The 54,767-nt window shown below is 43.5% G+C and overlaps 1 protein-coding gene across 3 annotated transcripts; it reads left to right on the plus strand.

The window, feature by feature from the left end:
• The first annotated feature begins 3,951 nt into the window (after nt 1-3,951).
• Nucleotides 3,952-34,528, plus strand: CHST10 (carbohydrate sulfotransferase 10). Of its 3 annotated transcripts, XM_043603150.1 has the most exons (8): nt 3,952-4,066; nt 6,024-6,087; nt 14,933-15,042; nt 15,596-15,727; nt 22,952-23,043; nt 28,492-28,726; nt 30,880-30,985; nt 32,668-34,528. In XM_043603150.1, exons 3-8 carry the CDS (start codon nt 15,000-15,002, stop codon nt 33,203-33,205), a joined length of 1,146 nt encoding a protein of 381 aa, XP_043459085.1. In that variant the 5' UTR covers nt 3,952-4,066; nt 6,024-6,087; nt 14,933-14,999; the 3' UTR covers nt 33,206-34,528. The 3 variants fall into 3 exon arrangements, with proteins under 3 accessions (XP_043459085.1, XP_043459086.1, XP_043459087.1); XM_043603151.1 differs by lacking the exons at nt 3,952-4,066; nt 6,024-6,087 and adding an exon at nt 12,423-12,480; XM_043603152.1 differs by lacking the exons at nt 3,952-4,066; nt 6,024-6,087; nt 14,933-15,042; nt 15,596-15,727 and adding an exon at nt 23,314-23,442.
• The last annotated feature ends 20,239 nt before the right edge of the window (nt 34,529-54,767 follow it).

The following is a 54,767-nucleotide window of genomic DNA, read 5'->3' on the forward strand; positions in this document are numbered from 1 at the left end:
AATAACAACCTTAAAGAAAAACAGCTATATTTTCCAAAACAAAAATTTAGCTTTTTTTTTTGCAAATCTCTTTAATGTCTCAGTTAGAAGATAGTTGGATTCATATACACTGTCCTTTCTACATTCAATCTGCTGCAATGTTATTTTGGTGAAAGAATATAAAGAAAATCCTTCCTCATGCAGAAAAGTAGACAAGGAAGAAGTATTTTCATAATCTTTTCAGATTATTTTGCGTGTTTTTCTTTAACACTAAACCCAAACTCAGCTAGTGGTAGTTTCTTAAAGTTTAATGCAGTGTGGAATCTAAGACCCTATCAATGAACTTCTCATACTCTGTGACATTAAAATTCATCAGCCTGGATGTTCTCCAACATCAAAAATCAATTCTCTGATTCTCCAGACACTAACTGAATATCTTACAATTTAACTTTATTTTGACACTCCCTGGAGTTAGTGGCAAACTCCACAGGATTAAGGGCTCAGTCCTACAAGGACATTCCCACTTTATTTATTTTTAAATGTTTATTTATTTTTGAATGAGAGCGAGAGAGACCAAGTGCGAGTTGGGGAGGGGCAGACAGAGGGAGACAGAATCTGAAGCAGGCTCCATGCTCTGAGCTGTCAGCCCACAGCCTGATGCGGGGCTCAATCCTATGAACTGTGAGATCATGACCTGAGCCGGTCAGACCCTTAACCAACTGACTGAGTCACCCAGGCGCCCCAGGACATTCCCACTTTAGATGCCAGTCACAAATATTGGGTCTCCAAGTTACCTGTATCTCTTTCTGACTTGGCTACAAATCAGAGGTTTCCATGACCCCCACTCCCACCCTCAGTTTTGATTATACTATGATGGCTCACAAAACTCAGGGCAACAGTTTACTTATTAGTGATTTATTATAAAGGATACAACTCAGGAACAGCCAAATGGAAGAGATTCCTAGGTCAAGGCTGTCTGTGTGCACAGAGCTTCCATGCCATCTCCACATGGCCACCCTTCCAGCACCTCGATAGCTTACCCACATGGAAGCTCTCCAAACCCTATGATTTAAGTGTTTTTATGGAGGCTTCATCACATAGGCAGGATGATTAAGTCATTCTCCAGCCCCACACCTCCCCCCAAAGGTTGGGGGAGGTGGGGCTGAAAGTCCCAGGTTTCTAATCAAGGTTTGGTCTTTGTGGTGACCAATCCCCATCTGAAGCTAGCTAGAGTTGACTGATTAGAACAAAAAATACTATCACCCAGGAAATTCCAAAAGATTTAGGAGCTTTGTGTCAGGAGCCAGGAACAAAGGCTAAATATTAGAACAAAAGATGTTCCTGTCACCCCTATCTTTGTGGAAATTACAAAGTTTTAGGAGCTCTGTGTCAAGAAATCAGGGAAAAGGCCAAATATATAATATACAGATATTTCTTATTCAGCCACAATCTATCAATATTCAATATACCAAGAAAGAAAAAAAAGAGAGTAAGAAAGAAAGAAAGAAAAGGTTTTAGCATTACCACTGATTTCATCAGAAAAAAATCTTTAAATATTGGGATACTGTCAAACTCCTAGTGGCAGATACAGGTTTTCCAAAAGCTTGAATTTTCACTTGAAAGCCTGAATTTTATCACTGGCAATAGATAGCATCAGTTGTTTTCCTGAAGTGACAGGCTCATTTCATTCATTTTGGAGAAAATGTCTGCCAAATACCCAAGTCTGTGTAACCACAGTTTGTCTGTCAGTTCTTCTTTCAAGTAAAAATGGTGTTCCATGAAAAAAAAAAGTATCACAAACCATCATGAAGAGCTTCGCCTGCAGACAAGCACCAATCTCATTTTATTCCACTGCCAAGGTTCATGCTAAGTGGCATCAATTTTACCCACCATTACTTTTGTGTCATCAGAAAAAAATGTCTAAATAGTGAAGACAACTAATGTCTTAGCATTAATGGGAAAACAGTCTTAGGCATTACAGACCCAGGGGTCCAAGAATCACACTTTGAGAACCACTGCATTAGAAACTATCCTTCTGTTATAGAGACTAAATAATGCTTTCCTGAAGTTCATTTATAGAAACAAAAAGAACTAGAACTACTTGCAAATACCCTAAGAAAAATACTCAGTCATTTTTGTCACCAATGTGTAAATCCCTAGAAAGAACTATATCTTTTAATATTTGAACAGCACACTGGGAATGCAATAAATAATAACAATGAAAGTAGTTTATGTTTATTGTAATATTTACCACGGGGAGAGAATTGTGCTATGTACTTTAAATGCATTATCTCCAATATTGTATAGTACCATATCCTCACTTTATAGATGAGGAACATGGGACACATATGGGAAAAGAACTTGACAGGGTCACAAGCTGTATGTGGTACAGTAAAGATCTGAACACACAAGGCCTAATTCCTAGAGCTTGGTTGGACCCATAAACCCTGGATTATGTTCTATGTCTCATCTAAACTCCAAATTTCTTATTGTGTATCTCCCACGTATGTATGTCCATTTAAATCTTCAAGGAGGAAGCACATGTCTCATGTCAACCACAGTGCCTAAAGTAAGGGCTTAATAAATACTGGGATGAGTGACCAAAGGACCAAGTAAACCACCTTGCTATCTTTAAGCCACGATGGTTGGTAATCATGTAAAAAGTGAAATTCTGATGTGGTAGGGTCCCCTTCCTAAGGAGAGACAAAAAGAGAGAAAAGGGAAAAAAAAACCCAAAAAACTTCAAGGTAAGCTGGCTATGCACCTAAGTGACAACATCCCTCATGACCTTGTAAACTGAGATTACTTAATCAGACTGTTACCAAAGAAATACAAAGTGTATTTAAAAACTATGCCACTGGACGTTGGGGGGGCTCAGTTCTTTGGGTACACACCCAACTGAGCGGTGCCAGCAGGAATAAAGTTGCTTCCTGGAAAGAAATGCCTCGTTGTCACCGCTCTGTGTGAGAATCCTGCTACACTGAAATGGTGAGCTCCATCCATATTCTATTTAACTTATTAGGAAGGGCACCCACCGGGTAGGGCAAAAGAAGCTGGCTCCTTAAAAGCTTGATAAATTTTATGTGTTTATGTGTGTGCGGGTGTGTGCACACATATCTCTATTACCCCATTTGCTAAAAAGATACACATATAGTTAAGACAGTTAACAAACAGGTAAGTTAGACCAAAACAAAACTAGTTTATCTTTTCCAGGGCAATAAAACCCCCAACAGCTTTGGGGTTGACTTCTAGACCAGGCTCTAAACCCTAAAGTCCTATCCATTTCTGCATATTAAGAAGTCACAGTGCTCTAGGGCTGTACACTGTTCTGGCCTTTATCAGTTGCGTATTAATCAACTACACCTAGACAACAAAATTACATCCCCCAGACTATCAGCAGAGTGAGGTCCGCGAAGAACTAAAGGTCAAGCTTTTACAAAGTAGACTGATCAGAAAATGCTGGGAAGTACCCCAAACTCAAGCAGTTTTGCCTTTTTCCAAGTTTGGCCTTTCTTCGTTTTCCCAGGTTTGGGATTTTTTTCGTTCTCAAACATTATACCTGTTTTCTGGAGGTCGGCCGCACGTTTCTCTGTAATTTCCTGGGATGGAATTTCTTTCCGGGGGAGGACGGGAGGCGCAAGAGCTGGGCGCAGGATCCGGCGGCGGAGATGCGCAGGGGCTGACGGGGTCCCGGGGCCCCTCCGCCGCCCCGCGCCGTCCCGCGCCTCCCCGCGCGGCCCCAGGCGGCGCGCGCGGCCGGGGACGGAGGCGGGGGCGCGCACAGCGGGCTAGGCGGCGCGCGCGGGCGGGCGCCGCGTGGGGCGGCGGCGAACTCGCCCCCAGGAGAGGGCCTCGGGCTCCCGGCTTCCTCCTTCCGGCGCGCCGCCTCATCCCGGGCCGGGCGGGCCGCGGCACGGAGGCCGCCGGTGGCGGCGCCGAGGCCTCCGGGCGGGGTGGGCCTCCCGCGCTCCCGGGACGCTGGGACCCCCGCGCGCTTCGCCCCCAGGCCCGCGAGGCCCGGGCAGAGCTTCGCCGCCAGCGCCGCGGAAGGGCCCGAGGACCCCGGCGAGCTGCGGCTCCGCGGAGGGTGAGCTCGGGGACCGGCGGGGTGTGGGTGTCGTAGACCCCGGGGCCCCGACCCCCACACCGTCCCGGGTGGACAGGAAAACGGGGTGAACCGGTCTTTCTTTGTGAGCACCATCCCAGTGTGTTTTGGTGACTTGAAGACCTCTCTAGTTGGTGGGATTAATGAGAGGAACCTTCATCACGGTAATTATGCAATAAGGCGGCGTCCTTGTTGCGGGATGGTGTGACCGGTGGAATGATTGATATTTGGTGATCTATAATTTACTTCTTTCATCTTTGGCTGAGAATTTGCATTTGTGATTGGGTGGAAAGAGAAAGAAAATGTTTCACTTGAGTGCAAGGAGCATGCAAAGAGAGTGAGAGAGAGCAGGGAAGAAGGAACATGTGCACCCTTTCCTAAGTGCTCGATTAAGCACGGTTTTGGTGGGTGAGAGGGGGAAAGGATGGTTGGAAACGCATCTTTCCTGCCAAATAGGCTCCAGAATGCTCTCAGCCCTGATTTTGACAATGAAGGACTGGTCAGAAGTTGGAGGTTGAAGTATAAATTTCTGCACTTCTGGCTAGGGAGATGAACCAGGTTTTCCAAAAGCTGTCGTTTTTGTTTTCCAAGTCTCTAAAGGCAGGAAAGGGCCGGTCAGTGAATGAATAGAAGGCAGTGCAGCCAGGTTCTGTCTGGTTAGCTAAGCGGGAGGACTGTCATAAAGAGTTTTTTTGTCTGAAGCACCCAGAGGCTGGGGCTTTGGGCCATAAAGAGTTGGGTATTGGTCAGTTTTAACCGCCAGAGTGAGAAATGTCTCAGACATTCTTAAAATTAGACAGCTCAATTTAGCTCGGGCTTGCTGATCTCCAGTACCTACTTATTCACTTTGAAATTTTCAGTGACTGGGTTAAAAAGAAAAGACACAAAGAGAAACTAACCTCCCCCCCCCTCCCATTTTGAGCCCATCTTGGCTCAAAATTGGAATTTCCATCTTTGCTCTTCTTGACCCTGAAAGAATAGAATCTCAAAGAAATACCTGAGAGGAAAATTCTTTCCTTACCCAAAGTGAAAACCAGAGTGCTTGCAAAACTGAACAAAGAAAGAAAAGAATCAGGAAATATCCCAGGCAATTTGCAGTTATATTCAGATCATTTTTCAAATGCTTGAGGTTGTACAATAAAAGGGTGGGAGAAAGCTAGAAATAGAAATGGGGGAGAGGTGAATTCAGGACCTTTGAGATTGCAGGAATGAAGAGTCTTTTTTCTTCTGATATAGGTCTGGAAGAATCTGGATGTGAGTACGTAAAGCTTCATCTTTCCATCTGCATAACGTGAAATTGCTTTTAATTTTAACATGGAACTCTTAAGAGTAAAAGGAAACACAGCTAGACTGTGCTACATGCATCCCAGGCAGTTGGGGCTGTATTATATGTTAAATGAGTTGTATGTTTATTTTGTCAGCCAACTCTATTAAATCTGTAATCTCTAATTCCACGCGTTTGGCTTGTTTCCAGTTACTCATTCATGATGTGTCATTTGGCTAGAAATTGCCAGGATGTTAAAGCCTAAAGAAATACAAAACCCAGAGAACATCTTGCATTGGAAGATTTCATCATCCCATCATCGTCTACAGGAATTCTTTACCCAAAGAATTCTTTATGACATTCTTTATGTCAAACATAAAATAGATATAACAGGATTTAATTATTTTTTGCAACAGAACTTATTTCATTTTTTGTATGAATTTACATGAGTTTTTTAAACAGGTACTTCTTTTGGTACATTTAGAATATTTATTCATTTGTCAAAAATTCCATATACAACCCACCTCTGTAAGAAACCTGTTGTGCAAACTGTACTTGAATAAAAGTGGTTGACTGTTTCCAAAATATAAACCAAGTTGTGTTACATAAGATCTTATCATTTTTAATGGTGCTTATTGTTTGTTTGTTTTTTTTAATTATCCTATACGGTGACAGGAGGAACCAAGAACCTCAGGCAGAGCAAATACTTCAAGGAAATGTGGACCCCAGGCTTCAGAAGGTGCGTGAAGGAGAATGTGATCTCACTAGTTATTTGAGATTCCTGTCATTTAGTATTCTTACTTCCTCTTTACTTGCTTGTATGGAAATTTTGGGAAATTTAAAAGCCTTAAGTAGGAGTATGTACACTTCTACTTAGAAATGTTTCCTGAAATATATTAATAGAAGCAACCTCTTCAGCCTGGGATTAAGTGAGTTTGGTACTGGCTGAGAGCAGTGCCTGAAGTGTAGATAGCCCCAGGCAGGCGTTTGCTGTTTGTTATTGTTATTCATGAGAATCTGTCTTAATCTCAGACACATTCTTCAGCTGGACAGAGTAAAGGGTATGTTTTCATCCTGGTAATTAAGGCTGATCAGTCGTTCTGAGACTGTAAATTTTAGTAATGATTAATGGCCCAGTAGACAAAGGAAATTTCTGAACTTAGATTGAGAGAAGCCCTATGAATTTAGAAGTCACAGCGACTGTCATGGCACTTTATATATATTATAAATTCATACACAATATTTTATCTTACTACCTTGTCATTTTTAGTGATTTTATTGATTAGGTAATGACATTTTAGGTCCAAATACAAAGATATGGAATAGTTGATTGTTGAATGTCCCCAGTTGCTCCAGCCCTCAGCTACCTAATCTCCCTTCTTCCTATCAATCCCCCAAAGGCTACCAGTTCCTTGTGCATTACCAGGCTTTTTTGTTGAAGTTTCCCTTAGTGCCTGGTTATGTTTTGAATTACTGTTTTAAAAACTGAACACCGGACTCGTGATCCTTTCCCTGGGGTATGTATGTGGTGGGAGTGGGGACTCAGGAGTTGCCAGCTCAGTAAAGGACCCTTGACAGGATGCTTTATCTGGGCCACTTCCTAGCCCTTTAGCTCACTCAGCATGAGGGACACTGTCTCCTTGCTGCTTTGGGGACACTGGGACACCGACCAAGCTGTTGGCTCAGGTGCTACATGATTTCCCTCACTCTATTCCATCTCTTCTCAACATTCCCCTTACCCTTCTCTCAATCATGGCACTTAGCACTTGATGTGATTATATATATTAATAGCTCTATTTGTTTATGGCCTATCTGCCTCTGTAGAAGCACCATGAGAGCAGGGAGTATATGTTGTCATATTCCCGAGGCCTAGAACAGCTCCTGGCTCAAAGTGGGCACTTTGTCAATATTGCTGAATGAATAAATGAGATTTGGGAAAAAAAAGCTATTGTAAACAGAGTTAAATGGGCTTATTTACCACAGGACTTTTTCAGAACCTTCAATAAGCAAGCATGCATAGAAAAAGTAGAACAAGGCAGGTGGGAGTCAAGCTCTTCAGCACAAACCCAGAAAGGTTTTGTGTTTTTGGATGGCAGCTCAAACACAGGGAAAAGCCACTGGCAGAAATATTATTGGCAGCTGACCAAATGGATTTACAAGCATCTTTGCAAATGCAGGGGAGAGAGAATCTGCACCAGAAGATGGCAATAGAACCAAACCCATTGTTAGTCATTACAAACATGTACAATGTGCGCTTTTAGTTTAGAGAGGGGGGGGGGGGAAAAGACTGGGATTTCTGGTAGGTTCAGCTGTGTTCTTGCTTAGCTCACCCTGCTTTCCACATAAGAGGAGAAACCACCTTATCCACTAGTTCTGACTTGTGGGTTTTCCGAGTCCAGCCCCTCTGGCTAGGTTTCAGAACCTGATATCTTGAAGTGAAACTCTCATTTAATGACTGGAAATCAGAAAGCTCTGAAGATGGGTATGCTGACTCCTGGGGGCCCAGGGGCCCGTTCGGGGCAGCACACCATGACCACAGGGGGCCTGGGGCATGCTCAGGTTTGCCACCATTAGCTGCAAGAGGCAACTTGGGAGTTGTCTTGGCTCCTTGAACAAAGGAGAGTTAATTACAGAAAATGTCAGGCTTCTTAAAGGCCATTTGTCACCGGGCTGCAGGGAGAGCTGTGGCCCTTGGCAGAGCCATGGAGGAAAGACTGTTCATTTTAAGCCCCAGTCTCTGCACACAGAAATAGTGAGTCTTGAGGGTGTCATCGTTGGACAGGAGGTAAACCCCATGGAGAATTTGTATATTCAGGGGAAGCAGTGCAGGTAGTGGCGTGGGCTTGGAGGAGTTGGGCCTAAGGGAATTTGGAATCCCTTTCTTTTTTGTTTAAACAAATGGGGTGAATTACTGTAATTTTTCCAAGGTCAGACCAAATCCAAATTCTACAGAGGCTAGTTACCTCTAGGCAGGAGGGCTGGAAAAGAAGAACAAATGGGAACAGTGATAGAGGTCTATGATTCTAATTAAACCTTGTTAAGCTGTTTTTTCAGGGTACATGTAATTCAGAGCATCAATAGATGCTAGTTGACAGATAATCTTTTGCTACTAGTTTTCATTCTTACAATGGAAAGAAGTGGTGGGAGAATGGCTATTATGTCAGAATGCCTAGAATCTGCATTTTAAAAAGATCCCCAGGGATTCATGTGGGCATTAGAAGTTGAGGAGGGCTGGGGGCTTGGACCAGCAGTTCTCAGCCCTGGCTGCTCATTAGAATCCTGTGTGGAGCTTACAAAACAACCCCTGGATCCATCTCCAGAGATTTGTGTTGTTTGGGCTCCAGTGTTCGTGGGGCCCAAGACATTGCTATATTATTTAAAAGCTCCCCAGGTGATACTAAAGTACAGCCAGGGCTGGAACACTGCCCTAAACCTAAAGCCAAACACCATTAGGTAGATACCTAGATTGAGAATGCATGTAGTCTCAAAGCAGAAGCATGCTATGGCTAACTGGAACCCCTAGTCTGTAGGATTTCTAAAAATCCAACCCGTCAGATACTGTGGATCTTACTAGTTGTGTGCTAGTTTTTAGAGACCTCAACTATGATGATGGTAAGCTAGTTTTTAGAGACCTTGACAACGATGACGATGATGGTGGTGGTGGTGATGGTGGTGGTGGTGGTCTAGGACGGTAGGTCTAGGTGGTGATGTGAACCGCTTAGCTGGGTTAGAACACTCCTGCTCCACTTACGGAAATGATGTTGAGCCTGCGGAATGGCCAGGTAGATGGTGCTTTACAGTTTTGACTCTGTGCCTGAGAAACAGCTTCAAAATTTAAATCAGATCATGACACTACTACCTTTCTTCTCATGGAGAGCTCTCTTCAGTGGCTTTGCATTGCTCGCAAGGTGAAACTAAATTCCATAACTGCTGTTTTAAGATACAGTGTTGTGTGACCATATCTGCTTTTGCTCGTCTCTAACCGTACTCTGGAAACTCCAGCCACAGGGGCTTCCTTTGGTTACTCAGGGGCCCCTGGCTTACTCCTGTTTACCCCCGGGCCGCTATTCCTTGCTGGCCACCTGGTCTGGAACCTGTGCCTTTACCGCCTTACGAAACTGCTATCTCTCATCTCTGCCTAGGTTCTGTCCCGTTGTATTTTCCTCTCACAGCATCATGTCTTTCTATCTCATACCACTTAGGAGATAGACTCTTTGATGCATATGGGTGTCTCCGTTAGACTATAGGCTCCATAAGGACATAAACTGTGTATATGTGTTTGGTTTGGGACTCGTTGTATCCTTGGCATTTATTTTTTTGGATGGATGAATATACGTTTTCATGATGAATTTGGCAAATAAGTATTTTTTAGGTTATTGTGTCCTTAAAACTATATGCAGATATATCCTTGGCATTTATTTTTTTGGATGGATGAATATACGTTTTCATGATGAATTTGGCAAATAAGTATTTTTTAGGTTATTGTGTCCTTAAAACTATATGCAGATATACATCTACTCCTGTTTGTGTGTTATATGTTGTAAACTGTAGAGATACCAGCCCTGAGGGGAAGGGTATTTTGAGAGGGACCAGGCTTTAGTCTTACTGGTTCTGGTTGGTGCACATAGCACATGACTTGGAGAACAAGTCCTGGTTTATCTAAATTTTTGCCATGACAGCTTTTTCTCTTAAGTCTATGTGTGATTTGTGAACTGCCTCACTGTAGATGATGAAAAAGGTAAGTGCTTAAAAATAGTGCATCTCTCCACCTCAGGCTTTCTCCCCACAGCAGGAGCCTCCTTAGAAAGCATTTGCATATAATGTAGTGTTTCCTTGCAGGCCCTGGGTGAACAAGCCTTCCCATCTTCTGCAGGAGGCCCTGCCTTTCTCTGTGCAGGGAAGACCACCCTCCCTAACCCCTGCTGCTGCTTCTGTCAGAGGAGTTGAGTCTTACAAAGTGTAACACCCTGATGGAGGAGTAGGTCTGGAGGAGTAGGTCTGGGGTACAGCGTGATTAGAGCCAGGCAGGGGCATAGGGGGCCTCCAGCCTTATTTGTAACACTTTCTTTCCTTTACAAACACTCAAGTAAGTACAGCAAAACTATTAGAGCCCAGAATCTTTTTTTGTTATTTTATTCTTTGTACTTTATGTTTTAAATATTAAATTATTTTTAAAAGCTAAACGAAAACTAGTGAAGACAGATATATTTACTAAATATTCAGACACATGTTGAATTTGTCACTTAACCACATTTTCTCCTGGCTGGAAAAGTGTTTACCATCCATTGCCAAGTGGTAAGGAAACTGCAGTTAGTAGAAGTCAGGTAGAAAAAATAAATAAAAACACCAGGGTGCATGTATGTGAGTGGCATTATTTGTATTTTGTCAGCTTTTATTATAAAATGGATACATGCTTGCTGCAAAAGTTTTTCTTTAATGTATAGATGTACAAAGCAAAAAATAACTGCTCTCATCCTCTCAAGATTGTATTGTATACATTACATGTATATATGTGTTTATATGTGTATATAATCACATACCTTCATATATGTAATTTTTTTACAGATAGGGTCACACATTCAGCTTTGCAACTTGCCCTTTCTGTTTACATATAAATTGACATTTTGAATCTATGTTATTGGCTAGCCCTTCAGCACAGAGTTTTATTTAAAAATAAAAAAAATTTTTGGACTTCAGGGACATTTATTAATCCCCCCTGGTCAGTATGTTTAAGTTGTATGTCTGTTCAAATGCATGTAATGCTGTGATTTATAAAATGTGATTTTATTTGCAAGTAATACTGAAGTCCTAGTAGCTTTTAATTGTTGTCTAGACTCAGGTAATAGATATTAAATATATAACTACTCTCACGTGGATATTGGAGAAATATTTTGAGGTTGAAATTGGGGGCCTCAATCCTTTAAAGAGTTTGGAAACTCTCAGATAAAGGGTTGGGCAAGGTGCCTTCAAAAGTACCTTTCAGCTCTCCAGAGTTTTCCTGGTAAGTTTCTAGGTGGATGTAGTCATTCAGCAAATAATGGTGGTTGACTTCCTGAGCGCCCGGCACTATTCTAGTCTTTGGTGTACTTAGGGGCACTTACATTCCACTATGGGGGCACATAGTGAATGACTGAAACGTTCAGGCCATAGTGGGTGCAATGAGGGAAATGAAACAAGGCAGGATGATGGAGAGAGGCTTTTGGGGGGTTCCAACAGGGTGGGGGGTGAGGGAGAGCTGCCTTTTCCTCTGCTGTGCACTGGGAGGGGAGCAGGCCCTGCTTATTTCACATTTATAGAATCCCAGTGGCCAGTAGAGAGCGCTCCCTTTCACAGTGACTACCCTCAGGCTCTGTGGTCTCCAGGGAGGCCTGCAGCAGGGCAGAGGGTCATTGGCAGGCTTCAGCCTGGTCTGGGCAGCTCTACTCAAGACATCGGTGAGGGCCTGTGGTTTTATACACCTCAAGAGTACATTTTTTGGTAGAGGCTATGGTTTATGCACTCTTATGCAGAGGCTATGGTTTATGCACCACTTATGCAGAGGTTATGGTTTATGGTTTAAACTCTCCATATCTGCAGTCCCCAATCAGAGTCCCCAAGTGTCTTGGGCTATCCCTGCCATTTCATCCTGACGGGGATGAGAAGGAGGTGGGGGCCTTAAAACTTCCCTTCTCCTGACCTGATGCAGCAGCCAGGCTTTGGGTAGGAGAGGGCACTCTATGTCTCATTCAGTAGGAGTCTAGTTGAAGTCACTTTTGGAGTTGAGCGGGTTTGAAGTAAAATTGCCATCTGGAAGAAGACATTGGCCGATGTAAGTTGTAGAGGAGGTCTGTTGGCACGCTCTGTCTCAGAGGGGTCTCACAACACACTGGCAGGAATACAGTGGTGGTTTTATCCTGACAGATAAGAAACTTGGGTAGACTCTGGGAGAAGAGAATAGACCTATCCCCTACCCCCACCAACCCTAGGCCTGGGTGAAAGAGTAAAGCACTCCTGGCTTGAAATTAAAATCCAGGACTTAGGAAGGCAGGCACGGCATCAGGATAATGCAGGTCTCACTATTCAGGTAGCCCAGATTAGAAATCTGAGCCACTTGGCTTCCTGGAGAGCAGGTGATATGACCCTTCATTTTCATGTAAGTCTGTTTATTCATTATCTCCCTACTTTTATATAGAGGTGAGCTCAGTGGGCCGACTCAAATTAGATCCCTTCAGAAGGTTAGTTCCCATTAGAAAGACTGAATTCTTAAGCCATAAAAACCTCCCAAGTGCTGGCTTGATGGCTGGGGAGGGTGCTCAGGGGCCAAAAGTATAGCTCTGATCAGAGTAGGACACCACGAGTGGGCAGTGCCAGGAGGTTCCCCTGCTCTGCAGAGCAAGCATGTGTATGAGGGAGGAGGCCCCAGTGGTTCCTCTCCTCTGTATTCACTTGTCCATAGCACTACTCTTAGCAAAACATGGGTTGCAAGCCCCAGGCCACTCAGCCCCGGGACCTATTCCTCAGCCTCCAAGACTTCATGAAAACTGGTGTAAGGGAGCAAATGCCTCTCTGTTCTGGTTGCTTACCTCCTCTCTGGTACTTGTCTCCTTTCTTTTTACTCCCTCCCCAGCCCACACTGGCTCCTCTGCCTCTCTGCCATTCTGGAGTGCTCCCACTGTGACCCATGGGGATGGACCCCTCCCAGCATCACTGTCTTGGAGGGACAAGATCAGTGGACTCAGGACTGCAGTGCCCTATGCTGCTGGGCACAGTCTGTGCCTCACTTGTTCCCGGAAGAGAAGGATTAGGAGCTCGAGTCCTCTGGGATGAGAGTCTCACCTTTCTTTTCCTGTCTCCTTGAGGCAGACCATGTTGTTGCTTTCATTTCTAGCCACCAAGAAGGCTGTTTGCAGATCGAATTGGAAAGTCACAGAGGGTCAATTTATGTTTATAGAGGGACTGTTATGGGTCACTTAATCCTCATGACCACTCTGGAAGGAGGAGGACCCTGTCTCAGAGGTGGGAAGTCAAGGCTCAGGGAGGTTAAGTGACTTGCTGAGTCACAGAGCTGATGAGTGGTGGAGCCACCTAGGGCTCTCTGCTTTGTACCATGCTGCCTCAGAAGAGAAGGACTAAAGGAGAAAGGAAGATTCAACCAAGGCAGGCCAGCTGGCTTTAGGTGATTAGAGAGGAGTTGGCATGCCCCATGTTGGGTAGTGTAGCCAAATAAAACACAGGACTGCCAGTGAAATTCAAAACTCAGAGAGGCAACAAATAGCTTCTCGAAGTATAAGAACATCCCATATAATATTTGGGACATATTTCTACTAAAACATTATTCACAGTAGTACCCCCTTATCTGCAATTTCACCTTCCGTGGTTTCAGCTACCCACGGTCAACTGCACTCTGAAAGCAGATGATCCTCCTTCTGACAAATGTTCAGAAGGTCAGTTAGTTGCCTACTGTTATGTCACTATGCCTACATCATTCACCTCACTTCTTCTCCTCTCCTAGGCATTTTATCATCTCACATCATCACAAGAAGGGTGAATACAGCACAGTAAGATACTTTGAGAGAGAGTCCACATTCACATACTTTTGTTCTACTGTATTGTTATAATTCTTCCACTTTATTATTAGGTATTGGTGTTAATCTCTTACTGTGCCTAATTTATAAATTAAAGCTTCCTATAGGTATATATGTGTAGGAGGAACCATAGACTATCAAGGGTTCAGTACTATCTGTGGTTTCAGGCATCCACTGGGGGGCCTTGGAAAGTATCCCCCATGGATAAGGGGAGACTGCTGTATTCCTCATCTGAAATTCAGATATAACTGTCCTCTATTTTTATTTAATCCAGCGACCCTAATTGAAGACCTCAGGAAACACACTGACTGGGTCTAATGTGTGATGAGCACCTGAGGTTGACAGAGGGTAGCTCCTGAGCCACCCTGTAAAGACATGGGCTGCATGGCAGGTGGTCAGTTCCCCATTGCAGGATATATTCAAGTATAGGCTGGATAACCACTTGGTAGAGGGAATTCAGGTTTCAGATGCCTGGTTCCAGTGAAATTCTGGGAGGTAAGTGTTGAGATAAGCAGGAGAGTTGATTACCTGGGTCCTCACTGAGCTCTGTCTCAGCTGGCATTCAGAAGCTCTCTGAAATCGTATGTCATCAGCACCTTGAGAGGACCTGTTCTCCCTGATGGCCTCAGTCACCTAGTGAAAACCAACCCAGCCCACCATGGTTTCTTTTTTTTTTTTTTTCAACGTTTTTATTTATTTTTGGGACAGAGAGAGACAGAGCATGAACGGGGGAGGGGCAGAGAGAGAGGGAGACACAGAATCGGAAACAGGCTCCAGGCTCCGAGCCATCAGCCCAGAGCCTGACGCGGGGCTCGAACTCACAGACCGTGAGATCGTGACCTGGCTGAAGTCGGACGCTTAACCGACTGTGCCACCCAGGCGCCCCGAACACCATGGTTTCTTTAAGTGGTTTGGTTTGGCCTGAAGAAGCACTGTGTTAAAGGTGAAATGAAACACCCTTTTTTTGTCTCTCTTGCTAAGAATTGACTGACTTCCCTGTTCTTTATGTGTTCCCTGCAGCAGAGTGTGACTTCTGTGACCTGCTAAGGATTGACATGCCCTGCATCACTCCTCAGGCAGTGATAGCATGAAAAACACCCACCCCCAAGGTTCTGCGCAGACTCTTGCAGGCAAGTGAATGGAGAGAGAGAGAAGCTCCAGTGTTCATTTTTACTGTTTTAGAGATTCTGTAGGTGTGGCTATGTTTATCTTGTCAGCATGTCCGGATTTTACACAAGACCTGCTTGTAAGTGCCTTACTATGGCTTCTGCCCTCTGCAGATTACCACAGCAAAGGTCTGGCCCTTGGCAGACCTCCTTCTGCCCACCTACTTCCAGGCCTTGGCTGTCACTGGGCACGAGGAACATGTTCTGATGTTAGCTTGGGCCAGAAAGGAATAAAGAGGCAAATCTGCAAAAGCTTATCATGTATTCCAAAAACAAACAGAAATGGCTCGTTTCCATTAGAGTGTTTTACATTTTTTTGAATTATCAAATCGATAAGTTCATATTATTAAGAGTAAAATTAAGTTAAATACTAAGTCAAAATACCCTTGTATCAATAGAAAAAGATTTTCAAATATTTGTATTGATGCTACTAACTAAAATCACCTGTTCTTTTTATTACCTTTTGTTTAATTGATTTATTTATAAGTGCCAGGTGCATTTCACTTTTGTTTTCCAGGAAGAATTACTGAATGGCTGACATTTGACAACATGCACCACCAGTGGCTTCTGTTGGCCGCATGCTTTTGGGTGATTTTCATGTTCATGGTTGCTAGCAAATTTATCACGTTGACCTTTAAAGACCCCGATGGTAGGTATGCTTCCTTGTGGGATAGATTTCGGCTAATCCACACAATGCTGTGGTACTGTCCCTGGGTACATGCACAGATGACCTTTGTCACAGAATCAAAAGAACTTTAATGCCAGAGGTGACTTTGGAGGTCACAGCATCCAATTCCTTCATGTTACAGAAGTGCAGGAGAGGAGGTGGAAATGGACGAAAGTCTCTTCCCGTGTATCTCCCCTGGGGCAGGTGGAGCATACTTTGTCTTTGGGCTTCCTTGGTGACCTCTTCCCAGCAATACCATTCTCCAGAGCATCTGGTAGGCTCCAGGCTTGGGACTTCCCCCTGCTTCGTGTTGTCATGAGATGCTACCATGACTGACCAGCATCTCTGTGTTCTAGTTGGTGCTGTGTGCTGGTAGCCATGTGTTTGAAAGTCACCTTCAGTGTACTAGAAGGAAGGTGATTTAAATATGTGTTGGGTAGTCTTTTTTTTTTTCTTTTAATCTTTATTTATTTTTGAGAGAGAGAGCTGGGGAGGGGAAGGGGTGGGGGGTACAGAGGATCCGAAGCAGGCTCTGTGCAGACAGCAATGAGCCCTATAAGGGGCTTAACTCATAAACTGTAGGATCATGATCTGAGTTGAAGTTGGACGCTTTAACTGACTGAGCCACCCAGGTGCCCCTGTGCTGGGTAGCCTTTGAGGACTTTTTGATTCCCCTTACTTGACGTAGGTGTTCAGATGAAGACATTAAGTGCACCAAATCCAGCCTCAGAAGAGCATATTTTAGTTTATGCCCTTGACCTTTGCTTACCTGGTCATCAGTGGTTTTTTTTCTACAAATTGGACATACTCTGACGGCTCCAAGATTGACCTGAGTACAGTGAGGCTCTCTCTGTGATCTGTGAGGTTGCTGGGTGTATGTAAGGAGGTGTACTGATGGTCATCTTGAACCCCAAGGTGACTCCTTCCATGGCAAAGTGAGGCAAGACAAACGGGAGATGTTGAAAAGACTCATGAGCAGATTCAGGGTGGCCTGACAACATCTGCCTAACGGGGAGGATGCTTGTGCACGTGGGTATATACGACATCTTCACTTTGCATAGCCCTTTACACATTATCCTGCAGACAGCAGCCCTTAGGAAAGGGAGATCAGGAAAGTATCCGTTCCAGCTGTTTTCCCCACTTACTCCTGGTGGCTGCATGAACTGTGCCATCTGTGTGGCCAGCAGCTCCAGCCCACAGAGCTCCCGGCTATGCTGAGGGGCTGCCCAGCGCCCCCTGCCCCCCCATTCTCACTCACTTGCTCTCGCTCTCTCACTTGCTCTCGCTCTCTCACTCTGTCTGTAGGGGAACAAGGCTGGAGGCAGATGTGCAGGCCTAAGAGGATGGCCCTGAAATTGACCCTAAGAGGTGGTTCTCAGCTCCAGTGTTTGCACTCAGTAACTCAGCTCCTTCATGCTCGGGCCTGACAGGCTGTCATCATTACAGGTGCCACCTGCACCTTCCAGGACCTCTCGTGAGAACCTGAGAGGTTTTCACAGCCTTGGGAAGGCTGTGTTAACTGCAGATATCTGAGGCGGCCAAGAGCATCACAGTGCATTGTGGATAATCACAGATAATCATGGTCCATACCGGGGGCCTCTGTCAGAACAGCAGGTGCTGAATCTTGGGGCGTCATTGGAATCTGAGACAATGATCTCAGCTTGACCATTTGGATGTTTCTCCAGCTGCTCTGGTATAGTTAAATGTACCTGTGATGGAGAGCCCTCCTTCAGCATCAGAGGAATGGTTCTCATCCTGTGGCACATTAGAACCATCTGTGGGACTTTATAAACCTTTCTCTGCTGGCCCAACCAGAGACCAAGTCAGTTAGAGTCTCTAGGAGTGTGACCCAGGGGAGAACTGCAAATGTAGAAAGAGAGGCAGATGCTGAGGATGTGAGATCACTGTGAAAACGGGTCCACAACTACACATTTTACTCCTGATCCCCTTAAATGTCACCTAGTAAGTTAGAAGGCACTTTCAAAGGCAAGTCAGGAGGTTGAATTGTTTATGGTTTATTTTGTTTCAAAAGTAGGAGTATAGGTAATATATTTTACGAGACACAAAAAATAAGTAAGTTGTGTGCCTCGAGTTGTAATATTCTCTGGTAGAATAGCCTCTGAAGGACATGTCATTCCTCAATGGTATCTGATAAGCGAGGTGTCATTCCACTAGGATGTGACAGGTTTCATGCTGAATGCTTTCAGAAAATTGTAGAAGCTCTAGAGGGTTTTGTGAAGTGGAGCAAATAGTCGAAGGGATAGAAGGTGAAACCTAGAGGGAAGGATGAAGGGCTTGAGGATTTTAAACCTGAAGGAAAAATCTGTTTGGTGCTGTTCACCAAGTATTTTTTGCACCCTTGGATGTTTGGTGTGGTTGCTGTGATTAGTGAATGGGGGCGCAGGGGTGCTGACCACTTCTGGTGGGGACCTTAGAGGCAGTGCACACTTGGCCCCACTGCCCCTCCCCCTCCCCCCCGGAAGCCTGGCGGACTGCCTGGGAGGACAGTGTCAGCCCCACAGTGTGCAGGGAACATAAAGTGAGAACCCTTTGTTTTCAGGCCCCAAACATAACCCAGCCTTTCTTGAGCACACAGAACCTTACCTGATTGTCCCTAAATGCCTGGGTGGGGTCATGAAGACAGATGTTCACCGGCTTTCTGAATGAAGGAAAGGAGCTCCCATGCTGGGTGTCTTCCAGTCTGGGTGATTGGGCAGGGATGGAGCACCCACGAGAAGTCGAATACACAGCCTCTTGGAGGCTGTCGGCGAGGGCATCTCCTGCCACCCTAGGGTTCCATGGGTACAGACAGAGCATTTGTCTGGGGAGGCATTTAAACCCCCTGGTGGATCTTGCGGATGTATAGGAAACTGAATGAGGTTTGTGAACGTGTGACCGAAAGGGATTTTCTCATGTGCTGGAATTTGTTTCACTCATGTTCACAGTGTTGTGGTTTTGAACCAAAAGCACAATGTGAGGTATCATCACAAAGAAATAACTGACAACACAGTGCTCTCCTATATGATGAGGTTCTATTTTCTGTAAAGCAGATGGCACATCCTTGGTGTCAGCGTTCAGGGAGCCGATTGTAACTCTGGTGTTTGTGGGGCTGCTCCTTCTGGCTCTGACCTCTGGGAAATGGGGCTCTGTTCCAGAATCTGCCAGGGGACGAGTGTGTTTTCTTTTTACTCTCCTGTTCTTAATGATTTCCCTGCCACTTAAACTGATAGGAAGGGTGGATTTGTCTTGAAACACTGTTTAAAGTCTCACTTACCTTTTCAAAAAAATAGTTTTATGGTCTTTCTTTAGCTCAGCAAGGAAGCCATGGAAATATTTGTGGAAATGACTCATCTTTGGTTAAAAAATTTCAGCATCATACTGATCTAGGTTCAGGTGTTCTAATTGGACCGTACCACAAGAAATAAATCCCATTCAGTGACGGGAATTTGATGGCATGGTACAGTGAGACTTGAAACAAAAAACGACATCTTTGTGAATCTGGTGTGTGTGTGTGTAGACACTGATTTTTCTTCTCACTTCAATTTGACTTCCTCTTCCAATCTTTTGCCTCCACTCAGCCCTTCACCTTGGCTGTTAGTTGCTTAAGGGCAGGGTCCGTGACCTGAACATCTTTGCGTGCCTTCTGCCTGCATGTGATGGACAGGTGACTGACGCTGGGTGGCTGGTGCACAGTGTGGTCAGGGAGATGAGTGGATGTGATCACTTCTAGAAGAACAACAGGGTACATCACTTGGCATGTTTAAAGACATTTTATAAAATATTGTAAATATAACGATGCCTGTAACAAAAGTGATCTGATGCTTTATGAGAGCACTTGGCCTTACCTACAGGATCAGAATCCTTGATTCTGGAGCTAGAGGCTTGTTCCTAACGGTCAGGATGGAGAAGGAGACTGTCCCTTGATCTTAGTGGGGATAATAGCATTTGTGAAAACAAATGGTTGTTGACAGAGCAGCAGAAATAAAACAAATCCAAATGTAAACTGTGCTATCAGTTTTATTTGAAGCAAATATCAAGAACTTTAAAATCATAAAAATGATAAAAATTGGTGGATGACTGACTGGTGTTTGTGGTATTGGAAGGCAAGATGTTCCGCAGTTGCCAAAGCTCATTCTGTATGCTTCCGAGTGTGTGGAACAGGTTGCTTCAGAGATTCATTGGCAAGTCAGCTGTTTAGAATTCAGGATGCATTGTCCCATCTGAAATGTTATTAAGGAAGCTTAGGATTCTGCAAAATCCATTCAACCTGTGGCAGAACTAAGCATTGCGGTGCTAGTCTTAGAAGACACTGTCAGAACACGAAGTGACCAGATAGGCATAGAATGTGAATTTTCTTGTCAGCATGTCAGTGCCCAAAGGTGACAGGTTGCAAAGGAGGAGGATGGATAGAGGCTGGTCTCTTGGAGTCCTTGGAGTGCATTCAGGAGCTTTGGGGGCTGAAGGCACATAGACAGGGCTCTTTGACCTTACTGCAGGTACAGACGAGCTCCTGTACACAGCTTTGGTTAGGATTGCGTTTTAAATCACATGTAGACAAGAAAAAAGATTTTAGTAGCGTTCCTAAAGGTATGTGGCAAAGAGGTTTTTATTGGAGTCCGATAACTCAAAGGCGTGTAACAGATGGGGAGAAGGGATTATTATTTTTGTCAGGTACTTGTAAGATGTTTTTGCCCTCCCTGGGCGAGGAGGATGTCAGCCCATGGTGCATACCAGTAGCAGTGCTTGCCAGAGGCCTGGAGGAGGTGTAACAGCCAGACCAGTGCAGGTGGGAGCTGTAGTCCAGTGTGCACATGTTGCTATTAATGACCCAAGAGGAGTAGGTTTTGATTATTTTTTTAAAGTGAAATAAATGTCCCTTTGTTGATGCTGTGTTATGCTGATTTTTGTACTTTTTTGGTATCTACTTTTTCTCTCTAATTACGTTTTTAGGCTTTGCAAAATTTTTTTTAATGTTTACTTAGAGAGAAAGAGCATGCTTGCATGAACAGGGGAGAGGCAGAGAGAGGAATAGAGAGAATCCCAAGCAGGCTCCACACTCAGTGCAGAACCTGACTTGGAGGCTTGATCTCATGACCACGAGATCACGACCTGGGCTGTTACCAAGAGTTGGACACTTAATTGACTGAGCCACCCAGTGCCCCTAGACTTTGCAAAATTTTGGAAGCAAATGTTTCTTTGATTGTAAAGATCTGAAAATTATCTTCAAATTCTACTCAAAGGTTTCCCCCAAATCAGTTTTTTTTGTAAATTATTACTCTGGACTAGCATTTTGTAAGATTCGTCTGGTCTAATCTCACTTTCCATGAATTTTTAAACTAATATGTAAATACTGACTTGACTGCTAACTTGGTTTTTTTCTAATTACCCTTTAATTTTGAGATCACTGTAGAGTCATATGCAGTTGTAAGAATGCAGAGTTCTGTGTACCCTTTACTCAGTTTACCCCAGTGGTAACATTCCAGAACCACAGTGCAGAGTTACAGTCACAATGTTGACAGTGATACAGTCAAGATGCAGAACATCGCCATCACCACAAGGATCCCTGGGTTGCCATTTTATAGCCACACCTCCCTCCCTCTCCCTGTCTCCCATCCCTGGCCCCCACCCCCCTTGAAAACCACTAATCTATTCTCCATAATTTAAGAATGTTATGTACAGTATGTGACCTTTTGGTTTTAGCTTTTTTTTGTTCTACATAATTTTCTGGAGATTCATCCAACTTTAGTTGGGTGTATCAATACTTTGTTCCTTTTTATTGATGAGTTATATTCCATGGTATGGATGCACCACTGTTTGTTATCCATATACCTGTTGAAGGACATCTGGGTTTTTTTTCCATTTTGGGGCTTTACAAATGAAGTTTCTATAAACATTTGTATATAGGTTTTTGTGTGGATATAAATCTTCATTTCTCTGGGATAAAAGTCCACGAATGCGATTGCTAGGTCACATGGTAGTTAAATGCCTAGGTTTTTTGTTTTTCTTTCTCTCTCTCTCTCTCTCTCTCTTTTTTTTTTTTCTTTTTGGTTTTAGGGGTAGGGAGGGGCAAAGGGAGAGAGAGTATTAAGCAGGCTCCATGCCCAGTGTGGAGTCTGACTTGGGGCTTGATCCCACAACCATGAAATCGTGACCTGAGCCGAAATCAAGAGTTGGATGCTCAACCAACTGAGTCACCCAAGCACCGTGCTTAGTTTCTAAAGAAACTGCCAAACTGTTTTCTAGAGTTCCTATGCCATTTTACATTCCCACCAGCCATGTAAATTAGTCAGTGTTTCTACGGCCTCATTATCATTTGGAGTTTTCACTGTTTTTTATTTTAGCCATTTTGATAGGTCTGTAGTGGTATCTCATTGTGGTTTCCATTTGTATTTGCCTGCTGGCTAATGACCTTGAGTAGCTCTTCATGTGTTTATTTGCCATTTGTAGATCCTCTTCAGTAAAATGCCAGTTCATGTCTTACCCATTTTTTAAAATTTTTTTTTTTCAACGTTTATTTATTTTTGGGACAGAGAGAGACAGAGCATGAACGGGGGAGGGGCAGAGAGAGAGGGAGACACAGAATCGGAAACAGGCTCCAGGCTCCGAGCCATCAGCCCAGAGCCTGACGCGGGGCTCGAACTCACGGACCGCGAGATCGTGACCTGGCTGAAGTCGGACGCTTAACCGACTGCGCCACCCAGGCGCCCCTTACCCATTTTTTAATTGGATTTTTTTTTTGTCTGCAGAGTTTTGAGAATTCTTTACATATTCCAGATACTAGTCCATCGTCAGATATTTGATCTGCAAATATCTGCCCCCAGTATGTAGCTTGTCTTTCCATCCCCTTCATAGGGGTTTTTGCAAAGCAAAAGTTTTTTTCGGTGAGAGTCAGTTTATCAGGTTTTCCAAAGATTTTCTCCTATGTTTTCTTCAAAGTTTTATTACATTTAATTGCTGATCCATTTTGCATTCATTCTCGAGTAAAGTGTGAGGTTCAGGGAAAGGTTCATTTTTTTGGTCTATAGATGTCCAGTTGCCGGAGCATCGTTTGTTGAAAGGCCTCTCCTCCACCGAACTGATTTTGTACCTGTGTCCAATGTCAGTTGGCATATTTGTGGGGGCCTCTTTGTGGGGCCTCTGTTCTGTCTCGCTGATGTGTGTGTCTGTTCCTCCATAAGAATATGCTTTAACCTCTCTGTCTCCTAGCATACAGTGCGAAACAGGAATTTCTGTTGCTGACAGCCGTGCCAGATGTGGGGAAGTTACCTGGAGAGAAGCACTTTCCTGAGGAACTGAAGGTGGGCACAGCAAGGCAGAGGGCAATGAGGAGCAGAGCTGCTTCTCTCCAGTTTCACTGTGGTGTCTTCTTTCCACGCGCTGTGGCCCCATTGGGTCCCCCTGTCGCATGGGAACCAGCCTCCCCTCTGTGCTCATGTCAGCTGGTTTCCTCTAACCATCACTTTCTGCTTCATAGTTGTGACTTCTGTTACTTCTGCACCTTTCTGCTCGTCTTTTTTAGCTTCTCTTTGGAGGTGGCATGGTCACATCTATTTTTATGTTCCTCACAGTGCTTTGTACATCATGGATCCTCTGTAAATGTTGATTGTGTTGAATTCCTGACCAGCTGAGAAGGAGCCTTGGCAGGGGAATGGAGGATGTTGGGCAAGATCAGGAGAAAACCAAGACAATGGGAAAAGGTCTCTGACCCAGAATCCTGGAACTTTAAAGTTAGGAGGGGGTATTGGACCAAGGAGCAGCTAATCTCCCCTCCAAGCACTATGGATAAGAGAACCGAGTTTAGGGAAAAGGCTAATCATCCCGAATCATCTGGGCATTAGTGGCAGAGCCCAAGGCTGCCGACTTCTACTCAGCACTCTTCTTGCTTGACATCCTGTCTCCCAAGTCTTTCTCCTCAAGCTCCTTTTACACAAAACTTCCTAATCGTTCCCCAGCCAAGATGAGGAGCATACTCTTGAGATCCCCTCTTACTTCCTAACACCCATTCCGTGGTTTGGTTTGCAGTTATGCCAAAAGAAAGGAAATGGGTAGACCGAGCTAGAAGACATTTATCAGCCCAGAATTTAACCATAGAGAAGGAGACAGTTCCTGTCCTTGATTTGCACAAGAAGGACAACAGATTAGAACCTGACAAAGTCTAGAAAGTGTGCACCTGGTTAGAGTGAAGTACTTTTGGAGTTTACAGGTTGTAGGACACTGATTGATTCGTCCAGTCTGCAGAACTCCCTGAAGCAGACCTGGAATGTTGCTTTTAGGTTGAGGCATTTCCAGGGCAAGGGAAGAGAGTGGATGGACCACAGAGACAGGAAACCAGAGAAACCTGAAGGAAATAGGAGAGTGGCCTTAATAGAAGGGGGTAAGGAAATAAATGTTTAGTTACTGACATCAGTAATGACACAGAGGTGGGGTAAGAGTTTCACAAGAGAAATGCAGTGCTCTGAGACCAGGGTGCTGCTAGGATGCTGTGACTTGAAAAAAAACAGAAGTGACCATCCTGGGGGGTGGCACTCTTAGGGGACAGAGGAACACACTTCCTGCAAAGGCTGTTGGCCTGCAGGACTAATTGTGGTTGGAAATACTGCACCAGAACATGCCTTGCAGTTCACAGAAGACTTTACTGAGTTTTAATCTTACCCGTCCTCAAAAACAGCCCTCTGAGCCGTAAGTATTTTTATTCTCATTTTGCATTTGGAAAGTGTGAGGCTCAAGGAACAGAGCCAGTGTATCAGGGACAGCAGGTAGTGGGCGGGGACTTTCAGCTACATGTCCCCTGTCCCCTGCACTTTTTCGCATCAAGGGGTGTGAGGGAGTGGGGAACAGTGGTCAGACTCAGTGCTCTGAGACCAAGAGTTATTATGTTAAACTCAGCAATGTCTTCCCAAAAGAAAGGTGACTTCTAAAGGTGATCAGGTTGTGTAGCTCACCTTTAAAAGTTTATTTTGCACAGTTGTTGAGTGAGTGAATATTTTGTACACCTGAAACTAATACAATGTTGTATGTTGGTTATACTTCCAATTTTTGAAAACTGCAAAAGAACGTTTATTTTGTGCTAAATATAGCTGAATATTTGAATGGAAAATAATGTCAGTCATTAAAATTGGTTTAGTATAGTTGCAAAGGAAGAAAACAGAAAACCATGCCAGTCCATAAGCACCATTGAATGAACAGTTTTCTTCCTTTATATTTAATGCTTAAGCTTGAAGAAAAGCAAATTTGAAAAGGAGGAAGATTTTCTGCAGTTTCTTGAGAACTTGTTTGGAGGTGCTGCCCTGCGATGCATTGGTATTGAGTGTCATCCGTGATCCAGGTTAGATCTGAGGTTTAAAGCCATTGGAATAGAGTGAGGAGAGGAGACAGAGACTGTGTCAATAAGTAAGCAAGAGTTGGGGTCAGGGAGGGAATGAGGTTAAATTAGACTCCATTTATGAAAGCACGAAGGCAAAGGCCAGGGTGGTGGGCTCGTGCCCGTGCTCCCTAGGGAGGAAGACAGGTCCCTGGGAAGGATCAGAGCTGGGTAAGTCTGCAGGTGCCCGCTCTCACTTCTACAATGTCTTGACCTCAAGAAGTAGCCATTAGGAATTCCCAAGACACTCTTCCCTTCACCAGGGAAACCCAGGAAATTCAATCAAACCTGTGAGAAGGGATGTCAGGGAGTTTGGTTATGGCAGATCCATGAGGGAAAGCAGAGAACTGGTGTGGTGGGGTGGAATCCTCTGTTACAGTCTTTCCAGTGTGTTCTCATGTGTTTTGGAAGGCTATATCTCTCTCCCACATTTTACACCTGACTTAGTCCCAGGGGAGGACTCGTTGTTACAGCAGCCTCATAAATGATTGCTTTGGAAACCTAGTTCATTTTAACAGATAAAAGGCCATTTTGGTCCATTCAATAAAGTTAATTTAGGGGCCCATCTGATTTGAATTCTTGGAAGAAGTTCTGTGTAACTTAAAAGGAATGAATAGACAATAAACAGCAACAGAAACATTTCAAAATGCTGAGGAAAAGAGCCACAGTGGAGGTGGCCAAAGGAGTGGGGTTGGCAGAAACAGACTCTTTATTCAGAACTGCCTTTCAGAATGCTTCTTGGGAAGTCAGGAGATCTCTGTGGGCAGACATTCTACCATGATGTGAACAGGGAGGGGGTAATAAGTCACTGAGGACAGGGTGTCACTGAACTGCTGGCATATTCCCTCTGCCTGCTCTGTCTTCCTCATCTCCTACCCCCCAACACACACTCAGGGCGTGTACACCCTCATGTACATGGACAGTGCCATATATTCTTACTCAGCTGAGGCTTTCCCCGTGTCTCCACAGAACACTGAAACCAGCCAAACACAGAGTAAAGACTTGATAAATACTCATCAAACAGTTGACTCTCCTGAGTGACGGAGCAGAATTTTGAATCGAGTGTTAACAAAAGCCATTTTCTGTTATAGATATTCTGTTAGGTTCTAAAGCGGTCCCCAAAAGTGTATGTCATAATTTGGAACTTGAGCTTTTTCATCTTTTTTGTTTTTTTAAGTCCACTTGCTCTTAAGAAGGAAAGTCAAATGAACCCATTTTGCGTCTGCTTTCCTTGCCAACCATACTGACTCATATCTGATTTATTGGGCAGTGGAAAGGCCCTGTGGCCAATTCAGGAAGTGTCTAGAAATAGTTGTTGTCATTCTGTAGAAAAGGGGAGGAAGGAAAGAAGAAAAGGGTTCATAGCTGGTAAGAAAGGGACAGGCCAGCCCTGGAAAGAAATTCAGGGGGATCTGGCAGAGTTGTGGCGTTTAGTTAGTGAAGATCATGCTGAAGAAAGACAAAAATGTGCTGTTTGCAGAGCTACCTTTGGATACATAAAGTAACCCAGATGTGGTAGAAACCCAACCACAGAGGACTTGGACCAGTTTTCTAGAACCTCTTAGAAGTCTTTATAGGTGCTTCCCCCACCAGGCAATAGTTTTAATTCATCTTTTTTATGAAGAAGTAAGTTATGTTCATTTTGTATTTTAAGGAAATAGCCAGCATTAAAAGGAAAAAGCATCAGCTACGGTCCATCACAATCCATGGCTCTCTTCAGTTACTACCAGAAGTTTTATTATATTTCCTTTTTAAAAAACATTCATTGAGGTATAACACCTGTATGGTGTAAAACTACATTTCCTGAATGACAAGCACATGGTTATGTGTCTTAACCTGCGTTGAAGGAGAGGGGGCGGGCTCTGCACCCTAGTGGTGTGAGTAGTGTGGGAAGTGTAGCCGCTGTGAGCAAATGATGGAGCACACATCAGCACTAGTTTCTGCTCGAAGGAGTCCTCCCACCTGGTGGGAAGATCCATGTGAGCTGTGGGGCGAAGTCTGATCCCAAAACCCCTGCCCACCTCCTAACCTAGGCCTCCTAACCTAAAATGACTTTCTCCCTCTGTTGCACATGGGCCTAATCCCTGCCCCCGTGTCCTGAGGAAAAAAAAGACATTTTCTGAACAGGATTACAGATGGCTCCCTTCCTTCCAGGCAAATCAGGCGCAAGACCCACGCTGACCTATCCTGGCAAAATTTGTAACGTGCTGGAACATGACAGAAAAAAAATCCTACAGGCACCCAGGTATTAAAAATGGGTTGCCTGCAAAGAGTGGCAGTCAGGTGGGCCGCACGTGCACCTCCCTGCAGCCATCAGTGCCAGCCTGAGGTGTCGTAGGGATGGTTTTCACCCTCAAGTCACACTCTGTGTGTGAAGGCTACAGAGGAACTGTCCTAGCTACACACAGACTGGGAATGATACTGTTTCTGAGAGGAGAAACTACTGAGAGACCTACTCCAGATAACTCGGAGGTGAACAAAACAAACGCTTCCGAATCCAGACGGCATACAATAAAAAAAAACAGCAGCCACAGCCACCTGGTGCAGCTTGCATCCCAACCTCAGAGGCCCAGCCAGAGGCTGTGCCCGCAGCGGTTCCCGTGGTCCTGGGCTGGTCGTGGGCTGCCAGCGCGCCCACTTCGCTTGCTCCCAGGCCCGCTTTCCCGGCAGCCGGGGGGACCTCTGGACCCATGCTCACGCGGATGCATTCACCGGGTGGGAGGACGTGCCCCGACACCTGCCCTCAGTGGCCACGCTTTGGGTACAGCTGACACCGCTACCGCGCAGAACTCATCCCCTTTGTTTAAACCACGGTACAGGGAAGCTTAACCGCGTGCTTGTCACGGAGGAGGTGGAGTAATGGCTTTTGCATTTTTAAAACACACTGAATGAGTTAATTTAGTTAATAATTTAATCATGAATTTTAATTAAACTTTTACCAGTATACCAGAGGGTCTTCAAAATAGCCAGCACGTGTGTTGATGACTGGTCCTTAGGTACAGTTCACATATGTACACTCAGAATTGAGTGGAAGGAAGTGCTAGGGAGCAGGAAGGGGGCAGAAACTGGCCTTCACTAAGATCCCTGAATGCAAAGTACCCTGCGTGTCCAAGAAGCTATGGGCCACAGTGCCTGCCATCAGCTAAGTGTCGGTGGCTCACCCACTGCTGCCTCCTAAGTCTGTCCAAGCTGAGGAGGAAGAAGCAACTTCATGTCTCTGCTGAGCTTTGGTCTGGCACATCCACGTAGCCTGAATCCCGTGAAAGTGAATGGTATCTACAGAGCTCTGCTCTTCCTATGAGGTCAGGGGGCAGGGCCTCCCCGGTGGCTTCTATTTTCTATTAACAAGGCCCTTGTGCCTCTTTTGCCTCCTTGTTACTTGCAGCCGACCGGGAAAGTGCTTTCAGATAGCCGGCTTGTTCAACCCCTGGTCTATATGGAGCGCCTGGAACTCATCAGAAATGTCTGCAGGGATGAAGCCCTGAAGAATCTCTCACACACTGCAGTATCCAAGTTTGTCCTGGACCGGATATTTGTCTGTGACAAGCACAAGATTCTTTTCTGCCAGACTCCTAAAGTGGGCAACACCCAGTGGAAGAAGGTGCTGATCGTGTTAAACGGTGCGTGCAGCGCCTGGTGGATGTGTGTGGTCAGTGGACAGCAGGGTTTGGCTGGGGAGGGGCACTGTGGCCTGGGCAGGGGAGACGGAGGAGGACTGCAGGAAGGAGCTAAGGGAAGGGACAGTTGTCCTGGAGGGGCTGGTAACCTTGTAGTCAGTTCTCTGTTGTTTTCCCTGTTGAAGTTGTACTTTAAAAGTTGGTGGTTTAAAAGTTTTAGATACTGAGGTTTTCAAAGGGCCCTGCCTACGGCCAGAATCTCCTCACTTTCCACAGCGGAATCCCTGTCTCAGGCAGCCTGCCTACCCCCAGGTTGACCCCTTTTCTTCTCTTCAGATACGTTGCCTTGCTTCTCAGCTGTTGCTAGTTCTGTCCTGGTAAGTCGAGGCTCCACACTCACTGCCCTCCCAGCTGTCCCTCTGTAGTGGGAGGGCCTGCACCCATGCCTGGGAGGGCTGCCCCCTTCACCCACAGATGAGGTGTTCTGTGCCGCTTGGGTAGAAAGAAAGCATCTCCATTTTACACTGAGCTTCCATAGTCAGAGGATTCAATTGACTTGCTTCAGGAAATCGGATCTTTATTTGGAAACAAATTAGATCATTGAAAAGTGACCTCATACATTACAGGTTTTGATTACTCACTACTCTTTTCAGCTATCATGTTTGCCTAAACTCCAATTACCTTGAGTAGGTCCAAGATAAATATGGGCTCTGTTAAATTCAGCTTCAAAAGGAAATAATTCCAGGACCAGGAATCAGCCCTCAGAGCACTGTGGGAGGTGGCCCTGGGGTCTCTGTCCTCTAGCCCACATCTCCTGCTGTCCTCAGAGTTGTTGGTCATTTGGCCTTTTCATGGTTGTTTGGGGGAGAAAAGGGAGACACTTGCTTCATTTTATAGTGTTTGATTAATGTGCTTCTTGAGTCGACAGAATGTTTGATTTTTGACATCAAAGATTGAGGTTACAAATCAAATTTAAAACAATAATTACACAAACGTCTCACAAATCTGCCAGCACAGTGCAAAGCATCAGACTCTAAAGAAGTAAACACCAATTTACAAGGGCAGGATAAAAATGGGGGCAGGTATGCCAGGCCATAAGATAGAGGATGGTTCCGGTGGCTGTCTTCAGTGGTCCCTGGAGACACCTGCCTGGGGACAAGTACTTGAGCAGGTCCCGGCACACATCCTCAGAGCTGGTTCTTTCATTGTCCCCTCAAGAGCAGACGTTCATCTTGCTCATTTTATGGTCATCCAAAGCACTTTGTGCAGAGTTCTGGACTGGCACTTACATATCTGGAGAAGGTATAAGTCAAACAGACAAGGCAGTGGCCACTGCCTAGATGGCCCGACAGATCCTTCCCTGATGGACTCCAACACAAGAGGATTAACACAAATAAGGATGGAAGGTTTGCAGAGGCCTGGCTGGAACCTTCATGGATAATGACATTTTGTTTCCATTTGGCTAAATAGAGAAAAGAATGAAAAACCTACTCAGTCCACCAGGCTGAGGACGGAGTGTACTCAAGGTTCCTGCTCTGCCTTCTTAAACCCTCCTTGTCCTCCTTGTCCCTTGCTTCAGATATATCACACTGCTCCCACAACAGTGGCCAGGTTTTCCTAGCACCAGTCAGCTTTGCCACTTGCCAGTCTGGGACATGGTGAGGTTGCCTAGGAACCACCTTAGGCCTGGGGATGTGGGACTGGGAGAGCCAAGCCCATTGGGAGTAATGGGCTCCCCCCAACCCCGGCCCCCGACAGGGCCTCAGGCACCAGTATGTTTCACAGTGCCACTCCTCTGGCTTTTCCCCCCCAGTTTCAGAGTAGAATGAGTACTGCTTGTTTTAGGAATTCTGTATGCATACAGGGATCTTTTTTAAATGTCAGATTTAACCTAATTTAGGTGTGCTGCCAGGAGTAGGTATTGGCAGTGTCCCTCCCCTTATCCCCCCCACCCCCAACTCATCTATTGGCTTATGGATTACCAGAAGCTTTTCTTCACTCTCTCCTCTTGGCACAGCAGTTGGAATTCAAAGACGTAAACTGAGATTTAGGGGATGGACTTGTGGGGAACATGGGGCCCAAGTTAAGAAACCAAGCATCCTCCTTTACAGGTAGCACTGAGGTGGCCAACCTGTACTCCCTTGTTTCCTTACCAGGGGCCTTTCCTTCCATTGAGGAGATCCCTGAAAATGTGGTTCATGACCACGAGAAGAATGGCCTCCCTCGTCTCTCTTCCTTCAGTGATGCAGAAATTCAGAAGCGGTAGGAGAGGTTCCTAAGGGGAGGGGGATTTTTGTAAAATCCAAGGCCCAGTTCCCTCCTTACCATGTGTATCAAACTGCTCTGAGGACTACTGGGGGCTTTTGGTTTACTTGGGTGAGAGGCCACTGAGCATATGCTCAGGGTTCAGTGCATTTAAAGTCACAAACCTTTATGAGAATTTCACAGTGTTTTCTCCACTCTTACCTTCCTGCGGTCCATTAAAACAAAGGTTACACAATTTTCTTAGTAGAAAGAGTAGTTGTCTGTGTTCTGCTTCAGTCCTGTTAAATTTTATGGATTCCTTACTTAATAGAACCTTTATGTCACAGGAAAGGGATTTGCATTACAGGGATTCCCACTTAGTTTTTCATTTTCTTCCAAAGGTATTACACCTGCTTCTGTCGTAGCTGCCCTAAGGAGAGGGGTGGGGGATGGACCTGACATAGGCAGAGAGAGACAGACATCACTGACCACAGCAAGGATGGACATTTTAAAAATCACTTAGCTAGTGAATTGAAAATTTCTTTTTAGGGGCACCTGGGTGGCTCCGTCAGTTAAACGTCCAACTTCAGCTCAGGTCATGATCTCATGGTTCGGGAGTTCGAGCCTGGAGCCTACTTTGGATGCTGTGTCTCCCTCTCTCTTTCTCTCTCTCTCTCCCCCACTTGTGCTTGCTCTCTCTCTCAAAAGTAAATAAACATTACAAAAAAAATTTTTTTAATTTCTTTTCATTAGCCAAGAAATGACCCCATAAAACAAAGCTTAAAAGGAATCAGAATGTGTAAGCAGCAAATAAATGTCAGGGCACCAAATGAACTCTGACCTCCCTTACTTTTCAGCCACTTGATTTTCATTGCTTCTGGCATTGTTTGGTCTTCCCAGTTTGTACAAAACCTGTAGAATGCAGGTGTTAAATGCCAGATCAGAGAGCCTCCTGGGTAAGGGTGTCTTGCTATCCACCTAAGCACTGATCTCATGGGAGCTTTTGTGAGAAAAGAGGAGTTCAAGTGTGCAGAGCACTGAGCGCAGTTTCCGGCATGGAGTAAGCACCGTAATTACATCAGTGGCCGATGCTGTCATTGCTCCATCCGCACCATTACAGGCCCATCATGCTGCCACCACTGCACCACCCCCGTCACTATTGGCAGCTCCCCTGGGCCGCCTTCCTGCCAGCTGGAGCCTGCAGCCGTGTTCCCCACTTCTCTTACCTGTCCCCTGCTCTGGCTGTCCTTCCCCTGGCAGTTGTGAATTGACTCTATACAGATGGACCCTAACGTAACTTTCTCTGGCCTCTGCTATTCCTGTCTCACTCAGGGTTCCTGGCCTTGTCAGTTCTCTGCCCAACAAGACTTTTAAATGTCCTTGAAGTTTTGGAATATTCAAATATCTATTCAGATAAATAGATGTCTTCACAGTAACCTTCTCAGGTGAGGAGTCCTGTGGCCTGGGACAGTTATGGTTTCTGAGCCCCCACTTCCTCACTGTAAGATGGGTCAGTAGCAAGATCTGCTTCCAAAGGTGGCTGAGTGGATTCAGAAATGCATGTCACTTGCTCCTCACAGGAGTGCGTTCTAGACATGGTGGCAGCAGCTGCAGCATTGACCCTCCCCTTTCCCACCTCGCCCTGGTTACTGTCAACAGCATTGGCCTAACTGCTTGTTTATCTTCATTTCCTTCCTTAGCTTGAAAACCTACTTCAAGTTTTTTATCGTAAGAGATCCCTTCGAAAGGCTGATTTCTGCATTTAAGGATAAGTTTGTTCACAATCCCCGCTTTGAGCCTTGGTACAGGCATGAGATTGCCCCTGGCATCATTAGGAAATATAGGAGGAACCGGACAGAGACCAGGGGCATCCAGTTTGAAGATTTTGTACGTTACCTGGGTGATCCAAACCACAGATGGCTGGACCTTCAGTTTGGGGACCACATCATTCACTGGGTGACGTACGTTGAACTGTGTGCACCCTGTGAGATAAAGTACAGTGTGATCGGTCACCACGAGACCCTGGAGGATGATGCCCCATACATCTTAAAAGAAGCCGGCATAGACCACCTGGTATCTTACCCCACCATCCCTCCGGGCATTACCGTGTATAACAGAACCAAGGTGGAGCGTTACTTTCTGGGCATCAGCAAACGAGACATCCGGCGCCTGTATGCACGTTTTGAAGGGGACTTTAAGCTCTTTGGGTATCAGAAACCAGACTTTTTGCTAAACTAATGTGTAGAACTGTGAATTCACATCTTTGTTAGACCAGAGGCTAACCAGGTGGGAGATGTGGGCACAGAAATGATACGTCCTCCATTCCATTCCTACTGGAGACGCCGCAGTCCCCCATGGACCTGTGCATGCCTCGGCCGATGAAGCTGGACCCTGACCGTTATGACTTAGTTTGGACATAAGGTGCACTGAGGGCCCTGGCAGCTTTCCCCTCGGTCCTCTCCCCTGTCAATGCCATAAGGCCTTCGCTCTCCTCAGAAGGGGAAAGGGACTAAACATTTGTAGTCTGACAGTCTGGGAAGAAAAATTACATGGTGTAGGAGTCATTTCCATTTCCTTCAGTTGTGGAAGAGGTAGATACACAGGTCCCTGAAGGGTGGGGTCCCGCCTGTCACTGGAGGGTTGCAAGACTAGCACCCAGCACTTTTAGGAGAGAGGGAGAAGCTAATGGTCCGCAAAAGTCACATGGGGCTGATACAGGATCAAATCTGAGTAATAAAATTACACCTCTGGCTTTCGTCCTAGTGCTGCTATAATCACAGGCAAACCATTTTTCCATGACTCTTGTTCCTGTGAAATTCAGAGGTGACCCAGAGGTACTTTTCAGCAGTTCATCTTTCCAAGATCTGTGCCTATGTACTTCTAGTCCATATTTCTGAACTGCCTGCCAAACACTTGTCTCACTCAGCCCAAGAGATACAACTTTGGAAAGTGAGGGGACTATACATTCTTTCCATCTGAGAAAGGGAACATCTCTGGGGGCCTTATAGGGCACATAGCATGGGGGAAGGGAGAGCTGCTTAGGTTTTGGCACTCCAGCTGCTGTGGATTTGAGCATGTCCATCCTCTTTGTCCCATCCCGATGGACAACACCCATCTCTAGGGCCCCCCTCCGGGACCAGAGGCAAGTGTGGGAAACTTGCCAGCACTGCAGAATCAGTGCAGTTTACATATTGCTGTTTCCTTTCATCTCTGCAAAATGCTCACCACTGGACCCATTTCTGATAATGCCATCATCCTGAACTGTAAGTTGGATACTCAAGTTCACCAGCAATAAAATCCTGGGCCAAGGCAGCCTCCAGTAACGCATCTTCCAGGCACGGAGGAGCAAGCCACAGCTACTATTTCAGATGTCAACTGACAATGAGGGCTCTTGAGATTCAGGATAGTTTCCCTGTGAAAAGTCCTAAGTGCCCGACTCTGCACAGTGCCCATGAACCCTGCTTTTCTTCCAGGCAGCCTCAACCTTCCCTCTCTCAAAATGGCTTCCTGAGTTTGTAAATGTGAAAGTAAAAGAAAATAAAAAATATGTGCCAAATCTAACATGTGCTGCGGTTCCAGAGGAGGTGCTCCATGGCCACACATGGTCCTTGAGACCTGGTGACAGTGATAGGCAGCTCAGGCCTGCTTAGATGGCTGCTAGGGACAGGACTGTGGAAGGGAAGCATGGCTAAAGTGTGACCATTGGCAACATTGATGACAGGCAGTGTGGTAGCCTTTCATCCTCAACTGAAACACAAAGGGTGTAACAGTTATTTTTCTGTAAAGTTTTAGCAAAGTCTTGTTAAAGTCATTTGATACCTAATGAGCTGATTACCTCTTTTCTATTTGAAACGTTATAGTGTGAATAGTAATGTATGTGAATTTAAGGCCTTAAAGTTAGTCCTAATTTAAAAAGATAACGTTTTCTTTCTTAAACAAAAGGTTGGACGCCTAGGTGCCATCCCCCACTTCTGGCATTTAGATTTAGGTCATTTTTCTCTAGCATTTGGTTCATTTTCCTAACATATTTTGCCAAACAGGTGGAGACCATTACCACAGCATCTCCTGGGCATTTCACAGTATATCCAAAACCTGCATTCCCACAACCATCCCTACCCTCCGGGGCTACTGACCCTGCAGTCCTCACTCTCCCACCCCACTAAGGCCATCTGACTTCCTCTCACCTCCAGAGCCCACTGCCTCCCCTTCCAGGCCTAGAGCAGGTGCCCATGCCCCTGTCTCCTGAAGGAGTTTTTCCCTACACTGCTGCTCAGAGAGGGCTTTACAGAAGCATCCTGGGGCAAACCTGGTTGCGTCTTTCCCGGCAGCGCCCAGCTCTTGCTTGGGACCTCCTTCCTCAGAAGTCCCAATCAGCCAGGTCCTCTTCTGCCAGTCACTACTGCCGCGGGCGGGGTGGGGTCAGTTGCCCATGTGGGGCAGGGCTGGGCAGGCCTGGATGCTTGTAGGGTGGGGCCATGGGCAGGGGAAGGCCGGAGGGGTGCCACCACCGCCCTGGGAGCAGAGACGGGGGGGGGGGGGGGGGGGGCGGCCAGAAGGCAGCCCCTGGGAAACGTCTAGGCGAGAACACAGCAGTAACATTAAGCCTGGAGTTAAACAAGAAGCCACTGTGCCTCCCAGAAGTGGTCTTAAAACAGGGAGGGCAATTCCTAAATTTAAAAATTTAATCATAGTAGGTTGACTTAATAGGCTTTTATCTTCAATTACTTTCTCTTATTGGATTTCTCTCCTCACACTTTGTAGTTTTATTGGTCTTAGCCCTGAAAACCATTATAGTGATGTGTCTAGAGTTGAGATGAAATTTGATTTTCATGGTGGCTAACTGCACAGAAATCCGGCAGATTACCACATGTAAGGGACTCAGCCTGTAACTCAGAGGTTCCTCAGAGGAAGAGCCTCAGACCAGGGAGGGGTCCCAGCACATTCCGGGGGATGTTGGTCTCCCATCCCCCACATTTGACACCTCACCCTAACCACACCCTGCTTCCCCCCTCTAAACCCCAGCATGGCCTGTTCAGCCGGAATCTTCAGAAGCAGGACACAGCAGAAACCTGGATTAGAACAGGGGAATAATAAAGATGGCAGCTGCGTGAGAGGAAGCAAGCCTTGCCACCTAGGATGAAGTTTAAGTGTTCAAGGTATATTTTCCAAGCCCTGCACCAGGATTGTGGGGTTCCAGAACTGAACCTGGAATAGTAGGCTCTCAAAAGAGCAGAGCTGTGGGAAGTTCTTGAACAGGGCTGCACAGGCCCCCCAGGTAAGTGGGGACCGTCTGGTGGAAGTGGCAGGTACATGGGGAGGATCAGGGAAGGTATGGAGAGCAGGAATTATATCTTTGCTTCCTTGCCCCCAAGACAATCTCCCTGTCAGTAGTTATCCTAAAGCCATCTTAAACAAGGCTTGGATGAGAATATCACATCCATAATCTTTATTTTCCTCAAGGCTGAGTCCCTTTGTTTACCTGACAAATCTCAATGGTCCGTTGCTTCAGGTCTTTGACAGTCTTATTTCTTATTGTCTCAAATCTGTAAACACTCAATTTTTGTGACAGAACAGTCTCCGTTTTCTCTGTGTCATCCATATCACAGGTGCCAGTTTTACTCATTACTGCACCACAGCATGACCCTAGTCTCAATCCTTCCAGTCTTTTTTTTTTTTTTTTTTGCCATGCAGTCCCTAAACTATTCTCATGTATTTTAGGTTTATGTAACTGTAGCCCCAATATCAAGGTATCAATTTTTTTATTATATAGGATAACATTAGCTGTTATAACAAATACCAAGATTTCAGTGACCTAAGACAATAAAATGATTTTTCTTGCACACATAACAACCCAACAAGTCTGTTTCTTGTAGGCAGAGATTTTTCCATCTTATGGTTCCTTCATTTCCAGGGTCTTGTCCTCTGCTTCTAGGAGAAGGATAAAAAGCATGGAGGAGCACTGGGGACATTATTATGGACCAGTTGTGGAATTGGGACACGTACCCCCTACTTCATCGTTTTGGCACAGGGCAATTTCAAGGGAGCTAGGAAATGTTATTCCTGGCTTAATAGATATTTCCTAGTGACAGCTCCACAAATTTGTGGTGGATGTTGGCAAATTGGTATTAATAACCCCTATGTAACTATAGTGCTTTACCATTTATAAAGCATTTTAATGTAAATAATGACACAAAGTAGGCCTAAAAGGTTTGTTGTCTCCATGTCATACAGGGAGAAATGGCCTCAGAGAAGTTAACTTGTGCAAGATCATAAAACTAGACTTCTGGGCAGATCCAATGTGTAAAGAGCTTGGAAGTTATCGCTCCTGTCCTTACAACAAAACAAACAAAACAAAAAAAAATAGAAAAAAAAAAAAACCCAAACCCTGAAAAGTAATGCCTTTTCTTGTACTCATCAGAGAATTGAGATTGCAAGACAAACTGTGTGCTGAAATCTGGAGACAAGGGTGAATACAGAGATTCCCAGCTAAGATCTGCTTACCTAGAGTGGAAGCTACTGAAGCCATGAACTGGTGGGATCACTCAGATGGTAATTTTGACAAATATTGGGTGCTGAGTGTAGGCTGGCTTGAGAATAAGAAACTCCTGGAGGCTGCATGCACAGGGGTTTTTCTAGATTTTCAAGGGTTTTACCTCCAGGAACCCCACCAGTTTCTTATGGTGAAGAGTCAAGAAACATCTCTTGCTGCTTCTGGCAGGTGGAAGAGAAAGGTGATCATTTTGAGATATGCCCAGACATTCTCCATAAGAAAGGACTACTTTCTAGGGCAAAAGACTGTACCAGAGGCTTGTCCCACATGGGAGAGGAACATTTACCCAGTTCCTGCCCTCCACCCCCATGCCTTCCTATCTTTATTCCAGGGGCAACAAAAATAATAAAAATGCTAAGAATCCCCTGTGAAGGTCACACCCGAGAGACACAAGTCCAGTAAAAGACTGGGATTTAATAATTAAAATTATAGAATGCTTCAGGGCATCTGGGTGGCTCAGTCGGTTAAGTGTCTGACTTTGGCTCAGGTCATGATCTCACAGTTCATGGGTTTGAGCCCCATGTCGGGCTCTGTGCTGACAGCTAAGAGCGTGGAGCCTGCTGTAGATTCTGTGTCTCTCTCTCTGCCCCTCCCCCGCTCGTACTCTGTCTCTCTCTCTCTCTCAAAAATGAATAAACATTAAAAAATTAAATGATAGAATACTTCCCCACACACACTTTGCCACCACATCAACAGGTATTAAATATAATTGAGTTACAGTTGAAAGAGCAGAAAGAGCAAGGCACACACTCTGTTTGAGGAGGACTTAGGGAAGCCCCAAAACAGTAGAGGACGCAGAAGCAAGGACATTAGAGGGAGCTGAAGCCTCTGGCCCCTACAGTTACAAAAAAACATTAAATGCAGTCCAACACCTAGCCAGATTAACATAAATCCTCACTCACACCAAAAGCCTTTTACCTCAGGTCCAATTACCTGATAACATTATGTCTGGAATTTTAACAAAAAATTGCAAGTCATGCTAAAAGACAAGAAAAAAAACCCACAATCTGAAGAACATCAGAACCAGATTCAGATATGACACAAATGTTGGAATTATCAAACAAGGAATTTAAAATGACTGATTAATATGTTGAGTGCTCTATTAAAAAAGTAGACACCATGACAAGCAGATGGATAATATAAGTGAAGAGATAGAGACTCTAAGAAAAATCCAAAGAAAATGCTGGAAATCCACAACAATGAAACCAACTAAGAATGCTTTTGGAGAGCTAATCAGTAGACCGGGCACTACATCTGAAGCAGGATGGTGCTATCTGAAGGTTAATTAAAAAAAAAAGTGGATTTAGATTAGTTGTACATGTATATGCAAATTCGAGGGCAACTGCTAAACAATATAAAATGTAATTGATAATCTAAGAGAAGAGATAAAATGGAATCATATAAAATGTTCAAAACAAGAGAAAGCAAACAAAAAGAACAAGTACAGTGAAAGGAAAGTTATAAACATGACATTAACCCAATTACATCAATAATAACTTTAAATGTGAATGGTCAAAATCCACGAATTAAAAGAGATTGGCAGAGTGGATAACACTGTATGTGTTATACAACAACACACTTAGAATATAAAGATCGTACAAATAGTAGCAGAACCAAGAAAATCCTCACTCCTTAACTTCAATCCATTTCTCCTCTCTTCACAGTGCACACTATCAATTAATTACAGAGCCAAGTACAGTGTCTAGGAAAAACAGCCTTATCACGCCTCTAACATGTCAAGTTGGATAAACTAGGCCAACATTCTCCTGCTAGTCTTTGAGGGCTTGCGGTGATTGCCAACAAAATATTGGATTAAATAAAGCTAAATCCTGATCATCCTGTAAGGAAGCATTAGGTTATCTGTTATTGTAAAGAACTTTTTTTTTTTTTTTTTTAAGATTTTAGTAGTCTCTACACCCAACATAGGGCTTGAATTTACAACCCCAAGATGGAGTCATCACATGTTCCCCTGACTGAGCCAGCCAGGCACTCCAGAAAGAATTTTTTAAATAGATACACCTCCTTACATTTTCTACTCTCCTTTACCCCACCTCCCCTGCCCCAACCAAGACCATGTGATGTGACCTTCAAGGGCAGGCAGGGACTTTTTTTTTTTTTTTTTTTTTTAAGAGAGAGAAAGTACAAATGGGAGAGGGGCAGACAGAGAGAAAGAGAGAGAATTTTAAACAGGCTCCACACTCAGTGCAGAGGCTGATGTGGTGCTCCATCCCACGACTCTGGGATCATGACCTGAGCTGAAGCCAAGAGTGAGTAGAGACTGAAGCCATCTCTACACCCCCATTGCAAAGACCCATGAGCATCTTTTCTACTTCCCACCTGCCCTGACCCAGAGCTTGAAGGCAGGGATGCTAAATGAAAGCACATACACATACACACAAAGTTGCCAATTTCTAAATGTATGTCGAGTTCAAATCCTGCATTGGGTGAGCTCCAATGCCACCCCGGGTAAGCTTGAAACCCTCTTTGGGTAAACATGAGGCCCACTTAGGGTGAGCCCCGCTTCTCTCCTTCTCTCTCTCTCCCTTTCTCTCTCTGCCCCTTGCTCATTTGCACCTTTTCTTTCTCTATCCCCCTGTGCCCCCCCCCCCAAATAACATGAGAGAATCTTGTCTTGGCTCTGCTCCACCTTAAGATCTAGAGGCCCATCTAAAGGCCCAGATAAGCTCCTTTATGGCCAGAAGCTTTAAGAAAGAGAGGTGGATAACACCTCCAAGATGAACCTGAGAGTGTTGAGTACAGGCAGAAGAAAGGAATTAAGGCCTCCTGTCCCAACATTGTTCCTGGTAATAACATCTGGCTGTATCACAGAGGTTACAATGGTGTTTTTTGGCTGGATGAGAATACTTATTAAAAAATCACTGTTGCTTCGAGGTCTTCACAAAAAACTGAAAATCCAGGTGGTAAGGAAAGAGTATTTCTTTCACTTTCTTTCTATAATCGCTTATATGAGAAATACATTTGAAGCTTCTGGTTCACAAATCCTTTGGTTTGTATCAATACAAGAGCTACATTTTCTAAATTCATAATTATGAGCCATGTCCCTGCATGAATAAGTACATTTATTTATATCCCCATAACAGACTATAATGTTGACACTGGGATACAAAGTCAACATAAGCCTAGAATCCCCCTAATTTCTTGCTGTTCCAGCCAGGACTCCTGCAGCTCTGTGGCTGACCCCCTGACTTCATGTTGCTCAGACCTTGACCTGGGCTCTGAACCCTGCATTTTTCAGAACACCAAACCCAAAGATTTATTCTCAACCTCCATACCTGGGTTACAGATGGGAATAATGAAGTAGTATTAGCCACCTTTCCTGGGTCCCAGCCTTCTTCCACTCTAGACCTTGCTGCTTTCCATGGGGCTCTGTAGTACCTGCCATTCTCAACTTGCACCCCTCACCTCCATTTAGGCAGAATCCTAGCTGATGTACCCTAAACAATGGTGTTCTTTTGCCACCTAAATTTTGGCATGAATGACTTATGCTAGCATGCCAAAAATAAATTCCTAAGGTCAATAACTCAATAGCCATGAAGTTTAATTATCAGAATATTTTTTTTAAGCATACAGTCTTCATGAAGCTAGAGATGATGTTTTCTTTTTTAATTTGGGGTTTTTGTATTTCAGCATGAGTTATAATTTACAAGCCATCAACTTTGCCTATTTTTTTTTTCATTTTTTTTAATGTTTATTTATTTTTGAGACAGAGAAAGACACAGCATGAACAGGGAAGGGGCAGAGAGAGAGGGAGACACAGAATGTGAAGCAGGCTCCAGGCTCTGAGCTGTCAGCACAGAGCCCGACGCGAGGCTCGAACTCACGAACTGTGAGATCATGACCTGAGCCGAAGTTGGACGCTTAACTGACTGAGCCACCCAGGCGCCCCAACTTTGCCTATTTTAAGTCCACAGTTTGATGATTTTTAATAAATGAAGGTAGTTATGCAACTAGTACAATCTAGTTTTAGAACACATCCATCACCCAAAAAAAATCCTGCATGCCTATTTGAGATCAATCACTCTGCCCACCTTCAGCCCCAAGCAACCACTGATCTTTGTCTCTATAGTTTTGCCCTTACCAGAAATTTTCCATAAATGGAATCATATGATACATAAACTCTTGAGTATGGCTTCTTTCCTTTAGCATAGCCTTTCAGTTTCATCCATATTGTCACATGTCTCAATACTTAGTCCCTTTTCACTGCTGAATGGTATTCCTTCCTATGGAAATACCACATTTTGTTTATTTACCATTTCATTGATATTTGGATTGTTTAAAGCATTTAGCTCTTATAAATGAGGATTTAAAATGTTAATATGAACATTTGCATACAAGACTTTGTGTAGATATGTTTTAATTTCTCTTGGGTATATTCCTAACCATGGAATTGCTGGCTGTAGATAGTTTCCATTGGTCAGTTGGTTGGGGTTTTTTGTATGTTTTTTGGTTTTTTGGGTTTTTTTTTTTTTTTTTTGGTTAAAAAAAAACAACCAAAAACAAAAGAAACCAATGTTATGACTTTAGGGAAGTATTTAAAGGGCAAAATAATAATAATAATAATACCAACCCCTATGTTACATAGAGAATAAAACTAAAGAATTAGCCATAAGCATATTGCTCAGAGAAACTATGTGGAAACCAGAAGGATAATAATAAAAATAGCGTTGGTGTATCCTTTAGTCTCCAGTGAGTCGGTAGATATTAGACAATTGTGACCAAAACCAGTGGACTTCTAGGCCAGGGACCACCCCATAGAAAGGCATGGTCACCTCTGCCTAAGCCAGGGAGTCTGGGAAACCCCAGGACCTCTAATCTCTATAACAGAGAGAAGTGACAGCCCATTTCCTTCTTCCCCAATATATATGCATGAAACCCCATGATTAATCAATTTCCTCATGTTTCACAATTTTCTCATTGATGGTATCTCTTACTGATTTTGAAAATAGCCAGATATAGGAACACATAAAGTTTTGGATAAATTGAAAGTGGTTCCTTTAGGAGGAAAATGTCAAGGACCTCTGATCTTCATGGTATTATATACAGTTTCAAGTATAAGAAGATGAAACAGGAAAATTGATGTGAGAATACCCATTTCACAGTTGGGAACATCAAAGAAGAGCTGCACAAATTAAGGGAGCTTTAGGGCCACCCCTTATTCACTGGTTGTCTTGTACTGGCAGTTTTTCTTCCAGCTTTGTTTCACCGTCTTCCTCCAGGGGGCACTGTTTCCTATTCTAATACCTGCTAAACCTAGGTTCTCTTCATGTAAGCAGGGAAGTTCACTAAGATAAGTAGCTACAGTGGTGACAGTACAAAACACTAATGTACAGAAATTAGGCCCAGGATATACATGGGTGGATTTTCTCTGCTAAAGAGCATGTAGAGAATAGGAGATCAAACCAAGTCTACAGAGGGATCACTGAAAATCTCTGAGCCATGGAAATAGAAATCCTGTCTTTTTCATTAAATGGTAAGCTCTAAAAACAAACAGTGGAAAGCTTCCCTTCTGGGGAGGTAATTCCTAGTACAAGATGCTAAAGCATGCAGAAATTTTGTTGTTGTTGTTGTTGTTGTTGTTGTTGTTGGGATGGTGGTACTGGTTAGTTTTAAATCTGGAACCCCTTGTTTTGGTCTTCATATGATTTCACCATGGTTTTCCCCTGCTTGTCCCACTTATAGTTGGGGCAAATCAAGCTAACTCTATGTCTTATTCTGAAAGGAATGAGGACATGCTGTGGGCCCAGAGCAGTCGTTCTGCTTGTGAAGGACTGTCTTCACCTGCAGCGAAGAAATTGACTGTCTGCAGTAGAGACCTCAGCCTGCCTCTGCCTGAACTCTCAAGGCTTTGGTGTGACTTTCAGAAAAAGAAATCTTTCCCCATGCCTGTCAAGAATTGCACACTCATTAACATCTACAAAACCCAGGTAACTAAAACCAAACAGCGGTTAGGCATGTGGCATTTGTGAGCCGTTTTTCTATTCAACAAGTGCTCAAACTTGCAGGTAAATTAATTATTCTGCAGAAAGGCTTTCCTGCTTAGCAAGAGCCCAGCAAACAGTAAAATTAAGACATGCAGTAAAAGCTTTCTCTGTATGTGGTTTTGTATGTATGTGCACGTGTGCCTATCTATACCCATCTATACATATATATCCGTATCTATGTGTAATTTAGGTTCATTTCAGTAAGCCTACAGCTTCAATTCTTGGCAAACAGATATGAAGTGTATACTTTACTTTCATGTGTTCACTGAGGTTTTCCTTCTTTAAAAGCTTTGTGCTCCATACATTGACTGGTGTTTTGCTTCCCCTGTTAGCATGTACACATTTTATTGACAACCTTCGACCTTTATCACCTAAGATCATTATCTTCTGTGCAGGGATGCCACAACATCCTGTTGATTTTGCCTTCCCAGTTTTAATGGAAGGTGGCTTTAAAAAATGTTGGTGGGAACCCTCATGTGCATACAGTCACCTGGGGAGTCCTTGGTGGGTACAGTCCTTTAATGCCCTGAGTAAAGAGCAGGGGGGTGTATAGTGAGGGAATCCAAGAAGTGGGTACAGGGCCCTTTCAGAAACAGCTGTGAATGAAGACAATGCAGAATAGGTATGATTGTTTTATGCCTTTAATTTCTTCTTAGCCTACTTGCTTGCTTTTTTACCACATGATTCTGGAGAATGGAAACCAATTGCTAGGTGTATATGAAACAGTTAGATATTTAATGATGACTTTGTGAAGAAGATTTACCGGGACATTGTGGAAAGGATTTGTGGAGAAAAATGTCTATTGTAATGCTGTGCATGCTGAGGCTCAGGGAGTTTCCAAAGAAGAAAAGACCACAGAGCTTTTGTCTGATCAATAGCCTCATTAACTGTCAGCCAATAACTCTATTAACACTAAGAGCTGGTTTCCACTTTTGGCAACAAGTTCCAAGCTTGAAGAATGACTAATGGTCACTTTCTACAGAAATCCACACCATCTCCTGCTCACTGTGCATCTGTGTCACAGATGGTTGGGATGTTTCCCATAGTTTATTTTTATACTCTATGAATCCTATAAAGTCTGTGCCTGATTTAAAAAAAAAACCCATCCACCAAGGGCCAGTATATCAGTGATGGGTGATGTTAACTATGTTGACCGCATCACCATCCTATAGGAATTCCTCATCCATCATTCAGCTTTAATACATAGAGAGTCCTACTCATTTAGGCATCAGCATGTTTTCTCAGTATAATTGTAGTGTAAGTACAGTGTAAGTAAGTATAGTTGCTCACAGAGCACTAAAGAGCTCACAGTTCTTACTGAGATTCCAACATTTATCTTGAACAAATGCATCCTGGATTGCTGAAAAACCTTTCCAAAGTTCTAAAGAAAAGTTGATTTTTAACAATTGCTTTTATGGAGGAGATAATTTTGTAGGTCCTTACTCTGATATTTCCCCTCATATCACCCTCTAATTAGCTGTTTAGTGGCTATAGGATCTGTAGTGATAATCCCTATTTAATTTCTGATGATAATATGTGTCTTCCTTCTTTTTATTGGTATCATTCTTGCTAAAGCTTTACTAATGTTAATGGCTTTTTTCAAAGAAACATCTTTTTGTTTCACTGATTTTTCTCCTGTTTTCCTATTTTCAATTTCATCATCATCTGCTCTGATCTTTATTTTTGTCTTCCTTATACTTTTTTTTTAGAGTTATTTTTCTTTTCTTTTTTTGTCTTTCGTTTTGTTTTGAGATAAGAACTCAAATAATTTATGAGCCTTTACTCTTTTCTAATGTAACCGTTTAGTACTATGAGATTTCTTCTCAGAACTGCTTTCAATGCATCCCACATATTTTTATATATTTTTAATTTATATTCAGTTCTGTGTACTTATTTTAAATTTTCTTTGAGGCTTTCTCTTTGCCCTATGGATATTTAGAAGTGTATTATTATTTCCTCATGTTTATAAATTTTTTCTGTTGTTTTTCTGTTACTAATTTGTAGTTTGATTCCATTATGGTCAGAAAATATGCTGTTTATGATTCAATTTATTTTAAATTTGTTGAAAAAATTTTTATGACCCAGATTATGGTCTATCTTTGTGAATGTTCGTGGGTTTTTGGTGGTGGGTGGGGATGTGTATTCCGCTGTTATTGGGTGGAGTACTCAATATATAACAATTAGATTCATTGGTTGATTGTGTTATTCAGATCTTCTATATCCCTACTAATTTTTAGTCTGGTAGTTCTATCAGTTGCTGAAGGAGGGTGTTGAAGTTTCCAACTATAACTGTGGATTTGTCAGTTTCTTTTCCTTTTTTCTTCTTCTTTTTTTTTTTTTTTGGACATTAAGTTTTTCTTTCATATATTTTAAGGCTCTTAGGATAATTATGTCTTTTGGTGACTTCTTTTATCATTATGTAATGCCTCTTTATGTTCTAGTAATTTTCTTTGCCCTAAGTCTACTTTATCACATGTTAATAAAGTCTGCTGACTAAAAAATTAAAATTCTGAATTAAAAATAAACAAATGTTAACCATTTTAACTTAATATCAAGAATGAAATAGGTGATATCACTATAAATGTTTTTAAAATAACTTTAACTATTACATTTTTAATTTTTAAATGAATGTTTTCATGGTATATCTATTTGCATCCTTTTTCTGTTAACCTGCCTAATGTCATTGAAATTGAAGTGAATTTCTTTTAGACAGCATATAATTGGTCTTTTTTGCATACATTCTGCCAATTTCTGTCCTTTGCTGGTAGGTCTGCTAGTGACAAATTCCTCTAGTTTTCCTTCACCTGAGGTCTTTATTTCCTCTTTATTCCTCAGGAATAGTCTCACTGGATATCGAATTTGCAGTTGACTTTTTTTTTTTCTTTCAGCACTTGAAAAATATGTGCCACTTTCTTCTGGTCTCCATGGTGGCAGATGAGACCCACTGTCATTTTAATTGATGTTCCCCTATAGGGACTGTATTTCAGTTAGACATATATTTTATTTTATTTTATTTTTTATTATTATTATATTTTTATTGGAGTTGTTTTTGTTTATGCTTGATAATATTTTTTTTCAATATATGAAATTTATTGTCAAAATGGTTTCCATACAACACCCAGGGCTCATCCCAAAAGGTGCCCTCCTCAATACCCATCACCCACCCTCCCCTCCCTTCCACCCCCCATCAACCCTCAGTTTGTTCTCAGTTTTTAAGAGTCTCTTATGCTTTGGCTCTCTCCCACTCTAACCTCTTTTTTTTTTCCTTCCCCTCCCCCATGGGTTTCTGTTCAGTTTCTCAGAATCCACATAAGAGTGAAAATATATGGTATCTGTCTTTCTCTGTATGGCTTATTTCACTTAGCATCACACTCTCCAGTTCCATCCACGTTGCTACAAAGGGCCATATTTTGTTCTTTCTCATTGCCCTGTAGTACTCCATGGTGTATATAAACCACAATTTCTTTATCCATTCATCAGTAGATGGACATTTAGGCTCTTTCCATAATTTGGCTATTGTTGAGAGTGTTGCTATAAACATTGGGGTACAAGTGCCCCTATGCATCAGTACTCCTGTATCCCCTGGGTAAATTCCTAGCAGTGCTACTGCTGGGTCATAGGGTAGGTCTATTTTTAATTTTGTGAGGAACCTCCACACTGTTTTCCAGAGTGGCTGCACCAATTTGCATTCCCACCAACAGTGCAAGAGGGTTCCTGTTTCCCCACATCCTCTCCAGCATCTATAGTCTCCTGATTTGTTCATTTTGGCGACTCTGACTGGTGTGAGGTGATATCTGAGTGTGGTTTTGATTTGTATTTCCCTGATAAGGAGCGACGTTGAGCATCTTTTCACGTGTGTGTTGGCCATCCGGATGTCTTCTTTAGAGAAATGTCTATTCATGTTTTCTGCCCATTTCTTCACTGGGTTATTTGTTTTTCGGGTGTGGAGTTTGGTGAGCTCTTTATAGATTCTGGATACTAGCCCTTTGTCCGATATGTCATTTGCAAATATCTTTTCCCATTCCGTTGGCTGCCTTTTAGTTTTGTTGGTTATTTCCTTTGCTGTGCAGAAGCTTTTCATCTTCATAAGGTCCCAGTAGTTCATTTTTGCTTTTAATTCCCTTGCCTTTGGGGATGTGTCAAGTAAGAAATTGCTACGACTGAGGTCAGAGAGGTCTTTTCCTGCTTTCTCCTCTAGGGTTTCGATGGTTTCCTGTCTCACATTCAGGTCCTTTATCCATTTTGAGTTTGTTTTTGTGAATGGTGTGAGAAAGTGGTCTAGTTTCAATCTTATGCATGTTGCTGTCCAGTTCTCCCAGCACCATTTGTTAAAGAGACTGTCTTTTTTCCATTGGATGTTCTTTCCTGCTTTGTCAAAGATTAGTTGGCCATACGTTTGTGGGTCTAGTTCTGGGGTTTCTATTCTATTCCATTGGTCTATGTGTGTATTTTTGTGCCAATACCATGCTGTCTTGATGATGACAGCTTTGTAGTAGAGGCTAAAGTCTGGGATTGTGATGCCTCCCGCTTTGGTCTTCTTCTTCAAAATTACTTTGGCTACTTGGGGCCTTTTGTGGTTCCATATGAATTTTAGGATTGCTCGTTCTAGTTTTGAGAAGAATGCTGGTGCAATTTTGATTGGGATTGCACTGAATGTGTAGATAGCTTTGGGTAGTATTGACATTTTGACAATATTTATTCTTCCAATCCATGAGCAGGGAATGTCTTTCCATTTCTTTATATCTTCTTCAATTTCCTTCCTAAGCTTTCTATAGTTTTCAGCCTACAGATCTTTTACATCTTTGGTTAGATTTATTCCTAGGTATTTTATGCTTCTTGGTGCAATTGTGAATGGGATCAGTTTCTTTATTTGTCTTTCTGTTGCTTCATTGTTAGTGTATAAGAATGCAACTGTTTTCTGTACATTGATTTTGTATCCTGTGACTTTGCTGAATTCATGTATCGGTTCTAGCAGACTTTTGGTGGAGTCTATCGGATTTTCCATGTATAGTATCATGTCATCTGCAAAAAGTGAAAGCTTGACTTCATCTTTGCCAATTTTGATGCCTTTGATTTCCTTTTGTTGTCTGGTTGCTGATGCTAGAACTTCCAACACTATGTTAAACAACAGCGGTGAGAGTGGCATCCCTGTCGTGTTCCTGATCTCAGGGAAAAAGCTCTCAGTTTTTCCCCATTGAGGATGATGTTAGCTGTGGGCTTTTCATAAATGGCTTTTATGATGTTTAAGTATGTTCCTTCTATTTCGACTTTCTCAAGGGTTTTTATTAAGAAAAGGTGCTGAATTTTGTCAAATGCTTTTTCTGCATCGATTGACAGGATCCTAAGGTTCTTATTTTTTCTTTTATTAATATGATGTATCACATTGATTGATTTGCGAATGTTGAACCAGGCCTGCATCCCAGGAATGAATCCCACTTGATCATGGTGAATAATTCTTTTTATATGCTGTTGAATTTGATATGCTAGTATCTTATTGAGAATTTTTGCATCCATATTCATCAGGGATATTGGCCTGTAGTTCTCTTTTTTTACCGGGTCTCTGTCTGGTTTAGGAATCAAAGTAGTGCTGGCTTCATAGAATGAGTCTGGAAGTTTTCCTTCCCTTTCTATTTCTTGGAATAGCTTGAGAAGGCTAGGTATTATCTCTGCTTTAAACGTCTGGTAGAACTCCCCTGGGAAGCCATCTAGTCCTGGACTCTTATTTGTTGGGAGATTTTTGATAACCGATTCAATTTCTTCGCTGGTTATAGGTCTGTTCAAGCTATCTATTTCCTCCTGTTTGAGTTTTGGAAGAGTGTGGGTGTTTAGGAATTTGCCCATTTCTTCCAGGTTGTCCAGTTTGCTGGCAGATAATTTTTCATAGTATTCCCTGATAATTGTTTGTATCTCTGAGGGATTGGTTGTAGTAATTCCATTTTCATTCATGATTTTATCTATTTGGGTCATCTCCCTTTTCTTTTTGAGAAGCCTGGCTAGAGGTTTATCAATTTTGTTTATTTTTTCAAAAACCAACTCTTGGTTTCGTTGATTTGCTATACAGTTTTTTTAGATTCTATATTGTTTATTTCTTCTCTGATCTTTATTATTTCTCTTCTTGTGCTGGGTTTAGGCTGCCTTTGCTGTTCTGCTTCTATTTCCTTTAGGTGTGCTGTTAGATTTTGTATTTGGGATTTTTCTTGTTTCTTGAGATAGGCCTGGATTGCAATGTATTTTCCTCTCAGGACTGCCTTCGCTGCATCCCAAAGCGTTTGGATTGTTGTATTTTCATTTTCGTTTGTTTCCATATATTTTTTAATTTCTTCTCTAATTGTCTGGTTGACCCACTCATTCTTTAGTAGGGTGTTCTTTAACCTCTATGCTTTTGGAGGTTTTCCAGACTTTTTCCTGTGGTTGATTTCAAGCTTCATAGAATGGTGGTCTGAAAGTATGCATGGTATGATCTCAATTCTTGTATACTTATGAAGGGCTGTTTTGTGACCCAGTATATGATCTATCTTGGAGAATGTTCCATGTGCACTCGAGAAGAAAGTATATTCTGTTGCTTTGGGATGCAGAGTTCTAAATATATCTGTCAAGTCCATCTGATCCAATGTACCATTCAGGGCCCTTGTTTCTTTATTGACCATGTGTCTAGATGATCTATCCATTTCTGTAAGTGGAGTGTTAAAGTCCCCTGCAATTACCACATTCTTATCAATAAGGTTGCTTATGTTTATGAGTAATTGTTTTATATATTTGGGGCTCCCATATTCGGTGCATAGACATTTATAACTGTTAGCTCTTCCTGATGGATAGACCCTGTAATTATTATATAATGCCCTTCTTCATCTCTTGTTACAGCCTTTAATTTAAAGTCTAGTTTGTCTGATATAAGTATGGCTACTCCACCTTTCTTTTGACTTCCAGTAGCATGATAAATAGTTCTCCATCCCCTCACTCTCAATTTAAAGGTGTCCTCAGGTCTAAAATGAGTCTCTTGTAGACAGCAAATAGATGGGTCTTGTTTTTTTATCCATTCTGATACCCTATGTCTTTTGGTTGGCGCATTTAGTCCATTTACATTCAGTGTTATTATAGAAAGATACGGGTTTAGGGTCATTGTGATGTCTGTATGTTTTATGCTTGTAGCGTTGTCTCTGGTAATTTGTCTCACAGGATTCCCCTTAGGATCTCTTGTAGAGCTGGTTTAGTGGTGATGAATTCCTTCAATTTTTGTTTGTTTGGGAAGACCTTTATCTCTCCTTCTATTCTAAATGACAGACTTGCTGGATAAAGGATTCTCGGCTGCATATTTTTTCTGTTCATCACATTGAAGATCTCATGCCAATTCTTTCTGGCCTGCCAAGTTTCAAAAGAGAGATCAGTCACGAGTCTTATAGGTCTCCCTTTATATGTTAGGGCATGTTTATCCCTTGCTGCTTTCAGAATTTTCTCTTTATCCTTGTATTTTGCCAGTTTCACTATGATATGTCATGCAGAAGATCGGTTCAAGTTCCGTCTGAAGGGAGTTCTCTGTGCCTCTTGGATTTCAATGCCTTTTTCCTTCCCCAGTTCAGGGAAGTTCTCAGCTATTATTTCTTCAAGTATACCTTCAGCACCTTTCCCTCTCTCTTCCTCCTCTGGGATACCAATTATGCGTATATTATTTCTTTTTAGTGTATCACTTAGTTCTCTAATTTTCCCCTCATACTCCTGGATTTTTTTTATCTCTCTTTTTCTCAGCTTCCTCTTTTTCCATAATTTTATCTTCTAGTTCACCAATTCTCTCCTCTCCCTCTTCAATCCGAGCTGTGGACATTTCCATTTTATTTTGCATCTCGTTTAAAGCGGTTTTCAGCTCCACCTGACTGTTCCTTAGTCCTTTGATCTCTGTAGCAAGAGATTCTCTGCTGTCCTCTATACTGTTTTCAAGCCCAGCGATTAATTTTATGACTATTATTCTAAATTCACTTTCTGTTATATCATTTAAATCCTTTTTGATCAGTTCATTAGCTGTTATTTCCTGGAGATTCTTCTGAGGGGAATTCTTCTGTTTGGTCATTTTGGATAGTCCCTGGAGTGGTGCGGACCTGCAGGGCACTTCCCCTGTGCTGTGGTGTATAACTGGAGTATGGCGGGGCTGCAGTCAGGCCCACCACTGGGGCCACAGTCAGACTGGTGTGTGCCTTCTCTTCCCCTCTCCTAGGGGCGGGATTCACTGTGGGGTGGCGTGGCCGTCTGGGCTACTTGCACACTGCCAGGCTTGTGGTGCTGGGGATCTGGCATATTAGCTGGGGTGGATCAGCAAGGTGCACGGGGGCAGGAGGGGCAGGCTTAGCTCACTCCTCCTTAGGTGATCCACTTCAGGAGGGGCCATGTGGCAGCGGGAGGGAGTCAGACCCACTGCCAGAGGAGTGGCTCCGCAGAAGCACAGCGTTGGGTGTTTGTGCGGAGCGAGCAAGTTCCCTGGCAGGAACTGGTTCCCTTTGGGATTTGGGCTGGGGGATGGGCGAGGGAGATGGTGCTGGCAAGCACCTTTGTTCCCCACCAAACTGAGCTCTGTTGTCCTGGGGCTCAGCAACTCTCCCTCCCTTTGTCTTCCAGCCTTCCCGCTTTCCGAGCAGAGCTGTTAACTTATGACCTCCCAGATGCTAAGTCGTGCTTGCTGTCGGAACACACTCCGTCCGGCCCCCCCGCTTTTGCCAGCCAGACTTGGGGCTCTGCTTGGCCGGCGGGCCGCCCCTCCACCCCGGCTCCCTCCCGCCAGTCCGTGGAGCGCACACTGCCTCGCTGCCCTTCCTCCCTTTTCCGCGGGCCTCTCGTCTGCGCTTGGCTCCGGAGACTCCGTTCTGCTAATGCTCTGGCGGTTTTCTGGGTTATTTAGGCAGGTGTAGGTGGAATCTAAGTGATCAGCAGGACGCGTGGTGAGCCCAGCGTCCTCCTATGCCGCCATCTTCCTAGTAATTCTCCTAGACATATATTTTAAACTACCCAAGATATTTTTTTAATGTTTATTTTTGAGAGAGAGAGGGAGAGAGCCAGCACAAGCAGGGGAGGGGCAGAGAGAGGGAGACACAGAATCCAAAGCAGGCTCCAAGCTCCGAGTGTCAGCAAGAGCCCGACACGGAGCTTGAACCCACGATCTGTGAGATCATGACCTGAGCTGAAGTCAGACGCTTAACTGACTGAGCCACCCAGGTGCCCCAAGCCTACACAAGATATTTGTTATTTCAGTTCTGTCATATTATTTTAGGCTTTATTTTTATTCATAGGTCTTTATATAGAATTAAATCACAATTCTTTTTTTGTTGCTGATAATGTTTAAATAAGGAGCATTTTCCTGTACTTTAGGAAGAGTCCAGTGTACAAGGTGGGATGGTTTGTTGCATCCACATGACTCCTGATACAGAATGCTACGGGCACCAGTGACAGTCACAGCAAAGTTTATTACAATGAGAGGCAAGGCCGACAGATCGGGACCAACACTCTTGATAAGAGTGCGGCCCCGAACAGCCGGGGTACAGAGTTTTTATAACCGATCACATCGTTTTATCATCACCTGGGAACAGAACAAAGAAACAGTTTCCAGATGAGTTAGAAACAGTTGCCTAATGAGGTGTTTACTTTAGACTTTCTGCCTCTAAGTTGCAACCAGTGGATCTCCTTGACCCTGCCTCTGATGCTCTTTTCTTTGAACTTTTGTTTCCTTAATTGGTGAAGCCTAATTTACAAGGGTATGAGGCTGTAGTTTACCAGAGCAAAGCAAGGCTGTTATCTCTTAACCTTCAGTGTCAACACAAAGCTGTTATTTTTCAAGCTAAGCATTAGCCCTACACCACAATTTAACCCTTACAGGTTCAGGGTAGTTTTCCTAGCTTCGTTGCTCAAAGCCTTTTTCCTTTGTTGTTACCAGGAAGCAACAAAAAATGGCCTCTTGAGATCTGGCTTTTTTGCCTTTTTTCATATTTCAGTATCAGCGCCCTAGTTCTGACTCTGCCAATCTGAGTTACTACTAGCAGTTGCTTCATTGCACTCACTTCTGGAAGGGAGATTTTGTCAAAGGTATGGGGCACTCTCTGATCTTCCCACTGCTGCTCAGCAGATTCCCGTGGCCTTCTGCACTCACACCCAAACAGGAACCTGCAGAGATTACTTCCATTTTGCCAATTGTTTTCAGAAGCACTTGCAGAGGTTTCCATGCAAGTGGGGTCCCTCCGTGTGCTCTTCCCTCCCCTCTGCAAGCTGCACATCTCTTGCAGGACCTGCGAAGGTCTTTTTGTTGGCAGATGCTTTGTCCTACTTACACATATTTTAGGTCTTGTGGGATATCTTGTCACTTAGTCTTATTAAAGATGTGATCCATGGGTTTTCTTTTGCTGGCCTGATTTTCCTGTCCATTTTAGGAGGGAATTTAAAGGAGAGAGAAAATTAGGATGACACCAGGATTTTGCTTCAATAAGAATTCCGCCCTCTTATTTGTTTTTTTCAAACTGTATTACTCTGACCTTAAGTCTTGAGTTGGAATTTTTGACTCTGAGATCCAAACCTTAATTCTCGCTCAGACATGGCATTTATGTTGGCCTTTCCAGAGCCTGAATGTGGCCTTTTCAGGTAGATAGACTTGATTTGACCCTCGTTCTGGATACTTCACTTGATCATGGAATCCAGCAGTGACAGTGGCCATCCTGTCCCAACCCAGCTGTGCTCCCAGGTTCCCTCAGAGCCTCATGGAAGAGATTATTTTGTTTGTCCTCGTTGTTTTATAGATGAGGAAATTTAGGCTTAAATAAATTAGAAAAAATATCCAGATTCCCAGAGCTTTTTCATAGCAATATGAATGAACTTACTGGTTTATCTAATATGCACCAGTAATCTCTGGCAGAAATCAGTCCTGTACTACTTCCCACTGAGTCTTAACAGAACCATAGAATCTTTGTTAACACAATGTGCATGGCAGTCATTTCTAGTAACTCCTAGTTCCAGTCCAATGCTCTTTCTAAAACACACTGTATTCTTGTTCTTAGCCACAACAGCAAATACACTAACATTTTATCTAAGTACACTGTAATACTGCCTTAATTTTTTTTGTGTGTGTGTGTGGTTCACTATGATCCCTAGATCCTTTTCTTTTGTTATCTCAAATAGAAAGAAATTCCCAATTGTATTTTTTATAGATTCTCTCTCCTCCATTCCTCCCTCTTTTTTGTGTTTTTTTTTTTTTAATGTTTATTTATTTTTGAGAGAGAGA

This window comes from Prionailurus bengalensis, chromosome A3, assembly GCF_016509475.1.
Source record: "Prionailurus bengalensis isolate Pbe53 chromosome A3, Fcat_Pben_1.1_paternal_pri, whole genome shotgun sequence".
NCBI classification, from domain to species: Eukaryota; Metazoa; Chordata; class Mammalia; order Carnivora; family Felidae; genus Prionailurus; species Prionailurus bengalensis.

Coding starts and splice junctions, on each gene's coding strand:
- CHST10 (XM_043603150.1), top strand. CDS start 15,000: ATGAAAAACACCCACCCCCAAGGTTCTGCGCAGACTCTTGCAG. Junction 15,728..22,951: donor GACCTTTAAAGACCCCGATG/GTAGGTATGCTT, acceptor TCTGTCTCCTAG/CATACAGTGCGAAACAGGAA. Junction 28,727..30,879: donor GGTGCTGATCGTGTTAAACG/GTGCGTGCAGCG, acceptor TTTCCTTACCAG/GGGCCTTTCCTTCCATTGAG.